The 72,089-nt window shown below is 39.9% G+C and overlaps 4 protein-coding genes across 7 annotated transcripts in view; 3 read left to right on the top strand and 1 right to left on the bottom strand.

Moving 5' to 3' along the window:
* The first annotated feature begins 3,795 nt into the window (after positions 1-3,795).
* grap2a (GRB2 related adaptor protein 2a) lies at positions 3,796-14,865 on the top strand. Of its 2 annotated transcripts, none has more exons than XM_056408046.1 (8): positions 3,796-4,124; positions 7,329-7,451; positions 7,549-7,640; positions 8,189-8,308; positions 11,569-11,758; positions 12,361-12,453; positions 13,263-13,379; positions 13,545-14,865. In XM_056408046.1, the coding sequence occupies exons 2-8, from the start codon at positions 7,374-7,376 to the stop codon at positions 13,728-13,730; spliced, it is 876 nt and encodes a 291-aa protein (XP_056264021.1). In that variant the 5' UTR covers positions 3,796-4,124; positions 7,329-7,373; the 3' UTR covers positions 13,731-14,865. The 2 variants fall into 2 exon arrangements, with proteins under 2 accessions (XP_056264021.1, XP_056264022.1); XM_056408047.1 differs by having other exon boundaries at positions 3,806-4,124; positions 13,548-14,865.
* A 3,147-nt stretch (positions 14,866-18,012) lies between these two features.
* Positions 18,013-36,997, top strand: fam83fa (family with sequence similarity 83 member Fa). The gene is made up of 5 exons (XM_056407626.1): positions 18,013-18,880; positions 30,356-30,523; positions 31,716-31,837; positions 35,059-35,840; positions 36,325-36,997. Exons 1-5 carry the CDS (start codon positions 18,407-18,409, stop codon positions 36,372-36,374), a joined length of 1,596 nt encoding a protein of 531 aa, XP_056263601.1. The 5' UTR covers positions 18,013-18,406; the 3' UTR covers positions 36,375-36,997.
* Positions 36,998-39,329: 2,332 nt separating this feature from the next.
* On the bottom strand, positions 39,330-43,414 carry cyth4a (cytohesin 4a). Its single transcript, XM_056407627.1, has 8 exons — positions 43,338-43,414; positions 43,151-43,263; positions 42,387-42,535; positions 41,225-41,336; positions 41,068-41,144; positions 40,782-40,853; positions 40,348-40,496; positions 39,330-39,849 (listed from the first exon to the last, which is right to left on the bottom strand). The coding sequence occupies exons 1-8, from the start codon at positions 43,409-43,411 to the stop codon at positions 39,771-39,773; spliced, it is 825 nt and encodes a 274-aa protein (XP_056263602.1). The 5' UTR covers positions 43,412-43,414; the 3' UTR covers positions 39,330-39,770.
* An 18,323-nt stretch (positions 43,415-61,737) lies between these two features.
* sstr3 (somatostatin receptor 3) overlaps positions 61,738-72,089 on the top strand; it is a 12,117-nt gene continuing 1,765 nt past the window's right edge. The window contains exons 1-2 of one of the 3 annotated variants that reach the window (XM_056408018.1): positions 61,738-62,043; positions 71,523-72,089. The exon at positions 71,523-72,089 is cut by the window's right edge and continues 1,765 nt beyond it. In XM_056408018.1, the coding sequence (XP_056263993.1) occupies positions 71,594-72,089 (496 nt within the window). In that variant the 5' untranslated portion in view covers positions 61,738-62,043; positions 71,523-71,593. Of the gene's footprint in view, positions 62,044-62,110; positions 62,191-71,522 lie in introns of those variants that run through there. The other 2 variants (XM_056408020.1, XM_056408019.1) reach the window with 2 other exon arrangements.

Below are 72,089 nucleotides of genomic sequence, written 5' to 3' on the forward strand. Positions count from 1 at the left end.
AACTTCTTCTGACATTTAATAAGTGGGACCCCAAGATGGCGCGATTGAGATTCTGACGTCACGTGAATACGCCCTATAATGCACACTACAGTCTTTTTTACAATTGAGTTCACACACAAAAATGAATGCTTAGACAAAAGCATAACATCCTTAATATGTGTCACTATGACTTCAATAAAGGCACCAAAAGTACAAACACATTTGCAGTTCTGTATTCTTTCAAAACACTACACACTGTTTCTTACATTATACACACACACACACATTCAAGTATGAAATATCTTGCAATTATTGGGGAAAGGTAAAAAATACAATATTTGCCTCCGAAATGTGATGGAATAATACAAAAGTACCAACAAAAGGTCCTTCGGTACTTGAGTAAGTGGGCTTTCCACCTCTGGGGTAGGTTTACAAATTGTAATATCCAAATTGGTTTTTAAATTATTTGCTATTGAGCATTTCCTATTTTTGAATAGACAGACAGGAAACAGGGAGGGGGAAGTGTGTGTGTGTGTGTGTGTGTGTGTGTGTGTGTGTGTGTTTAATCAAACCAAAGACGTTCGCTCAAAGAGTGTTTCCTGACACAACTTTCACACACATGATACGCCACCACTAACACCGGCAGTACTTACCAAATATGCTCGTTGTCACGCACACACACACACACCCACACACAGTTAGTGTAGTTGGTATTGAGGAACAGGCTGAGAGGCGGATGTGACTGAGCTCCACCTGCAGCTGTGCACAGCGAGCGGTTTGGAGATTCAGGTCAAACTTGCATCGTTGTTGTCTGCATATTTAAGAATGTGCTGAGCTTCTATCAGACGGGCTGGAAGCTGGAATGGATGCTTATTGAAGACAAATAGAGAACAAACCTCCATGAGGTAAGGGATGACAAGACACTGCAATATCATTTTGATTTCATTAGATAGTTCAACAACAGAATGAAAATGCAAAAGTGTGTCTTTTATCAAGGCAAAGGGGTATGTTGGTGTTTATGGGATAAAAAGAGAACAATAGACCAGAGTTATTGGTCAAACTTCAACACAGTTTAAATCTATTTTTAGTTCTGGCAGTTATTGATTGAGTTCTTTAAATCCATGCAGAGAAAAACTTCAAATGAAGCAGCTTCATCCAACTCTTGCCAAACAACAACACTTGAGAGTTTTGACAATAATTAATAACCCAAATGTGCTTGTTTATGATATTAAGAGAGGAGATTTAGTCATCAAAATGTTTTCTTTAATTTAATTCACATTCACATGTTGACAGGTTGATTATAGTGGATTAAAGCAATATTAATTAATACCAAATAGCATTTTCATGAAGCAATCACACTTTCTGTGATGTACAATAACACTCGGTCAAGATAATGTTCATGGATTGGTGTGAAAATGTCATGTCTGACTTGTTTTATGATAACACTGCTGCATAAAAAATGTAGAAAACAATATGATTCATGTTTTATCTGTAAGATGGACATTTGTTTTACACGTGCACAACATTAAAGGATTAAGAGGTTCCTTTAGTGAAACTATAACTGATCAGGAACCGGACAGATTCACAGATTGCATGTTGCATGAAGGTCCGCCTGGTAATGAGATACATACACAGATAAATATCATATCTCTTAATGCGGGGGCCTTAAGATTAGGTTAAAATGCAGAGGCTAACTATCAGGCATTTTAGTTCTTATCTTACTTTTGTGGTGAGTATCACTACAAGTATGTGTTATCTATTATGAAAATACATTTGCAGTGAGGTAAAGTACCAATGTTCAGCATGTTTAACCAAAATCATACATACGGGACATAACTGCTGATATTTAGCATGATCTTCTTATGCTTTATGTGTTATTACGGCTCTTTTCTGCAGGATTCTATCATGCATTTTGTGTTTTTATAACTATCCGAGCAGCCAGTGGTTCTCTCCAGTTTGACCTTCATGCATGGTAAAACTATGCAGACTTTTCATTTGGTTATCACTCAACAAAAATGTTTTCATTATTAGTATATTATCTTTTCAATCTCTAACAAGTTTCAAGTCTCTGCAAGGGAAACTTCTTCTTGTTCTGCCTCATAAAAAACATAATGGTGATGCTACAGGAGTGAATATATTGTAGTAAAAGATGAAAAACTTTTTTAAATGAACACCCATTATTTAAACAAAGGACAGATCATGTAAAGAAGAGATAGCAACACCACAGCATAAAGCTGAACAGTCAGTAGAGTTATATCAATTATATTAAAATATTAGACTGACGCATGTCAGAAAACATCAAGTTTCAATTACATTTACTTTAATCATTTTTTTACATTACACAAGGACTATGAAGGCCAAAACTCTGAGCTAAAACTCTTAACTTATAAAATGTATAAAGTTCACTGTTTTACGTGGAAGGGTCAAGTGCCTCTGGCTTTTATTTTGTTCACTCTTGACATATTAAGAATGATCAAAGCATGTGCATGCTCATTATTGTAGTCTAAACCAGCAGTAACAACAGGAACATACTTTGATTTTTCTCCATCAATGTGCACTTGTATGTTCATATATTTCGTGAATATCTAATTCAGCTCTTTAACTTTCTGTTTTTTTGTCTGTTCTTGTGTACACGTGCGACTAAACTACTATTGCAGAAGTACTGAGTATTATTGATGACCTTCCACTGATGTAAAGCTTCGCTGATGAGGAAGGTTTGTGGTGAACATACGAGGAAAGGAAGAGGAAGCGGCGTCAGGTTAACCAGAAGGAGACCGATAACTTTCTGATTTCTCAGCTAAATAAAAGGAGAACGATGACACAATTTAACATTATTAGGGGTTTGGCACATTTCACTATGAGTATTATTAATAAATAAAATGCTTTGGCCACCACAAACAAATATGCATTCACCTTAATTGCATGAATTAAGAATACATAACTATATTATAACCTACATGCAGACACAAAGAGAGAGAAAAAAGTTTCAACTGAAACATGTTTTAATTCTTAAAGATCGCTCGCAGACTTGTTTAATAAGATCATTAAGAATTACGTTATTATTATTATTATTAATTAGTGTTATTGTTCTGTATTATCTTAAGCTACATTCAGCCCTCATTTAAACAAAACTAGAATGTATGAATATGCAAATGTAGTACATTTTGACCGTGACTACTTTATATGTGTTTTATTTAATCCAACAATATAAAAACAACAATAACACTTCACAGTTTGAGTACTAATCTTCTTGTAAACAGTTCCAGCTGAAGGCTCTAATAATCAGGGACATGAGTGTTAATAGTACTCACTTAAATTGTTTTAAATGTATGTTTACCTTAAATTACACAAAACAAGATATTATGCGTCAATTAGTGGCACTTTTATCATGTTGGCCAGAGCCACGCTAGTTATTCCCCCTGTTTCCAGTCATTATGCTAAACTAAGCTAAGCTACATCTTCATGTTAAAATGGAAGAACTCTCTGCAAGGAAGCAAATCATTTTCCAAAAATGCACTATTTACTTTTAATAGCCTAACACCGCACTACTTCTTTCTTTAGCTAAAAGCTAAGTAACTTTTATAGGAGTTGACATGCAGTATTTTTATTTGTAATGCTTTAGCCAACATTGATGTATTGGTACTTCTCCCTAAGGATGTAAGTATGTTTAGAAAATAGTTTTTTTTATTTGTTCTACATTGATTGTGTTGCATTCACATGCTTTGCTCAGCTTGGACCAGCTGGCTCCTCTACCTGTTGTACAAACTACCTGTAGCAGCCTGGCGGTGGACTCTGGTGTCACGTATACTTCTCCTTTACACTTTCAATTGTGTATATGTATGTATGTATTTGCATTTACTCCAATACATTTCAACCTATTTGACAGCTTTAGTTCATTTTAACTGTGGTTGTATTCAAATTAGCGGACTTTATTTTGAAAAGACGTGGGCGGAAGTGACACCGCAACGCGTCTCCCGTGGCTGGTACTTGTTTCTCTCGTCGCGGCCGAGCGGGCGGAGACACACACGGAGCTCCCAGAATCTCCAGGACTTTTATTTTGTTTCTGCCGACACGTTTTCTCGCCCGTCCGACATGCTGCCGCGCTCCCTGCGCGGAGGGACACGAGGCCTGAGATAAACGCCCAGGTACGCCGCGCGACATTGTTTCAATGTCAACTTTATACTGAAAAGTAGAGCCAGACTTCCTCGTAATAACGTATGCACGTTAGTTACAGCTCCGTTGTGTGTGTGTTCCTCTTTATCTCTCTCTCTCCCTCTCTCTCTTCTCCATGCATCGACATTTTGATCGTAATATTTTGCAATATGTCTTTTTAATTTTTTTTACTGAATGAATCTGCCAACAAAACATTAATAATCTGGTTTAAATGACAATATATTATCACAGGAGACTGACTTCCTCTTATATCTTCTTTTATGCAAAGCGTACATGTTTATTTTGTTATATGTTGTCCGACATGTTTGCATCTTTTTTTTACTCCTCTGGCTTTTGGAGAAGTGGTTTCCAGGGTGTAACATTAGAGGGTCAGAGGAGGTCACCCACAACTCCTTATCGTTCATGACGTCATTAGTTCATAATGATATGTTACATGTTTGTTTGTGTAAGTCAGATCTCTGCGTGCCTCTCCCCGGTGAGGTCAGATATGAAGGGTTAAAGGTCAATGTGAGCGACACACCCTTCTGCACCCTGTGGTGGGAGAACACTTCTACTAATTATTGTCTCCCTAATGTCTCAGGAAACAGTTAAAAAATGTCTTTATGTCTTTCTGACCCGACCAAAAACTAACGATAAGTAAATTAATCTTTAACCATTAACTATGTCAAACCTTCTCTTAGTTCCCTCGCTTTTATTTGCTATAAATCAAATGTATATCTGTTTTTTTCGTGGACATTTTGGTCGGACAAAACGAGGAATATGAAGACGTGACCTGAGAATATGAGTTATTTAATGATAAAACTAGCAACACCGTGACTTCCACGTGGATCAACAAACATATAATGTCATACGTGTGTGTGTATTGTGTGTGTGTATTTTTTATTCAGTCAATCAAATACAATACAATATTATTATATATAATATACAAAAACAGAAAGACTGAAAAGGTATAGGTAGAAGCAAAAATATGCTTATATATTCCTATCCTAAATTATTAACAAACAAATCAGAACATTTATATAAAATAAAGAAAACTAATACGTGTGTGTGTAACACTCACGGGGGGGTACTTTATTTCTCTTATTTGTTAATAATATTTCTTATTTTTAAATATATTGCTTAAGTTCTCTGCAGCTTGAGAAAGAAACCGGTCTGGAGTCAAGATAGAGAGACTTTAAATATAAAAAGCAATACAAGTGGAGCTATTAAACGCAGTAGACTTTATTTTAATAGTGATAACTACCGACTGAGGTTAAAGATTAAAGTGAAATGTGTAGAATATGTGACAATAAGGGAAAGCTGTGATCAACATGTATCAATTGGAGGAGAAATTCTGTTCTGCTGATATTTCTTTACTCCAGAAGATATTTTTTTTTCCATGCTGAATGATTTTGAGGAACTAATGAACACATCGTTCTGGTGAACACAATATTTAAAGAAGTTGCATTATTGTTTGTGGAGAAACGTAGAATCTTAGAGATTAGTTAGTTGACCCAAAAAGAAGAAAAAGTTTAAAAAGTCTAGCTATCTAAAAAAAATGGGGTCATCTAACTAATTCTATAAATGTTCAGTTATTAAACGTTTGAAGTGACATTTTATTTCACGGGGTTAGAATCTTCAATGTGAGGTTTTAATAGTTTTTTTTACTTTAACTTTTTTTTAACTTTTAATTGTAACTTTTTCTTCTTTTTCTTTTGGATAACTGGTTAAATCAGTTATCCAAAAGAAGAACAAGTTTTGTTTTTTGAAAGATTCTAGCTATCTAAAAAAAAATTGCAACTTTTTCTTCTTTTTGAAAAAGTTTGTAAAAAGTCTAGCTATCTAAAAAAATTGGGTCAACTAACTAATTCTATAAATGTTCAGTTATTAAACGTTTGAAGTGACATTTTAAAGTATGTCTATTAATTGGTCTTTTTTCTTTACTTCAAATTGTGTTTCCACTGATGAAGTGGAGAGTAGAGGAGAGTAGAGGAGAATAGAGTAGAGGAGAGTAGAGGAGAGTAGAGGAGAATAGAGTAGAGGAGAATAGAGTAGAGGAGAGTAGAGGAGAGTAGAGGAGAATAGAGTAGAGGAGAATAGAGTAGAGTAGAATAGAGTAGAGGAGAGTATAATAGAGTAGAGTAGAGTAGAATAGAGTAGAGGAGAGTAGAGGAGAGTAGAGTAGAGGAGAATAGAGGAGAATAGAGTAGAGGAGGTTTTCCCAGTTCCTTTAACCTCATCTCGATGTCCTCCGCTCACGGGCGTCAGACTCCGACCGCACGCCGTGTGATCATCATTACCAGGAAGTAGTCGACGGCACGCTGCTGCTTGTGCTGGCTGTTTATATCCAGTCAACATCCTGCCCCCCCCCCCCCCCCCAAACAAACACAAGTCGGGCGAATTCGGACTTTAGTGGAGTGAAAGTTTAACGCCTGCTCTCCGGCTCCTGGACCCTCTAGTCCTACGCATCCATTTTATGATTTAGATCGCATTATATTCGACTTACCATCTTATTTTTAACTTCATGTTTTGGATCGTAAGAGATCAAACTTCAGTATCAGCATCCTTAAAAATAGTCTAAAATATCAGTTGAAAGCTGGTCAGCACTGAGCAAAACTAATATGGCTCGTAATACTTTCTTTAATGGTTTTTATTACTTACTTTTGACATGTGTATTACTTACCTTTAATGGTTTTTAATACTTACCTTTAATGGTTTTTAATACTTACTTTTAATGGTTTTTATTACTTACTCTTAATGGTTTTTAATACTTACTTTTAACATGTGTATTACTTACTCTTAATGGTTTTTAATACTTACTTTTGAATGTTATGTTCTTCTAAAATTTAAAATGATGTGCTGTAACTTTGTATTGTGTGTATTTATCCTACTATTCCTTAATAAACTGTTGGTTGTTGTTTGATGTTTCACGTTGTGCACTCAGAGCTCCGAATGGTGACGTGTGTTTCAACTGTCCCTTTAAATAAAGATAATAATATTAATAATGGAATAACTTGTTTTACACCTAATTTTGGCGTAATAACGATATTTGATGGTCGTTTCTGTGTCCGGTGAACATGTGTGTGGAAGAGGAGGCGTCCAGCTGTGATCTGTGTTTTGAAGATGATAGAAACTAAATGTAAAGGAATAAATTATGATGTTATTAACCTGTTCATACCCCCCCCCCCCCTGTGTAGAAGCTCTGGTGGCGATCGGCTCTTCTTGGTTGAACCGACGCCACGATGGAAGCCAGAGGGAAGTACGACTTCACGGCCACGACGGCCGACAAGCTCAGCTTCAAAAAGGGCGACGTGCTGAAGGTCAGGGGTCAGGGTTTAGGGGTCAGGGGTCAGCAGGCTTCTGTCCTTCGATGCGCCCTGGGATGCATTCCGGTGCGTGACGTCTCGTTCTCTTCAGATCTTAAGCCCTCAAGAGGACTGGTACGAGGCGGAGATGAGCGGCCAGAAGGGATTCGTACCGCAGAACTACATCGAGATGCAGACGCCCAGGTCAGGGGGGGGGGGCACAACACCCGCTGGGCAAAGCACTTCAACATCTGTTCCTCGGCAGGATGTTAATTTGCTAATTTGGAAAACAAGACTGGAGATAAAATGCAGCGATAATAAAAGAAAGAACATTTTAACATTTTAATTTTATTAGTAGAAAGAAAATGTTAAAATGTTCTTTCTTTTCTTATCGCCGTGTTGATCAAGAAAAACAATCAAATAAATCGCAACATATTAATATTTTGAAAACAACACATTTTGTGATTTATAATAAGCACCGTTTGACTTCAATGTGATTTATTGATTAACAATTAAATAAAAAATAATGACAATAGTTTGTGCTCTTTTTAAATTGAATTTCATATTTTCACTTGTCAGAAGAGACCAAGATATACTGAGGTCACCATGGACAGAAGAAGAAGCTTGTTTTAGTTTCAGTGTGTGTGTGTGTGTGTTTGTGTCTGTGTGTGTGTTTGTGTCTGTGTGCGTGAGTGTGTGTGTGTGTGTGTGTGTGTGTGTGTTAACGTCACACACCTTCCTCTCGGTCTCAGGTGGTTCCAGGAGACTTCCAGCCGCAGCGCTGCAGAGGAAGTCCTCCGCTACGAGAGCGTGGGCGTGTTCGTGATCCGAGGCTCCCAGAGCTCCCCGGGAGACTTCTCCATCTCCGTCAAGTGAGCGACAAGAACACAACAACACGCCTGTTGTTGTTTACTGTAAACAACAACAGGTGTGTTGTTGTTTACAGTAAACAAACATCAATGAGGATCAGGGCAGATGGAAGTGGATTTGTTTGGTTCATTATCTCCAAAAGGAGGTTCTGTGACAGAACCCACTTCCTGTGACAGAGCCCACTTCCTATGACAGAGCCCACTTCCTGTGACAGAACCCACAACCCACTTCCTGTGACAGAGCCCACTTCCTGTGACAGAACCCACAACCCACTTCCTGTGACAGAGCCCACTTCCTGTGACAGAGCCCACAACCCACTTCCTGTGACAGAGCCCACTTCCTGTGACAGAACCCACAACCCACTTCCTGTGACAGAGCCCACTTCCTGTGACAGAACCCACAACCCACTTCCTGTGACAGAGCCCACTTCCTGTGACAGAGCCCACAACCCACTTCCTGTGACAGAACCCACAACCCACTTCCTGTGACAGAACCCACAACCCACTTCCTGTGACAGAGCCCACTTCCTGTGACAGAGCCCACTTCCTGTGACAGAACCCACAACCCACTTCCTGTGACAGAGCCCACTTCCTGTGACAGAGCCCACAACCCACTTCCTGTGACAGAACCCACAACCCACTTCCTGTGACAGAACCCACAACCCACTTCCTGTGACAGAGCCCACTTCCTATGACAGAGCCCACTTCCTGTGACAGAGCCCACTTCCTGTGACAGAGCCCACTTCCTGTGACAGAGCCCACTTCCTATGACAGAGCCCACTTCCTGTGACATAACCCACTTCCTATGACAGAGCCCACAACCCACTTCCTGTGACAGAGCCCACTTCCTGTGACAGAACCCACAACCCACTTCCTGTGACAGAGCCCACTTCCTATGACAGAGCCCACTTCCTGTGACAGAGCCCACTTCCTATGACAGAACCCACTTCCTGTGACAGAACCCACAACCCACTTCCTGTGACAGAGCCCACTTCCTGTGACAGAACCCAGAACCCACAACCCACTTCCTGTGACAGAACCCACTTCATTTGACAGAGCCCACTTCCTGTGACAGAACCCACTTCCTGTGACAGAGCCCACTTCCTATGACATAGCCCACTTCCTGTGACAGAACCCACTTCCTATAACAGAGCCCACTTCCTGTGACAGAGCCGACTGCTCCAGGACTTGTTGCTCTGCAGTGAGGGTGTAGTTCTGCACTGTGACCAGCAGGGGACATGCCGGCCGAGGAAATCCATCTGCTATGATGGAGCATGGAGTCAATCAACCAATCAATCAATTAACCAATCAATCAATTAAACCTGATTGGGACCGAGAAAACAACAGAAAAGACAATTAAACAATGATAGACCAATACACACAGGACAATAAAAAGTATATAAAAAATGTAACACAATTGAAATAAATGGTATAATAGAAGAAATATTAGAAAAAAATCATTAACAGAACAAGTCAAATAATAATTGATGTATACATTATAATTAAAAGCTTTGTTAGTGGGCAGTAGTAGAGGAAAACCACATTCATTAAATATTTTAAAAATAGAATACAATTTTACATTTCAAATGCAATAAATAAAGTGACAGAACCCACAACCCACTTCCTGTGACAGAGCCCACTTCCTATGACAGAGCCCACTTCCTGTGACAGAGCCCACTTCCTGTGACAGAACCCACAACCCACTTCCTGTGACAGAGCCCACTTCCTATGACAGAGCCCACTTCCTGTGACAGAACCCACAACCCACTTCCTGTGACAGAGCCCACTTCCTATGACAGAGCCCACTTCCTGTGACAGAGCCCACTTCCTGTGACAGAACCCACAACCCACTTCCTGTGACAGAGCCCACTTCCTATGACAGAGCCCACTTCCTGTGACAGAACCCACTTCCTGTGACAGAACCCACTTCCTTTGACAGAGCCCACTTCCTGTGACAGAACCCACTTCCTGTGACAGAGCCCACTTCCTGTGACAGAACCCACTTCCTTTGACAGAGCCCACTTCCTGTGACAGAACCCACTTCCTATGACAGAGCCCACTTCCTGTGACAGAGCCCACTTCCTGTGACAGAGCCCACTTCCTGTGACAGAGCCCACTTCCTGTGACAGAGCCCACTTCCTGTGACAGAACCCACAATCCACTTCCTGTGACAGAGCCCACTTCCTATGACAGAGCCCACTTCCTGTGACAGAGCCCACTTCCTGTGACAGAACCCACAACCCACTTCCTGTGACAGAGCCCACTTCCTGTGACAGAACCCACTTCCTGTGACAGAGCCCACTTCCTGTGACAGAACCCACTTCCTGTGACAGAGCCCACTTCCTATGACAGAGCCCACTTCCTGTGACAGAGCCCACTTCCTGTGACAGAACCCACTTCCTTTGACAGAGCCCACTTCCTGTGACAGAACCCACTTCCTGTGACAGAGCCCACTTCCTATGACAGAGCCCACTTCCTGTGACATAGCCCACTTCCTATGACAGAGCCCACTTCCTGTGACAGAGCCCACTTCCTGTGACAGAGCCGACTGCTCCAGGACTTGTTGCTCTGCAGTGAGGGTGTAGTTCTGCACTGTGACCAGCAGGGGACATGCCGGCCGAGGAAATCCATCTGCTATGATGGAGCGTGGAGTCAATCAACCAATCAATCAATTAACCAATCAATCAATTAAACCTGATTGGGACCGAGAAAACAACAGAAAAGACAATTAAACAATGATAGACCAATACACACAGGACAATAAAAAGTATATAAAAAATGTAACACAATTGAAATAAATGGTATAATAGAAGAAATATTAGAAAAAAATCATTAACAGAACAAGTCAAATAATAATTGATGTATACATTATAATTAAAAGCTTTGTTAGTGGGCAGTAGTAGAGGAAAACCACATTCATTAAATATTTTAAAAATAGAATACAATTTTACATTTCAAATGCAATAAATAAAGTGATTTATAAAGAAAATATGTTTATGTTGTTTTTATTAATTAACAATGAAATACAATATAATTTGAAAAAATTAAAAACAATAAAGTAGGTGAATAAAAGGATGTAAATAACATCTATGAATCTTTCTTCATTGAAGGTCTGGCTGAAACGGTTTAAAGTTGAATACGTTTAAGTTTAAGGGGTCCTGGTCCTGGTCCTAGTCCTCGGTCCTGGACCTGGAACTGGTCCTGGTCCTTCAGTTAGTTGTTCAGGTCCAGCCGACATTACCGTTGTTTCTCTCCTCACTCAGGCACGAGAGCGACGTCCAGCACTTCAAGGTGATGAAGGACAACAAAGGCCAGTACTTCCTGTGGTCGGAGAAGTTCACGTCCCTCAACAAGCTGGTGGACTTCTACAAGTCCACCTCCATCTCCAAGACCCGGGAGATCTACCTCAACGACGGCAGCTCGGACAGCAGGAACCCCGCCGCGGTCCAGTCGGTGAGTCGCTCAGGGCTGTAGAGGCGTCGCCATAGCAACGTGCGTACCCTGGGGCTTCCTGTCCAAGACGAAATGGACGAGAACGATTTCTACTTCCACAAAGTTATTGTGTGCGAGGCCGCGATCCATCGTGGATTTGCTCCTAAATGAGAGAAAATCGGCTGTGGAGGAAGTCGTTATTAATATTAATTATTAATCGTCATATTTACACCTATACGTCTTAATTGTTGTGCATCTGAACGCTTTGATGTGATGTAATCAACGGTGTAATCGGGAATGTCGCTCGGTTTTATTTATTCATTCATTTTCTTTACCATTAAATAATTATTTATTATATTTTTATAGTTATTAATTATTTATATAATTATACTTTTTTGCTAGATTATTAAAAGCTAAATGATTACTTTCACAAAATTAAAAGAGGATTTTTTTTGGAATAACCTGTAAATCAATAATCCGTTTATTAAATAATTCATCAGTGATTTCCACAGTTTTGTCATCGAATTTTTTGCGTTTTTTAAATTCACAAATAATAAATCCTGAATGTTTAATGAGGCTCTGTGATGACTGAACGTGTGAATATGGCGGCGGTGTTTCTCCAGGTGAAGAGGGGAAGTTTACCTGAACCGCGTAACGCGGCGGCAGCCATCGCCGCCGCCGGCCGCCGAGCGTCAGACCAGCCTCACAACATGCTGGTACTCCTCCTCCTCCTCCTCCTCCTCCTCCTCCCGTCTGGTTTTAATTACTCTAAGTCACACTATTTGTTTTTTTCATGAACTAGGTCAGCTTTAATTTTTAAAAGCAGCCGGTGGAGCAACATGGACAGGTTTTTCAAAATAAACCTGTCTTCAAAGGAACAACTTAAGGTTTAATAAAGATGATTACATACTTTAGTTATGTTTCATAAAAGATAACAAATACTTAGTTGTTTCATAAAATATTTTTAAAATACTTTAGTTATGTTTAATAAAAGATAACAAATACTTAGTTGTGTTTAATAAAATATAAAAAAAATACTTTAGTTACGTTTAATAAAAGATTAAATACTTAGTTACGTTTATTAAAAGATAAAAAAATACCTAGTTATGCTTAATAAAAGATAACAAATACTTAGTTATGTTTAATAAAAGTTATAAAAAAATACTTAGTTATGTTTAATAAAATATAACAAATACTTAGTTATGTTTAATAAAGATGATGAAATACTTTAAGTTAGGTTTAATAAAAGATTAAATACTTTAGTTAGGTTTAATAAAAGATGAATTACTTAGTTAGGTTTAATAAAAGATACAAAATATGTAGTTAGGTTTAATAAAGATGATTAAATACTTAAGTTAGTTTTAATAAAAGATGAAATACTTAGTTATGTTTAATAAAGATGATGAAATACTTAGATTAAATAAAAATAAGATGACATACTGAGTTAAAGGTTTAATAAATATGATGAAATACTTAATTAAGTGTAATAAAGATGAAATACTAATGTTTCTGATGTCTCTTCCAGGCTAAGAAGGTGGGTCTGGAGGAGCGAGCTCACACCATCGGCCACACGGGAAGAAGCAGCCCCGTCATGGCGGCTCATCCGCCGCACCGGGCGTCTGAAACGCTGCCGCCGCCTCAGGTCCGCCTGCCGCCGCACACGAACCAACGTTTCAGTTTAATTGAATAATTTAACACAAATCATCGAGTTATTATGTTCTAAATATAACTTTTAACTCCATATTCGTCGCTGAAAGACAACCGAGTCGTCCACCACGTATTTGACCGCCGCGCTTCCTCCGTCCAGCAGAGGGCGCCCCCCGCGCAGCAGGCGAAGGCGCTGTACGACTTCCGCGCGGAGGAGGACGACGAGCTGGGCTTCAGCGCCGGCGACGTCATCGAGCTGCTGGACCGCTCCGACGCGTCGTGGTGGAAAGGGCGTCTGCGGGGGAAGAGCGGCCTGTTCCCCGCCAACTACACCATGCGGCTGTGAAGAACAAAACAAGACTCCTCTGACCTCCGCAAGGTCGTCACGGGTCGCCCCGAGAACCGAGTCGCTTAGCGTTTGCAGATTATATTCACGTGGGCTCTGCGGGAAGGAGCAGCAGCGGGGACTCGAACCTGCGACAGGTGGCGCCGAGGAAACTTTAAATGTTTCCGTTAATTTGCAGAACGACTTCTTCTGTCCCGTTTGCGTATCGCAGCAACGTTTCTGATGGAAAAAGTATCGGTAGATTTCTCAAGAAGCCTGAACGCTTGACGTGTGCAACTTACTCGCAATAAAATCCTTGACGACGACGAGACGCGTGTGAGGTGTGATTCATAGAAAGAGAAGAAGAGGCTTATCCTCCTTTTTGTATTTATTATGTATGAGGAACCCCGTCGTTTCATTGTTCAGGGTTTTCTGTACTTGTGGTATGAGTCTTGTCGAGCTGCAGGTGGGCAGAAATAAAATAAATAAATAAAACCAGAAGTGAGAGGAAGTTAGCCTTCAAAATAAAAGCTGCACTGACGCCGTCGTCCAAATCAGAAGGGAACGAACCTCTGGGTCTGATAAGTAAAATCATTGCTGAAGTGCCTTAAACATGCATTCTCTCTACCCACCACCAGGGGGCGATTAGTCTGGTTGTATAGAAGTCTATGTTTCATGTGTTACGCTGCACTATCTCAACTGCCCACCAGGGGGCGACTCCTCTGGTTGTATAGAAGTTTGCTTCATTTGTTAAAGCTGCACTATCTCTACTGACCACCAGGGGCCGAGTCCTCTGGTTGTATAGAAGTTTGCTTCATGTATTAAAGCTGCATTCTCTCTACTGACAACCAGGGGGTAACTCCTCTGGTTGTATAGAAGTCTACTTCATGTGTTAGAGCTGCATTCTCCCTCCTGACCACCAGGGGGCGACTCCTCTGGTTGTATAGAAGTCTATGCTTTGTGTGTTAAAGCTGCATTCTCTCTCCTGACCACCAAGCGATGACTCCTCTGGTTGTATAGAAGTCTATGCTTCATGTGTTAAAGCTGCATTCTCTCTCCTGACCACCAGGGGGCGACTCCTCTGGTTGTATAGAAGTCTATATAGTGACTCTACTTCTCTCTTGATGTATTCCCTCACTAAACATTGTAAACATGAGTTTATGTCTCAGTCTCTCGTTTCAAGTCTTCTTCTATACAGCATGATGTCATCATTTAGTACTTTATGGTCATTTAGAGTCACTCAGACTATAAATGAGGGGACGCTTTATTTCAAATGGTTCCACCCAGCCGTGACCCTGGAGTCAGAGGTCTGAACCCCTTTCATACACATGGTCCGTGTGAATATGGATCCCAGCAGCTCTAGGATCTGTAATGCAGTCTCGACGATCTGAAGCCTCGGCGTATTTCCTCAACGCTGCGAGGAGATTAAAGGACCTTACGTCAACATCCGTCTATAGCACAAATAAATCTCTTCATCTGTTAGATTATAACCTGTCATTAGAACACTCCCTCGCTGCCGCTTAATGAACTGCAATTACACGTCACGCTTTCCCAGTGAAGTGCTTCCACTTGACAGGCAGCCTGGTCTCCGGGAGTCCCGAGGCCTCGGTGGCCTGAAGATACAGTGAGTTTTCTGTCCAATGGTTCTCAACCTCGGGGTCGGGGCCCTCCGAAGGGTCACCAGACCAATCGGAGGGGACACGTGAGTGAGAAGAACACATTAGGTGGATTTTTGGGGTTGTTTTAGGAACTCAACTCAACTCAAGACAACAATAAGACAACGACGACAAGGAGACAACAATAAGGAGACAACGACGACAAGGAGACGCAACGACGAAAAGGAGACAACGACGACAAGGAGACAACAATAAGGAGACGACAAGGAGACAACAATAAGGAGACAACGACGAAAAGGAGACAACGACGACAAGGAGACAACAATAAGGAGACAACGACGAAAAGGAGACAACGACGACAAGGAGACAACAAAAAGGAGACAACAACAATAAGGAGACAACGACGAAAAGGAGACAACGACGACAAGGAGACAACAATAAGGAGACAACGACGACAAGGAGACAACAATAAGGAGACAACGACGAAAAGGAGACCGACAAGGAGACAACGACGACAAGGAGACAACAATAAGGAGACACCGACGAAAAGGAGACAACGACAACAAGGACACAACGACGACAAGGAGACAACGACGAAAAGGAGACCGACAAGGAGACAACGACAACAAGGAGACAACAATAAGGAGACAACGACGAAAAGGAGACAACGACGACAAGGAGACAACAATAAGGAGACAACGACGAAAAGGAGACAACGAAAAGGAGACAACAACAATAAGGAGACAACGACGAAAAGGAGACAACGACGACAAGGAGACAAGAATAAGGAGACAACGACGAAAAGGAGACAACGACGACAAGGAGACAACAATAAGGAGACAACGACGACAAGGAGACAACAATAAGGAGACAACGACGAAAAGGAGACCGACAAGGAGACAACGACGACAAGGAGACAACAATAAGGAGACACCGACGAAAAGGAGACAACGACAACAAGGACACAACGACGACAAGGAGACAACGACGAAAAGGAGACCGACAAGGAGACAACGACAACAAGGAGACAACGACGACAAGGAGACAACGACGAAAAGGAGACAACAACAAGAAGACAATGGCAACAACAAGGAGACAACAACAACAAAGAGACGCAACAACGACAAGGAGACACAACGAAGACAAGCAGACAACGACAACAACAAGAAGACAACGGCAACAACAAGGAGACACAACAACAAGGAGATAACGATGACAAGGAGATGCAACAACAATAAGGAGACACAACGAAGACAAGGAGACAACGACAACAACAAGGAGACAACGACAACAACAAGGAGACACAACAACAAGGAGACGACGATGACAAGGAGCAGGCACGTGCACAGATAGAGCCCTAGTGGTGCTCAAGCACCAGCTCCTTTGCCCTGGATGAGAAAAGTGCCCTTTTTTCTGGAGCCCACTTTTTTCATTCATCCGTATTTAAGAATAAAAGTTACTCTCTCTGCCATCAAGTCGCCCCAAATGTGTTTTAATATCCGACGGGGCATTTATTTGAGTTCTTGTTTGAATTTCGCCCTGACATGCTCCGCGACGCTCACGAGACCCCCCCCCCCCTCCCTCCTCCTCCTCCACTTCCTCCTTCGCTCAGTGCTCCACGCGCCACTAAACGGGTGCACCTCCTTCTCCTCTGACCCGCAGCACCAGACACACACAGGGCTCTCAAGTTTTGAAGACAGGCAAGAGTGACACATCCATCATCCCCTGACGTTGTTTTGTGATAAATCGACCACAACATTAGCGCTGCTGAAAACATGACGTCACGACTGGTCAGACGTTTCCTAAAAAAATAAACAAACAAAAACTCACGAAATCCGTAATTTCAGAGCCTTGTCCAGCTGTTTACTGACAGTAAGTTATGTTTAGAGGAGAGAGAGAAGAGAGAAAAGAGAGAGAGAGGGAGAGAGAGAAGAGAGAGAGAGAGAGAGAAGAGAGAGAGAGAAGAGAGAGAGAGAGAGAATTCTTATTCCGTTCTATTTAACGGGTTAGTCTAGGATTTGCGTGGCCAGACTGAAAAAAAAATCATGAGGCCTCTCTTGTTCAGAGGGCCGGGCCAAATGTGGAGGCGGGCCGTATTCGGCCCGCGGGCCTTAGTTTGAGGACCACTGCTCTTGGCTGTTGATGTCGATCAAGATCGCTTATTTTGAAAATGACGTTAGAGGGCAATACGGATCCGTATCAGACCAGCGAGGAGGGCGATACGTGGCTGGCATGATGACCCATTAGCCAATCAGAACGCTTGTAGCCTACTGTTGTTGCTATATAATAATTCATCTTTATTCATAAAGAAAATGTAAGCTAGTGGTCTGATGCTGCCAGAGGAAACGCAGGTTGTGGACAGCATCATCAGTGTATTGATGCTTATGCTTCAACTCTGTCAGAATTTTTTTTTGGCATTGGGTGCCCTTTTTTTGGGTTTGAGCACCTGCCCCCCAAAATGTCTGTGCACGTGCCTGACAAGGAGACACAACAAAGACAAGGAGACGCAACGACAACAAGGAGATAGGACAACAAGACAATAGTTAAATAAAAGTAAATGTGTTCTCGATGACGTATGACGTGTCATAATGTGGAATAGTTCAAGTACAGCTGGTACTTTGTTAAGTTTCTGTAAACTTGCAGTTTTTTGTGTTTTTACTCAAGTGACTCGTTAAAACAATCGTGTATTGCCAAAGAATATAATCTCACCGACATTAAGATGGTTCATGAAATACTTGGTTGAGTTTAATAAAAGATGAAATACTTAGTTAAGTTTTTTTTTTAAAGATGAAAACTAGACTAGAGTCACAAAACACTCTTTTCTTTCAATCATTTTATTTTCATTTCCAAGCTAAATGTTACACAAATAAAAGTACACAACATAAAAATAACTCTGCAAACAACAAAGCAACCTTTAAACCCCAAATATTTCTTTTATTCCGAAGGTTTTACAACCGGAAGTGGACCTTTCCAAACAGGTCCCGCCTCCCGCCGCTCACCTGAGAGACTCACCTGCGGTACCTGCAGTACCTGGGAGAGCAGCAGCCGAGCAGCAGCGACCGGCGGCCGGGTAGAGGAGGCATGGCGGGGTCCCAGCTGATGTGCATGGAGGACGACCACGTGAACGAGAAGGTCCCGGAGACCCGGCCGAGCTTCTACTACAGCGAGGAGCAGCGCGCGGCCCTGGAGCAGCTCCTGCGCGGCGGGGACGGCGCGTTCAAGATGCGCCTCAAGGAGGACAACGTCAAGGACTTCCTCTCGGCGGGGGAGATCGGAGTCCTGCGCGAGACGTTCCGGGAGTACGAGACGGACAGCGACTCCGAGTCCGGGGAGCACGAGCGGGCCAAGGAGTCCCCCAGCGCGGACTCCGGGGTCCACTCCACCTACTGGCCCGAGATGTCCGACATCGAGGTGCCGCCCCTGGACATCGGCTGGCCTGGCAGCTGCGGGCTCTACAGAGGGGTGACCCGGGTGGCCATGTACTCGCACCCCCCCAAGGAGTCCGGGCCCCACATCAAGGAGGTGGTGAGGGGGCTCATACAGGAGTCCCACAAGGTAACGTTTCATTCTATTAATTACTGTTTTATTATAATTCAATGTATATACCTTTATCAACCTGTTTCTAATACGAATACATGTTTATCAATATTATTTTCTCCATAAATTCAGCTGAACTATGATTGAGTATAAGTATTCTTTAATTTAATTAAATTTAATACTGCATTAACACCTTTTTTGTTTGTGAGAATCAGGAAAAAAGTATGCAAAATGATGCAAAACAGTCCAATCTTTATCAAACTACGTACAGCGTATATCTAACCTGTCGTTATCTTGATCAATCAATTGATTTATGTGTAAAATATCAGAAAATGGGGGGGGAAATATTTCCAGTTTTCTAAAGTTAATGGTGACACAAATCCAATTCAGATTGAAAGCAGCACATATTAATATTTCATTAGCTATAATTAATTTTAATAATTCATTATATTCTAATTAGTTAAAGTTTTGATTGAAAACAAAAAGACTTTGAAAAGAAATCAAAGACCAAAACAGTCTATTAAATTGCATGCAAATAAATTAAACTGGAGAAGAAATGACCAATGCAGTTTTAATAGCGTCCCCCCCCCCCCCCCCAGTCAGAACGCTCTGCTCTAATGAATCTCAGTCGGTGTTGAATGCGTCACAAAGAACACATTGTTGAACTTGAACTCATGTGGCAATTTAAAAAAAAGAAGAAAACAAGTTTTTTTGACCTCCAGCAGAACAAAAGCATCTGAAATTTTTCAAAACGACTGGCTCCCCGTGATCATGTGACCGCCTGGTGATCATGTGACCGCCTCCGACGGGTAAAAGAGACAAAGACCCCCTGGGCTGAGATTAATAAAACCTCCCTACACGTGTCATGTGTACATGACAGTGTGAGGTTTAAAGCATAATTAATGTGTGTTTAATCAGAATTTAATGGGTTTTATTGAGAATAACATATTTGTGTCGACATCAACTTAAAGCAAATATAGAGAATTTAAGGACTATTAATTTGTGTTTAGTCAAGAGTGATGCCAATGTCTGCAGGGGCTTCACGACTACGAGCTTCAGACGTGTTTTAACGCGTTCGAAACCCACGGCTGCTTTAAGAGAGAAATTCAAATCCAAATGACAGTTGGGAGTTATTTCCCACACGTGAAATGTCTACGTGCTTGTACATGCGTGCAGTTTGATTTGTGTCGCATCAATCCTTGTGATAAGTTTGGTTTTAAATCCTCTACATCCTTAAATTTAAAGGAAAAGTGAACTAGCTTATGTGGCAGAAAACATGTAAGTGGTGGCAGATTTAGCGTCGACATTAATTGCCGTTTCATAAACAAAGGGTGCGTGGCACAGACGTGAACAAATGCAGTGACGTTCTTTTAATAGTCGGTGAGTCGGCAAGTTGTGTGTGTTGCCGTTAGAGTTAATCAACTCAAGCTAACGGGCTAATTCAGCAAACGTTAGCTTATGGATAAACACCCGCCTTTTTGAAATGTTATTTAACTTTCACTGACTTTTTAAGTTTTTGCAGCCGACTCATTCTAATGTTTGGCTGACGGGCGTGGATTCGTTCGACCGAAATGCCGTGCGACTGTAACTAACGAGCTAATTACGCCAACGTTAGCTTGCGTGCAGTTTGCTTTGTGTTTACATCCTTAAATTTAAAGGAAAAGTAAACTAGCTTACGTGGCAGAAAACATGTAAGCGGTGGCAGATTTAGCGTCGACATTAATTGTCGTTTCATAAACAATGGGTTCTGCCTTTTTCTTTTGTGTTGCTGTTAGAGTTAATCAACTCAAGCTAACGGGCTAATTCAGCAAACGTTAGCTTATGGATGAACACTCGTCTTTTTAAAATGTTATTTAACTTTCACTGACTTAAGTTTTTCTAGCCGACTCATTCTAATGTTTGGTTGACGGGCGTGGATGGATCGTCTGAAATGACGTCCGATTCCGACAGATTTAATCGACTGTAACTAATTAGCTAATTAAGCCTATGTTAGCTTTGTGAGTCTGTTGAAAACAGTCTCTATAGCTGACTTACCGACTGCTGGTCATTTTAGTTTGTTTAAATTACAACTCTGTCTTGTGAGTTGTTGGAACATCTTTTATTTCTGATTTTTAGTCGTTTAACTTTTAAACAAAGAAGCTTGCAGCGCTGTATAAAATGGCGAATGGCTACATGACGTAATGCTAAATAAACGACGGTTGTGTATATTACACGCTCAATCGGTGTAAACTCCCCATTACAGCATTGTTTGATGTTATTAGAGCCCCCTGCACACAATTACATCGTGTTACAAGATTCACAGGCTTGCCTTTGTTTGCTGAGTCACAGGTTGATAAGCTAACAGCTGATTACTTTGCTCACTATTGATATCAAGATAATTCATCTATGAGGAAATAATTTTCATTGCATTTTAATGCTTGTTAATGGACTGGAAGTAGTACCTGTACCTGTAGTTCATGTACCTGTCCATGTCGTCTTCTGGGGGGTTAATGCGTCAAAAAAGGAAGTGACAACACGTCATCCCTGCACCTGGTTGCAAAGACAAATTAAGATGGCGATGTGTCTCTTTAGCTCTTAATTAAATGTACATTCAGGTAGATCTTAAACATCCCCATTGCACTCTGAACCCTCGAAACCTAACTTATTTAGCATTATTACACAACTGTCAGCTGCAGTAATTGCACAACCGACTCCTGTACAGACCACTTCTAAAACCTGATATGTGCGGTGAGTATCACATTTTACTCACTTGAGTTTTCCGGTAAGACACAAAGCCAAGGAAGGGTTCACCGCACGCCCAGAGCTTCAATACAACAAATGTGCATCAATGGGAGAGTCGCCGAGTGCAAGTTTAAACAAGTTGAGGTATAAGTGCAGCTCTAAATGTCAACTTCACATCACGACTTGCAGCAGAAGGATAAAGTTGGCACAGGGCTTCTGTACTTTTCCCTTCACCCACTCAGATTCCAGCAGCTCCCTCTGATACCAGGTTAACTAATCCAGACAAGCCTGGCTGAGGGGAGGGGTTAGTTGGGAGCCGTTATTGGTGAATAATCTGACTTACTTTTGAGGTGTGAACGAATCAAGATTCAAGATTCAAGATGTTTTTATTTGTCACATACACACACAGGGTGTGCAGTGAAATGAAAGTGGCAATGCTCAGCAGGAATGTGCAAGGGCAACAAGTACACACTATTTACAATAAAAAACAACACAATATTTACAGTAAGTGTGTGTGTGTGTGTGTGTGTGTGTGTGTGCCTAAGAGGGGCAGTTGTGTGGGTCTATGTGGGGGTCCTGGTGAGGTCGGAGTTCACAGTCCTGATGGCCTGAGGAAAGAAACTCCGTCTCAGTCTCTCTGTTCTTGCAGCGTGACTACGGAGGCGCCTGCCTGACCGCAGCAGCTGAAACAGTCTGTTGTTGGGGTGGTGAGGATCCTTCATGATCCTGCCGGCTCTGGTTCTGCACCTCCTGGTGTACAAGTCCTGCAGGGTGGTGAGTGTAGTTCCAATAGTGCGCTCAGCCGAACGCACTACTCTCTGCAGAGCCTTCCTGTCCTGAGCGGAGCAGTTGCCAAACCAGGCTGTGATGCTTCCTGTCAGGACGCTCTCTACAGCTCCAGAGTAGAAGGACTGAAGGATCCTCTGGGAAACTTTAAATTTCCTCAGCTGCCTGAGGTGGTAGAGGCGCTGCCTTGCCTTTCTCACCAGAGTGTCTGTGTTCGTTGACCATGTCAGATCCTCGGTGATGTGGACTCCCAGGTATTTATACCGCTCACCCTCTCCACAGTAGTCCCGTTAATCCCCAGTGGTGAGTACGTCCTCTGTTGTTGTACCCTCCTAAAGTCCACAATCAGCTCCTTAGTTTTGGTGACATTCATGATGAGGCTGTTGTCCTGGCACCAGAGTGACAGATCAGCAACTTCCTCCAGGTAGGCCTTCTCGTCGTTGTCGGAGATCAGGCCCACCACCACTGTGTCATCTGCAAACTTGATGATGGTGTTGGAGCTGAACCTGGCCACACAGTCATGTGTGTACAGGGAGTACAGTAGGGTGCTGAGGACGCAACCCTGGGGGGATCCTGTGTTCAGGGTGAGGGATTTGGAGGTGTGTCTGCCCACCCTGACCACCTGTGGCCTGGCGGTCAGGAAGTCCAGGATCCAAGCACACAGGGGGGTGTTCAGTCCCAGCTCAATCAGCTTGCCGGCCAGTCTGGAGGGGACTATGGTGTTGAAAGCTGAACTATAATCAATGAACAGCAGTCTCACATAGCCCCCCTTCTGGCTGTCCAGATGAGAGAGTGTGGTGTGCAGTACCTGGGAGACAGCATCATCTGTGGATCTGTTTGGGCGATAAGCAAACTGCAGCGGGTCCATGGAGGAATCCCGGTGACATGAGCGTGCTCGGGGCCACGGCGGCTTAATGACGGAGTGCTGAGATTGTTCCCCTTGAAGGGAAGTGATTCATTTACTGCCGCGAGCCTGCCAAACACTACACAGGGCACATCTTCATTAGTGTCCTGAAGCCTGAAGTTCAGAGTTTCCTTCTACAGAAACACACACAGACGCACTTCTGGAAGCAGAAAGAGGCTACAGCATATAGATTTATTTTTAAAATGTCAAATCAAAAAATAAAGCACAGCTGTCACAAACAATGAACAATGGGTTGCAAGTCCAGGTGTGAAACATGACTGGTGTATAAATATGCTTCTTGTTCAAGACTATTTATATATACAGGACTGTCTCAGAAAATTAGAATATTGTGATAAAGTTCTTTATTTTCTGTAATGCAATTAAAAAAACAAAAATGTCATGCATTCTGGATTCATTACAAATCAACTGAAATATTGCAAGCCTTTTATTCTTTTAATATTGCTGATTATGGTTTACAGCTTAAGAAAACTAAAATCCTATCTCATAAAATTTTAATATTTCCTCAGACCAAGTACAAAAAAAAGATTTATAACAGCGGAGTGTTTGTCAAGGCTCAGGAAACCCTTGCAGGTGTTTCCAGTTAATTAGACAATTCAAGTGATTTGTTTAATACCCTACTAGTATACTTTTTCATGATATTCTAATATTTAGAAATAGGATATTTGAGTTTTCTTAAGCTGTAAGCCATAATTAGCAATAATAAAAGAATAAAAGGCTTGCAATATTTCAGTTGATTTGTAATGAATCCAGAATGCATGACAGTTTTGTTTTTTGAATTGCATTACAGAAAATAAAGAACTTCATCACAATATTCTAATTTTCTGAGACAGTCCTGTATATATATATTCAAGGCTATTGTTTATATATATATAAACTCAAGACTATTGTCTATATATACAGGACTGTCTCAGAAAATTAGAATATTGTGATAAAGTTCTTTATTTTCTGTAATGCAATTAAAAAAACAAAAATGTCATGCATTCTGGATTCATTACAAATCAACTGAAATATTGCAAGCCTTTATTCTTAATATTGCTGATTATGGCTTACAGCTTAAGAAAACTCTAAAATCCTATCTCATAAAATTTTAATATTTCCTCAGACCAAGTAAAAAAAAAGATTTATAACAGCTGAGTGTTTGTCAAGGCTCAGGAAACCCTTGCAGGTGTTTCGAGTTAATTAGACAATTCAAGTGATTTGTTTAATACCCTACTAGTATACTTTTTCATGATATTCTAATATTTAGAGATAGGATATTTGAGTTTTCTTAAGCTGTAAGCCATAATCAGCAATAAATCAGAATAAAAGGCTTGCAATATTGCAGTTGATTTGTAATGAATCCAGAATGCATGACATTTTTGTTTTTTTAATTGCATTACAGAAAATAAAGAACTTCATCACAATATTCTAATTTTCTGAGACAGTCCTGTATATTCAAGACTATTGTTTGTATATATCAAGTCAAGTCTATTGTTGTCAGATACACAGAATGACACAGGGTCAGACTGGGCACTGAAATTCTTAGGACAAGGCACCACACAACAACTACCATAGCCTAACATAATATAACATAACATGACATACACACTGTACAAGAACTCTGAACATAATACTAACATATATACATATAATACACATAATAACTAGACTACAGACAAATGGGAGTAGCAGGAAGTGAAAGCAGGTAGTGCTATATATATTCAAGACTATTGTTTGTATATATAAATTCAAGACTATTGTCTATATATATATATATATATATATTAGGGCTGGGCAACGATTAAAATTTTTAATCGCGATTAATCGCATTTGTATACGCAAAATCCAATAATTCATTCAAAAGTAGTGTATAGCGCACTTCTATTTTAAATGTTCTGCCATATGAATGAAAGTGCCATAACATGTGTTGTCCCTGTTAGAGACACCAGAAAACACTTTCAGTGCAGTTTGTCAATTCCTAGAACTTGACACTTATTTTAAATGTTCTGCCATATGAACTAAAGTGCCATAAAATCTGTCAGGACATTGTCAAATGCACTGTTATGCAGAGACACTGTGACAGAGCGCTGGAGACTGAAGCAGGGACATGATCAAAGGCAGTCGTCTCGCAGCAGCGATCATCTCTGGTGCTCTATCTGCTCAGTGTGGTGACTTTATCTGACACATTCCACTGCTGTGCAACTTCAGTAAAGTGTCCCGCGCACGTTTCAGCATCATGTGTCTCCTCTGTTTTCATCAGTCAGGGCGTGTGAATGCAGCGCCCACTTCTCATCAATATAATGCACAGTCACTCCGAGGTCATTGTGGTTACCGAGTGATGTCCAGTAGGGTGACCAGATTTGAGTTTGTGAAAAAGAGGACACTTCGTCTGGGGGGGGCTGAGATTAAACATCTCTCTTGTTCTGCCTGTTTTGTGATATACATGCTGTAAAGGTGCCTAATATTTCTAGACTGAAATAATATCGGCATTATAACTATGAGGATTTTTTAGTTGCCTATTTTGTGGAGCCCCCTCAGGACTTTGTGCCCTACGCACAGCGCGTAGTGCATTATGGGAGCGGCGGCGCTGGTTGTAGTGTAAAGCATGCCGCACAAACAACAATGAACTAGTGGAGGCGGCAAGGTGCTCCGTGTTGCCAGATTGGAGATGGTGACGTATCGTACCAAAGGCTCAAAATGGTTGTATTTGGAGGATAATTATCGTGTATCTGGCAACCCTGAGATCGGTCGACCAATGACTGTCCTCTCTACAGTCAGAGCTCACGTAAGAAGGGAGATATCATTTCCAAAACTTGTCAGGGGTAAATACGAGTTTATGAAAACCCAGAGAAAACAAATATCCGACGAAGCAAAATCCGGACGTTTTGGAATCCCTGCGGACGCATTTTTAGGGCTCAAAAGCAGGACATGTCCGGGGAAACTGGACGTCTGGTCACCCGATGTCCAGTCGTCCCCAGTGAGAGCAACAGGGTGCACGTTGTGAAGCTGTCGCTTTGCAGTCCTCTCCTTTTCATCCAGCTCGTGTATTCTCCGTGTGATGTGTGTCTTGAGGGCGTCTCATACCTGCCGTCATTTGTTGAGATTCTTTTTCCCCCACAAATACTCTGACTTTATGATGTTATGTCCATTGTTTTGTCGTCTGCATTGTTTATAGTCCTCTAGGTGTTATGTCTATGTATTGTCTTTTGTCTAAAAAAAATAAAAAAAAAGACATGCGTTAATGCGCGATAAAATAATTGTCGGCGTTAATTAAGTGCTGCGTTAACGCAAGATTAACGCGTTAACGTGCCCAGCCCTAATATATATATATATATCAAGACTATAGTCTATATATATTCAAGACTATTGTCTATATATATATATATTCAAGGCTATTGTTAATATATATATAAATCAAGACTATAGTCTATATATATTCAAGACTATTGTCTATATATATATATATTCAAGGCTATTGTTATATATATATATATATATAAACTCAAGACTATTGTCTATATATATTCAAGACTATTGTCTATATATATTCAAGACTATTGTTTGTATATATATATTCAAGACTATTGTCTATATATATTCAAGACTATTGTTTGTATATCTATATTCAAGACTATTGTCTATATATATATATAAATCAAGTCTATAGTCTATATATATTCAAGACTATTGTGTATATATGTATTAAGACTATATATTGTCCATATATATACAGGACTGTCTCAGAAAATTAGAATATTGTGATGAAGTTCTTTATTTTCTGCAATGCAATTAAAAAAACAAATGTCATGCATTCTGGATTCATTACAAATCAACTGAAATATTGCAAGCCTTTTATTCTTTTAATATTGCTGATTATGGCTTACAGCTTAAGAAAACTCAAATATCCTATCTCTAAATATTAGAATATCATGAAAAAGTATACTAGTAGGGTATTAAACAAATCACTTGAATTGTCTAATTAACTCGAAACACCTGCAAGGGTTTCCTGAGCCTTGACAAACACTCAGCTGTTATAAATCTTTTTTTACTTGGTCTGAGGAAATATTAAAATGTTATGAGATAGGATTTTAGAGTTTTCTTAAGCTGTAAGCCATAATCAGCAATATTAAAAGAATAAAAGGCTTGCAATATTTCAGTTGATTTGTAATGAATCCAGAATGCATGACATTTTTGTTTTTTTAATTGCATTACAGAAAATAAAGAACTTCATCACAATATTCTAATTTTCTGAGACAGTCCTGTATATATATATCTTCAAGGCTATTTATTTATATATATATGTTCAATACTATTTATGAATGGTCTCGAACAGATATATAATTATACACGTCATGTTTTTACACCTAGATTAATGCCTGGATGTTTTTTCTGTGTAATCAATTCACACATCAATAAATTTTTTACTTTTTGTTTCTTTCATATTACGTGGTGCTAATAAACCCACAAACGTTGTGTCTGAACAAGGTTTTCCTTTTCTCAGCTTCCGCATCGATAGTATTTCAGTTGTATTCAAGAAGCGGCACAGAGCCTTAACAATAAACACTTTAAAGAAAGACATTTCATATTTGCTGGTGAGTGTTACGTGTTCCCACGGTGTCATAAAGCTTCTACAGTCTTATAACTGGTTTTTAATGTAGTATTTATTTCTCTGAAACCATGTATATTACAGCACTTACTCTACGCACGTACTTAAGTACAAATTCAAGGTATCTTTTTGTGCAACTTTATATTTCTGTTCCTTCATGTCTTGAGAACATTCTCCTTCTTCTAAAGCTAGATAAACTATTTTATTAAAGCCTCTTGAATGAGCTTGAAAATGCTTTTGTCCCAAGGCGGAATGGAGGGCTGTTTTCTCGACTTTTTAGAGATACTGTTCCCTTAACTCTCGCCAAGAACCACCTAGTGTTGTTCTTAAATTTTTTTAACTATTTCCTTCACCGAGGTGGTTCACGCGTAACTGGAGGGGAACGTGGAGCAAAGTTTGTGGCAATCAAATGGTCAAAAACCACAAATATCAACCTCATGGTGGCACAAGAAGGAAAAGTCACAGGATTACCAAACTAAGTAGGATTCATCATTGGGGCTTCATGACTGTCTGTACAGAATTTGATGGAAATCCATCAAATATTTCTTGAGATATTTCAGTCGATAACAAAGTCTGTTGACCCTGGGCTAAAAACAACAGGTGGATTTACACTCGACCTACTTACCAGTCAGGACCAGTACGTGTTGACGTCTACTTCATATAGACTCGTGCATGGTTTACTTTTGATGATTGATGCCTATTCATATTTGACTGAGCCTTTGTTCACACGTAACGTTGTCCGTCTGCCAGGAAAACTTGTTTTGGCGGTTGTTGGATCCGGCTCAAGCGCGTAAGAAGGAAATGATTAACACTAAATTGCTCTCGAGCACATACAAACACAAAGTAAAACAGTTAGTCACAAGCTAAGAGTAATGGATCGAGAGACGGCTAAAAGAAATAGTTGGCGAGTAGTAATGGATAAAGTTGTCTGAAAGGGAAACCGTCAAAGTTGAGCTTCTAGAGCTACTGGCCCCTTAACTTTGTGCAAGTCGAGTATGTTGTTACTTAATATAGCCTCCTGGATGGTTTACTTTTGATAATTGGCACCTATTTAAATGAGACTGAGTCTCTTTCACACGTAACGTTTGTCTGTCTGCCTGGGAAAACTTGTTTGGCGGTTGTTGGATCCGACCCAAGCGCACAGATGAGGTCATAAGGAAATCGGGAGGGGGGGGGGGAGGGAAAGCCTCGCATGATTAAATCTAAATTTGCATTCAATGACATTAAAAACCCAGTGTAGCTGTAAAATGCGTGACGGCAGTCGTCGTCGTGTTTTTTTAATCGGAGCACACGGTATTTATTGAAGTACACCGTATTAAAAGATGCATTGGAAAATACAAAAAAAAGGAAAGTGCTTCCTTTACTTTACGTTTTCGTTCGGATCCTCTACTTTTGTGGTCTCGATTACAGGAACTGGCGTTGAGATAATAATTAGCATTTGCCTGTTATCCCTCGCTGCTGCTTTGGCTTTCTGTCTCGTCGCTCTTGCGCAACCTTTTCAATCGGCTGGAAAAACCGGTTCCCCCGAAAGCATCAACTGTTAGTTTGCATCACAACACGGCATATTAAAAAGCGTGTGGTCGTGTTTACCGGCAGTGAGGGTGGCGAAAGATGTTCACGTATCTTTGTAGGCGGGTTGTCGGTTGCTCTAAAAAAAAGAAATGGGGAGGCAAACGTACAAATTCTCAAAATACCCAGAAACCATCAGATGTGACATCTTTACCAAACCGTCCGGTCGGGGAGGTTTCACAGTGAAACAAAGTGATCCTGATACAAAAGATGTCGCCAAGTAGAACAAAGACGAGGTTTAGCAACAATAAAAAAGCTAAACAAAATGTTCCGTGGGCGTCAGTAAAGGTCACGGAAGAACAGCGGTTAGTGGCGGTTAGCTGAACTGGAAAGCTAATGGAAACGGTTGAAACCGTTAGCTAAAAGTGCTACAGGTGGAATAGTTGGCAAAAAATAATTAGCAAAAAGTAATGGATACACGGTTAAAACATAAGCTACAAGTGAAATGGCTAATGAATATATGCAGTTGTGACCGTCCACATCTATTGGCTGAATGCTATCCATGCTATTATTGCTATCAATGTCTCTTTAACATAAATAGCAACATTTAGTTTGCTGAAACTGTTTGATAAATGGTTCGAATGGATAGCTAATGAATACAGTTAAAGTTAGCTTTAATGTAGAATAATGTGAAAAAAGCTGTAGCTGAATGCTAGTTAACGGTGGACATTAATAGCCACGAGTTTAGATGATTGACATGTGGGTTGACAGTGGGATGTTTGTGAACCACTGGTTTAATCATTTTATTTTTCAAGTGAATGTAAAGAAGCTACAGCTGTGTAAAAAAAAAAAAAAAAGTCTAATATTTCCTCGTGAGTAGAAGTATAAAGAAGCACGACGTGGAAATACTCAGTATTAAAATATGTAAATGTACCCCCCCCCCCCCCCATTCTTCTGTGTCCCCCAGCTGGTAGCCATAGTCATGGACCTCCTGACGGACCTGCAGATCCTCCAGGACCTGCTGGACGCCACGGCGCGGCGCGGGGTGGCGGTCTACGCTCTGCTGGAGGCGCGGGGCGTGCCCCACTTCCTGGACATGTGCACGCGGCTGCAGATCAACGCAGTGCATCTGAGGGTGAGCTCGGCAAACACTGGAGGTGGGGGGGGGCTCGGGGATACAAATACACAAGCTCCGGGGACATGGAAAGTGTGAAGGGAACACCCGAGGGGGTCAATAACTGTCATGGATTAAAAAGGAATTCTATGTCACAATAAATGTTCGTATAGCCGCTTCATTCTGGTCTTTTTTTCAATTCAAACGGCAAAAAACTCTGAACAAGCCCCCCGTTGTGTCCGGCTGGTTTCAAGTGTACTACCCTCGGCTTTGGGGCTTCTCATGTGGTGCTTACAGCGTTTGAACATTTTGATGTTGCTCGGGATGAACTAATAACCTTTAAACCTGTATTATTCTATCCCTAGATAAGAAAAATACCAATATTAGAACTCATTGAGTTAAAAAATATATATATATTTTAATAATATAATTAAACTAAATGGATCCCGCATGAGTAATTTGATGGGGAAATGAAGAATTCTACTGATAGGAAATTGGGGAAGGAATACAAATAAAATATATACTTTCATAAATGAGGAATAAGAAGTTTAGACATAAGGTTTTTGAGCAAATACATTGATTTGAACCCATATTAGAACTCATGGATTAAAATTATATATTTTAACGATGTTTTAAAAAAAAATTGTAATACGATTAAAAAGTGAATGAATAACAAGTTTTAATGTAGCAGACATTAGACTTGTGATGCTTTCATCCCTCTTCTGTATATAAGGTGTTAAAAATAGACTCATCCTCTTGCTAAATGAATATTTAATGCAGTTAAGAGCTGCTGTGGGTTCGGGGCGAGCAGCAGGCCACCGAGCCGGACGGTCATCCGATCTCCTCTGGGACTCGCCACCCGGCCCGGTCCGGCCCGGTTCAGCCGGTCATGCTGGTGTCGGATGGCGAGGCAGTGAAAGGCCTTTCTCAGAGCGCTGGGCTTCGTTACTCTCGCTTCTCACAGATACTCCTGGAACCGATCCGATGTAACCCGGCGCCTCGGTGTGTCCACTCTGTGTTTACGTCTCTTTTCCTTTCTTGTCTCCTCATCCTCTTCCCTTTAAGCAAACACACTGATCCACGCTGTGTTTGCCTTGGCACGTCCTTGTGTCAGTAGTGCACAATGCAGCGACAGTGAGGTCACCCGGGGCTCGCCCGTGTGATGCTAAGCTACCGGGCGTGTGTAATCAGGCGGGTGTTTTCCTCTTCACAGAACCTCCGGGTGCGGATGGTGAAAGGTTCGGGGCTGGCGCTGTCCTTTGGGAAGCTGCCCGGGTCGCTGTGCTCCAAGTACATGCTGGTCGACGGGGAGAAAGTCATGTTTGGGTCTTACAGGTGAGCACGATTATTCATTATCCATTATTCACAGCTGAGACGGGACAGATCGGTATTATTATTATTATTTCTAGTTGGCAGTCAAAAGTGAAGAAAAACTAATGTTTCTACTGAATACTTTATGAATATATATATATATTCTTTTTTTATTCTTAAAAAATGTATTGTTTATGTATATATAGTTTTGTTTATGTGTGTATATATAGATATAAAAAATAAATATATGTATATACAGGACTGTCTCAGAAAATTAGAATATTGTGATGAAGTTCTTTATTTTCTGTAATGCAATTAAAAAAACAAAAATGTCATGCATTCTGGATTCATTACAAATCAACTGAAATATTGCAAGCCTTTTATTCTGATTTATTGCTGATTATGGCTTACAGCTTAAGAAAACTCAAATATCCTATCTCTAAATATTAGAATATCATGAAAAAGTATACTAGTAGGGTATTAAACAAATCACTTGAATTGTCTAATTAACTCGAAACACCTGCAAGGGTTTCCTGAGCCTTGACAAACACTCAGCTGTTATAAATCTTTTTTTTACTTGGTCTGAGGAAATATTAAAATTTTATGAGATAGGATTTTAGAGTTTTCTTAAGCTGTAAGCCATAATCAGCAATATTAAAAGAATAAAAGGCTTGCAATATTTCAGTTGATTTGTAATGAATCCAGATTGCATGACATTTTTGTTTTTTTAATTGCATTACAGAAAATAAAGAACTTTATCACAATATTCTAATTTTCTGAGACAGTCCTGTATATATAATTTAATATATTTTCTTTTTAAATGTATATTTAAATATATATATATTTATATTCGTGTGTATATATATATATATTAAAAGTAATATCATTTAATATATTTTCTTTTTAAATATATATTTTAATATGTTTTAATGTTTGTGTATATATATATATATTTTCTTTTTTTTTTACTTATTTGAAAATAAGAAAAACAAGATTTCTCAAATGTATACAATCTCTACATCGTATACATATGTTATATATTCCTGCATCCGCAAAACAAAGACCCAAAATTGGCCAAAACAAAACATTCGCTGCGTAAACAAACTCTTAATAAAATAAAAATGAAATGCGAAACATTGAATTGAGCGCTTGTGAACAGGCTTGTTTCTACCAACGTTTCAATAGGATGTGAAATGTTGGTAGGGCCTTTTAATATTTAATAAACCAACCAGCTGCAACACCATGGAAAACCCCCAGTCATGATTATGAAAGTCTTTGGGAGGCATCTGGTGGAATGACTGGAATCCTTCAGCCTCCGACTTCCTGTCTGCAGTCGGCGCTGCAGGTCCATCTGTCGCCGGAGAAGCTGCATGAGGTCGTTACGAGGAGGCAGGGAGCAGTTTGATGAAGATGAATCCTTAACCCTTAACGCTCCAGATGTTCTCACACCTGTAAACGCCACACAACGCCATTAAGAACACGTGTAATGGGGTCATTAGTATCGTGCACAAAGAACCCGCTGGTTCTGATGTATTTTTTGATATTCAATAATCGTGCTTTCACACACTGAGCTGTGGAAAAAAAGGATTTCACGATTTATTTATTTGTGATTGTGCGTGAAAGACGATCAACGTTTCATCACAAAAAGTTAATAAATACCAAATGCAGTGGTAATAAACCCCAACATGGACCCTGCTCATGTCTGAATAGTGTGGCCTGACAGTTATATTATTGGGGGTCAATATTTGAATATTTCTTGTTGCACAAAACCTCATTTATTGAGTCTGTATTTTCAGAAACGTACATCTCAAACTACGATGCTTTGGTATCATTAAGGTTTCTGGAGCTTTGGTGATGTTGACTTCACCAGTTTATGATCATAAAGATCAATATTGATCAAACCCTGATTGTAAGTGTCCTGACTGATTGGACATGTTTTGGAGAAACACAAAATTAGATTTCCAAGAGAAGAACCAACACTGATATATATAAATATATATATAATGTCTTTATATATAAAAATGTAGGACAGAAATCATCAGAATTTAGTATAATTTCTTTTGTTTATCTGATGTTGCGGAGCTTTCTCATCATGACCATGATAATAAATAAATAATAAATACATGTTTTTTGATATATTATAATACATTTTTTTAAACATTTATTTATTATGTATTTATTTATTATTTTTTGTTTATATATTTTTGAGAGTTTTCTGCAGCCTCTGCAGGTTAGCCAGAGGCTGCAGATAAAAAACATGTATTTGTATCTATTTTCAGAGCACCGTCTATGCACACGTATGTTATTTAGAATGTAATTATAGAGCGAATAGTTTGCTTTATTGAATAGAATATAAATAAATAAAGTACTAGGCGCCGGCCCAACCCAAAGATAAGATCTAGAGTTTATGGATGCGACGTAAAGGAGCTGAGCTCCCGTGTCTGAGGACGGATGACGCATCTCTACACACGAGGCTGAGATGAGTCATATCTATAATTCAGCCGATTCGCCCACTTGTTTACTTTCTTGCTGAGTCGGTTGAGACTGTTGATAGCGCTTAGCTTAGCATAAAGTCTGGGAGCCTGGCCATGTGCAAACGGTATCCATATATTTTAATATATATAATCTACTGTATATTATGAGGCTTTAGAGGGCTTTACCCTCATATGGTTCCATTAAACTATTACACTTTATTAAATGTATAAATGCTTTAGCCTCATACAGGTCCTTTAAGCTATTAAACTTTATTAAATGTATAAATGCTTTAGCCTCATACGGGTCCATTAAACTATTACACTTTATTAAATGTATAAATGCTTTAGCCTCATATGGGTCCGTTAAACCATTAATCTATTAAACTTTATTAAATGTACAAATGCTTTAGCCTCATATGGGTCCATTAAACTTTATTAAATATATAAATGCTTTCGCCTCATACGGATCCTTTAAACTTTATTAAATATATAAATGCTTTAGCCTCATATGGGTCCTTTAAACTATTAAACTTTATTAAATGTGCATCTGTACTGATGAGATAATCAAGTTCGCATTCAATCGTAAAAAGCAAATGTGCGACTCCTTTGACCTTTTCAAAATAAAAGTCTGATTCATCTCTCAAGAGAGGAAGTGGATTAAAGCCTCTGTAAACTATTCAAACAATAAAATATCAAAAGGTATACGTCGAAACCAAAGAGGCAAATACAAAACAATCAACTCCAAACAATATTCACGCCCTCCTCCCGCAGCTTCACCTGGAGCTCCTCCCGGATGGACCGCAACACCATCACCGTGATGTCGGGCCAGATCGTGGACTCCTTCGACAACGACTTCCGGGAGCTGTACGCCGTGTCCGACCCGGTGGACCTCTACGGCGAGTTCAACGTCCCCCGGCCGCCGATCGCGGCGCCCGTCCGGAAGCTGGAGCGAGTCCACACGATGCCCGTCTCCACGTCGCGCTTCCAGGCGACCGCCGGCGACCCCCGGCAGGGCGACGTCAAGGTGCCGGCGCACAAGTACCACAACCCCAAGTATTCGCTGGTGTTCGGGAACAACACGGGCCACAGGGGGTCCGTGCAGGACCTCTCCTCCACCGCCGCCGCCACGGGCGGCTCGCTGGTCGGCGGCGGGACGCACGCGAGGAACGGCCTCCCGCAGAACCACGCCCCGCAGAACCACAAGGTGGACCACGCCCCCCCAAAGAGTCCCGGCGCGCCCGCGGAGGACGAAGACGCGGACGGGAAGGGCGACTCGAAGAAGAACCACCAGCTCTTCGGCGCCAAGAAACAAATCAACTCCTTCAGGCACTTCTTGAAGTCCAGAGGGCCCACGGAGACTTTGGTGGAGGGCGTGGTCACCCCGCAGAGCCCCGCCCCCGTCTACAAGGCGGCGGAGACCAATGGCGTCGCGGCGACCGAGGAGGAGGACTCGTTCAACGTCGTCGAGACGCCGAAACCCAAAACCAAGAAGCCCTCCAACCTCCTCCAGAGGAGCATGTCTCTGCAGGTCATCAACACCGGAGACGACGACGGTACGTCGGGGCGGAATTATGATAATAATCCCTTTTTATTAGCAATTAATCTGCAGATTATTTATTTGAGTCATTGATTAACTATTTGTACTACAGGTTATAAAGTTATAGGTTGAGTCTGCATCTATAGAACAAACCCCAAAACAAGTGACCATTTTTTAATACCTTTTTTATTTTTATTATTCAAAAATAAATATATATATATATTATACATATATTTTAATGTGTTTATATTTAATATATATATACATATATAATGTAATATATTTCCTTTTAAAAATATATATATATATTTTAGTGTGTATCTATATATATAGATACACACACATTCATTGAAGTTAGCAGAAAAACATTAATATATTAATATACATATATTAATATACATATTTGTATATATATATACACATTTGAATAGGCTTTTTCTTTTTAATCCCACAAATATAATAATTCATATTATTGATGCTTTTCTCTTTGTTCTGATCAGGGTCTAAAGGCCGCCGGCGGCACCAGAAGAAGAACTGCATCCAGTCGTGAGGCCACGCCCTCGAGGGACACTCGTAAAGCCCCGGCGTCCCGTCACTTGAGACCCGGTGACGCCCCGTTGCACTATGGGTAATTGGTCCTCGCTGTGGAGTCGACCGCCGAAGAAGACGCCGTCATTTAAAACTAATGACGCAGGAGAAAAAAAAGTCCAGAGGAACTCAACGCTGAAGCCAAAAGTCCTGCCGCAGGGATGTCCCCCCCGCAGGTGTTTTCTATATATATTTTTTTTAATTAAATGAATGCACCTGATAGTTTTTTTAAATATTCCATACTCGACCCTGAACGCCACAGCGTCACCCGAGGCTGCGTACGGGGGTGGGGGGGGAGAGAGAGGGGGGCGGGTGGTTACATCACACCTGGTTGCTATGGAGACAGGAGAAGAATTGAGATGTCCTGCCCCCCCGAGTGTCGTCTTGCAGGAGACCCTCGGTATTGAGTGCTGCTCAGCCTGTGAATAATGTACGCCGATACGTCTGCGTTTTGTGCGTCTGCACTTTGTCTTTGTTTGTTTGTTCAGGAGGAAAACGGACTGAGTTTAAAATGTGAATCCCTGAGAACCACTTGAGATGTAAATGATCTTCTGTAGCAGAAAATGCATAAAAGACGTCAAAATATCAACGTTTTGTGTGATTTATTTTCTTTTTGAATGTCTAGTAAAAAGTGTTGAGTTAACGATGTGTGGACCAAGACATCTTCAGCATGTCAGATGTGAATCAGAATTTAGACAAATCTAAGTTGCATTCCTGATTTATATTATATCATGATATTTTCTTTATTTTGATAAGTTCTGGTTGGATTAATTATTTTATGAGCAGTATTTCTTTTAGATTTATTTGTAAAATGTTATTCCTCGATAATTTACAGAAAATTATGTATTATGTCTTTTTAAGGTCAATAAAATGTGTATTTTCCTGTCATCGGTATTGGCGAGGCACCATCATGAAAGTATATATTATATATGATATATGATATATATAATTTTCATAAAAATATATACAGGACTGTCTCAGAAAATTAGAATATTGTGATAAAGTTCTTTATTTTCTGTAATGCAATTAAAAAAACAAATGTCATGCATTCTGGATTCATTACAAATCAACTGAAATATTGCAAGCCTTTTATTCTTTTAATATTGCTGATTATTTTTTACAGCTTAAGAAAACTCTAAAATCCTATCTCATAAAATTTTAATATTTCCTCAGACCAAGTAAAAAAAAAGATTTATAACAGCTGAGTGTTTGTCAAGGCTCAGGAAACCCTTGCAGGTGTTTCGAGTTAATTAGACAATTCAAGTGATTTGTTTAATACCCTACTAGTATACTTTTTCATGATATTCTAATATTTAGAGATAGGATATTTGAGTTTTCTTAAGCTGTAAGCCATAATCAGCAATATTAAAAGAATAAAAGGCTTGCAATATTTCAGTTGATTTGTAATAAATCCAGAATGCATGACATTTTTGTTTTTTGAATTGCGTTACAGAAAATAAAGAACTTCATCACAATATTCTAATTTTCTGAGAGTCCTGTATATCCACCAAACTTTACACGTATAAAGTTTGGTGGATAAATATATACTTTATATTTACATTTTATATATAATGTTTATATATATATACACTTTATATTTACACTTTATAGATAATTTTTCTATATATATTTCTATATAATATTCATATATATACCCACCAAACTTTACACGTTCATTCATAAATATGTTTGGAGCTTGATGCAGAGGGATTTGTTCTTACAGCATTCAGAGATTCATTTATACAAATTTATTAATAATAATGCAGAATTTTCATATTTAAACAACTCTGAACACTTTGTTTTGTTCTACCTGCTCCCAGGAAATCACGGCTTCACACACACACTCACACACACGACAGGAAAAGCCTTCTCACGCTCGGCTCACCACAGATCTCCGAGCGGCTTCATAATTAAATGAAAGAGGAAGATGGTTATGATGAAAGTTATTGTCAAAGTTTAAAGTGATGATGTACCTCCATCTGCTGGAGAAACACACACACACACACACACACACAATACACCAGTTTAATGCACACCTAGTTTGAGTCTTCCATCCATTTACAGTCATATTATAAATGCAGACATAAAAAATATGAAAGAAATATAATGTACAACTCCAAAGTACTCAAGTTAAATAAAAAACTGCTTTCTTGTCTTTATTTACAACAATTTGAGTATTAAAGGTACAAATCTGATATCCATGAATGAGGAAAACAATTACAGGAAAGTGAAGCGAGAAGCTCCTCCTCCGAGTCGTTGTTGCCTCCTTTGTGGTCACTTTGTGGTCACTTTGAGTCACTTTGTGGTCACTTTGAGTCACTTTGGGTCACTTTGTGGTCACTTTGTGGTCAGTATGTGGTCACTTTGAGTCACTTTGGGTCACTTTGTGGTCACTTTGGGTCACGTGGTCACTTTGTGGTCACTTTGGGTCACTTTGTGGTCACTTTGTGGTCAGTTTGGGTCACTTTGTGGTCAGTTTGTGGTCACTTTGTGGTCACTTTGGGTCACTTTGTGGTCACTTTGTGGTCACTTTGGGTCACCTTGTGGTTAGTTTGTGGTCACTTTGGGTCACTGTGGTCAGTTTGGGTCACTTTGTGGTCACTTTGGGTCACATTGGGTCACTTTGTGGTCACTTTGGGTCACTTTGTGGTCACTTTGGGTCACTTTGTGGTCACTTTGGGTCACTTTGTCGTCACTTTGGGTCACTTTGAGTCACTTTGGGTCACTATCACTTTGGGTCACTTTGTGGTCAGTTTGGGTCACTTTGTGGTCACTTTGTGGTCACTTTGGGGTCACTTTGTGGTCACTTTGGGGTCACTTTGTGGTCACTTTGTGGTCACTTTGGGTCACTTTGTGGTCACTTTGTGGTCACTTTGGGTCACTTTGGGTCACTTTGAGTCACTTTGGGTCACTTTGTGGTCACTTTGAGTCACTTTGGGTCACTTTGGTCACTTTGGGTCACTTTGAGTCACTTTGTGGTCAGTTTGTATCACTTTGTGGTCACTTTGAGTCACTTTGAGTCACTTTGTGGTCAGTTTGTATCACTTTGGGTCACTTTGGGTCACGTTGTGGAACCTCGTGGTCACTTTATTCTTATTTAGTCATTTTAAATCTTGTTTTAGTCCTTCTGTGCTTCTTTGTGGGTGTTTACGTCTCTTTGTAGTTATTTTGAGGTGGTTCTGCACTTCTCTTCCACAGCAAATGTTAACAGCCACTTGATGCTGGACCTGGACCTGGACCTGGACCTGGACCATGACCATCAGGAGCAGCCAATCAGACTCCAGGGGTGACATGTTGCAGATGTTAGCCGGAAGGACGAAGCCCGATCCACAACAACTCGAGGTCCAGGACCCGAACGCTACGAGGTCACGTGGCTGATGACCTTCCTCTTGCGTACCGACACCAGGTCGTAGAACGGGTCTCTGGTGATACTCGCCCTGAAGGAGAGATTCATGTTAGACCTGCTGTCAACCAAGGATTCATCGTCATCATCAATCTGGTGATCCGTTTTTAAGTTACTTAATAGCTGAGTTTATTTAATAAATGTCCCAGAATCCAAAGAAACATTTTCTAATTGCTCGATTTTAACTGAAACCTGCATATGTATTAATCTCCATCAAAACAAATATTGGACGGATTTCTATAATATTTGGTTTAAACTTTATGTAATTTATTTTTGGGGGGAATAGTCTGCTCTCCACGGTGGTTCTATTCGATGAGACTCAAGTCCTGTTTTCACTGTGGGAGCTGCAGCCCCCGGCTGGTTAGCGTAGCTTAGCACAATGACTGGAAACGGGGGGGAAAGCTAGCCTGGCTCTGTCTGTGTGTTTAATGTGTTCTAAAAGCTGAAGTGTTGAGACTCTTTGTGTGTGTGTGTGACCGCGTGTTCGATGTCTTTGACCCTGAAGTGACCTCCGCGGCCTCGCCGCTCTCACCGGATGGCGCGGATCCAGGCGTCGCGCTCCTCGCCGGCGGCGGCGCTCAGCGTGTAGGACTGGTGCTGACCCGGCACCACGCGGCCGCAGGGCTCCGTCTTACACGCCTTGACCTTCTGTCCTCCGGGGCGATACAGCTGCAGACAATACTGCACACGCGCGCACACACACACACGCACACACACACACGCACACACACGCATGCACACACACGCATGCACACACACAGACACACACGCACGCGCACACACGCACGCAGACACACGCGCACACAGACACGCACACACACGCGCACACACGCGCACACACACACACACACACACACACACACGTACACACACACGCACACGCGCACACACACGCGCACACACCGTTACCGTGTGCGTACGCCGATGGCCTCGTGACTCCTAACGTGTGATGATGTCATCGCTTACCGGTTTGCTGGCGTCCTGAAGCTTCCGGACGCACAAGTTCTCCAGAGGAATGATCCCAATGGGGTCTTTATCCTGCAGGAGGAAGAGGAGGAGTGGAGGAGGAGGAGGAGGAGGAGGAGGAGGAGGAGGAGGAAGGGGGAGGAGAAGGATGATGATGAGGAGGAGGAGGAGGAGGAGGAGGAGGAGGAGGAGGAGGAGGACATTAAAAGATGGCGGACGGTTTAACATGTGCACATCAACATTGTTAAATACATATTAGTATAAATATTAGTATAAATATTCTCACGGTTGTGAATTCAAAGTAATACAAGCAGCTGTCAGTCAGGATGAACCACCTCCTCTTCCAGGTCCTAACTCGACCACCTGCGACACACACACACACACACACACCTTTAATAACCTCCTCAACCCCCCCCCCCCCGGTCGGGTTCCAGTGGTCTCACCCATCTTGAGGAGCCAGCCCTCGCGGTCCGGGCTGAAGAAGGTCAGCGTGAGGTCGTTGCCGTCGTCCTGCGGCAGCGTGAACGGCTCGCTGCGGATGCTGCCGAACAGCTTCTGGAACGCCAGAAACAAGAAACACTCAAGTCATCCAAAATAAAATGCCGGGTTATAATGTGCGGGATTCAGAATCTCTCGTCAGTAAATTATCCGCTTAAATAATGACGACAGTTCACGTTTAGTCATTTAACTCCAGACTGAAACGTCTCGACAGATAAACCACGCCCACTTCTGGGGATCCCGCCCACTTTTCCTCCAGTCATTACCTTCGCATTGAAAATGCGGAAGGTTATGTTTTGATCGGCGTGTATTTATTTATTTATTTGTATGCGTGTTATTCGCGTAACAAAAAAAGTTGTAAACCGAATCGCATGAAATTTGGTGGGATGATTGGTTATTATCCGGGGACCATTTGATTAGACTTTGGGATCGATCGGGTCAAAGGTCAAGGTCAAGGTCATGAAAAGGTCAAAATCTTCTTTTTACCATAGCACGGTCAATTTTTATCCAATTGGCATGCAACTAATGCTAAAATGTTCATAATTCAATGCCCAATCTTGTGATATGCGAAGGTATGCGCTCTACCGAGTGCCCATTCTAGTTGTTCTTGTCTTTGTGGAAATGTTCTGTCTCTGAAGTTATTTTGAATCGTGTGTTAGTCATTTTGAGACATTTTCTTTTCATTTTTAGCCTATTTTTGGTAATTTTACATCTTATTTTAGTCATTTTAAGTCTCTTTGTAGTCTTTTTAAATCTTGTTTTAGTCATTTTGAGCTTCTTTGTGATTGTTTTGAGTATTGTTTTAGTCATTTTGAGTCTTGTTTTTGTAATTTTAAGTCATTTTGAGTCTATTTGTGATCAGTTTAAGTCATTCTGAGACTATTTTTGGTCAATTTAAATCTTATTCTAGTCATTTTGAGCCTTTTTGTGGTCATTTTAAATCTTGTTTTAGTCATTTTTAGTCTCTTTGTTGTCATTTTGAGTCATTTGTGGTGATTTTAATTGGGTTGCATGATGTCTGGTCCACTCAGGATGAACTGTAATAACCTTTTGAGTTCATTATGATATTATTATTATTAATATTATTGTGATTACGACGTAGCAGACCGTGAGCAGCTGGGTGGGCAGGTCCTTCCCGTGGTTGATTCCTCTGTTCATGGACACAAAGCGCTGCAGACTGGGCTTGTCCTTCACGTTCGGGTTGTGGAGACTTGTGTTGAGCATGATGATGGAGAAGGACAGGATGTAGCACGTGTCTGTAACACACACACATACACACACACACACACATACACACAGGTAGTTTTCTTCAGCTGTGCATTGTTGTTAATGAATATTTTATATTTTATTTTAGACTTAGAGGAGTCGTCCCCTGGTGGTCAGGAGAGAGAATGCAGCTTTAACACTTAAAGCATAGACTTCTATACAACCAGAAGAGTCGCCCCCTAATGGCCAACAGAGATAATGCAGCTTTAACACACGAAGCATAGAATTCTATACAACCATAGGTGTCACCCTCTGGTGGTCAGGGGAGAGAATGCAGCTTTAACACATGGAGCATATACTTTTATACAACCAGAGGAGTCGCCCCCTGGTGGTCAGGAGAGATAATGCAGCTTTAACACATGGAGCATAGACTTCTATACAACCAGAGTCACCTGTTCTGAATGAGGTGGATACTCGTTTTCTTTCAGGTTCTGTCTATTTTCTTGCATGAACTGAAATAATGACTCATATGATTCATATATTCTGCCTCGGCAGCTCATCGGTGTCGTGTGGTGCGATGAATGGATCCGACTTTGAGCAGGAACTGAAGAGCTATTCATTTTTTAATTGGCCTGTCGGAGCCACAGCGTCTCTGTCGTCGGTACCCGTGGACTGGAAGACCCCGGGGTTACAGTCGCAGTAGCGAGTCGCGAACGCCTCCATCATCCTGTCGATCTTCTGCGATTCTCCCGGGAGACGAAAGCTCCACAGAAACTGCCTGCAAGACGGGAGAGGCGTCATAAAAACCCACAAACGCGTCACAACACACGGCGGTTAGAAGTCAACTCAAACCTCAGCGCTTGCACCAGATTCAGGTCTGAGAACTCATGCAGGCCCACAAACGCCTTCAGGGTCTGCAGATGCATTTCCTCCCTGAGTGGGAGAGAAACGAAGAAGAAGAATCAACGTCATTTCCTTTATTACAATACACACAATATCATCACAGCTAATACTTCAATATTCAATAAACTATTATACAACATCTTACAAAAAAAGGGTATAAAACTAGTAAACACTAAATAATCAAATAACATACATCATCGATGGAAAGTAACGTCCCTTAATCATGACATGTACAAGTGCAGGATAAACAAGGAAGAAGCATTGTAAACATAGGAGCTCTCAAAGCGGATTACAGCATGTTACACAGAACGACTATTTAACAAGATAAGTATATCAGAAGAATCACAAGTAAGTTACACATGAGATAATCACAAATTAAAAAACATGTTAAAGACATAAATCAATAATGTTGAAACATCTCAAACATCATGAGACATAAGTATACATGTAATGAACTAAAGACACTAATACCACTATAAACAGACCATTAAAACAACATATGACAATACACGTGTAAGAAAATCAGACACTGTTAAGAACAGATCATTCCACACACAGAACCATCAGATCAACAGTAACATGACTACGTGATCAAAAGTCGATCAATGAACCACAACACGACCACAACTGTAGTACAGAACACTCTAGGAAACACATGCAACATCATGATCACACAACCATACACTCTCTTAACATAGATATGTCAATTCCATGAAACAACATATCTACACACAAGACGACTATCAAACAAGTAGAAAAAAAACAGATTCATTATTGACAACTAAAAGCCAATTAAACATAGACAACCAGACCAAGAGTCACAGTCATTACTGATAAAAGTTATTTTAACACCAGAACAGACATACAAACATTAGCAAGAACCAAACCAAGAGCGTAGCATCTGATTGTAAAAGTATAACTACAAAAGATGTAACGATCATCAAACTAAACACACACAAACACCGAAATAGTAAAGAATACAACAAACATTCAGTAAACCAAGTCACAACACATAGCACAGTCAACCAACTACAAACGGATCAGTATAAGAACAAACGACACAGCAAGTATAATAATCATACACTTAGCATTCGACATAAGACTTTAGACCAACATCAGACAACATATGCAAATATAGCCAACTACAACAAACATAACAGAATAACAAAAAAAACCAGACGGATACACCATAACAATGTATCAACACGCAAGAGGAACTAGAAATGAGTAACACTACGAACCACAGAAACAAAAGCACACAATTTCTACAATTCATCAAACAACGGTTATGACAGTAAAATAAAAAACAGCCATGAACGAACGATCAGAGCCTTAAGATCTAGTGATTTGCTAGAGACCATTCGACGATAATAACTCATTGTAATACCTTCACGGTACTGCATTCTTTCTACTGTCAGATTTCAAAATTCTCAACCTGGTTTCTAAATAAGTTATTGTCTATTTTAGCAATGCAAGATCTGTTATAAGGAAAACCAGAACGATACTAGACGGGAGTCCAACTCAATCCATCAGGACAGTGTCCTTTATTCCAGCTATGCTCACATCGTAAGTTGCATTTACATACACACACCACACGACACAAATCATGGATCTTACATCAGCATTTACAGACATTTACACTAAGACCAACGAGACTCTACATTTTAATAACAGTACATCATAAAGTACACATCACACAACAAAGACTGGACTAGGCACTACACAACAGTATTACAGAGCTGATTCAGCAACACATACGGTATCCCATTCAAACGAACATTGTACAACAGTCAATAGCTAACATTAACCAGCTACATTTTCGCATGTACATTAACCAAATCACTAAGTTTCATAAAGAAAGACTTACAATTGCATAGACGTCATACATATCATTCGTGTAAACGATTCGACAAGTACTAAACACAGACAAACCATCAGGCATAACTTAGAAGTCCAATGAAAAGACAGTGTTAAGCAATCTGCGAAAAAACATGTATCAAACCACACTTAAAGAACCATTCCTGAAGAGTATGAAAAGAACCTAACATTCACAAGAACCTCAACAAATGATCTGAAGTCACCATTCCAAAAGGTTACTGTATCCACGTAAAACCACAACATTAATCAGACCTTAAGCAAAACCTATTTCTGACACGCATGACAATAACGAAAACAGTAATTCCCACAACCGGGTGACAAAGCTTTTGCACAACTGAGCATTGACTGAACAATATGAAGACTGAAACACACGATGTCAGATTCATTCTGAACACTTGGACTGCAACAGTCTACGATGTTTGTGATAACTACAACACACGCAACTTCACGTCGACGCTAATTCTATGGCACTCGGACCAAAGGAGTTTCCACCTCTGAGCCCCAGAAAAGAGTGATGACAGGTGAATAACTGAACCTTCATCTCAAATGTGACGGCACGCACCGATAGTTTCTCAACAACATTGCACAAAGCCTGCACAACCACAGGAAGTCTAGCTCATCTCCAGGTACTGGACCACAGTGCGAAGACTCGCCATTAACCAGACACAGAAACACAAGACACAGGAAGAAGCTTACTCAGGACCGATGTGCTCACATCGCACACGTGCAACATCGCACACACACACGCACACAAAACAACGACACACACACACAACACACCGTGAACACTTAGAATCAGAGGATTGTATTAAGACAATTCACCCTGCACCACGTGACTCTAATACAAGATATGAGGCACGCACAGAATTTACACCAGAACTATGCTACACTTTACAGGATACCACACAGGTGTTAGCTTGACAGTACACACTGATTCACAGGTAACACGTACAAAGCAGGACACAACGTGACACACGACAAGTACTGACACTAGATAATCACACAGGTACTGTACACATGTCACAGCTGAAACTACCGTCACACGCCAGGTACAAAAGACTTTACATAGTTTAGACATACTATTCGGATGAATCACAGGTATACATTACTCATATCATTGTAATTAAGTGATAAAACGGAATAAAGATTCTGCATTTCTGTTAAATACTATATACTTTCAACAGACAATTACACGGGATTCTATAACCATTCAAATCTCTGGAGATACACAAGTGATAAACTTCACTTTTGTCCATGTCTAATCTTTCACGTAAGACCCTATTCCAAACATTATGAACAAAAGACGAAAATATAGTTTTGAATGCTATCAGAATATTAAAGAATAATGTTCAATAGCTAAAATGACTGATTTTGTTGTCAAAAGGATGATTAACCACGAGACAAAGCACATTGACTGCATAATAAATTGGATAAACACATTCTGTTTATTAAATATAAGATCCTTGCTCGTGGTATAAGGATTCTTCACAGATGTTTTGCCTTTTTTAAAATATATTTCTAATCAGACAATTTTTTCTGAATCTGGATCATTCTAGCTTAATCTCAAGAATTGACAATAACTTACTTGTACATGACAAATGCATTAAGATAAAAGTTATTACACAGGTAAGTCTAGTGATATAGTAAATTTAAAATAAAATCTATACAACATGTATGAATTAGGCAATAAATATTTGACTAACTTTGACGGTGAATGCACAGTTAAAATAATCAGACACCATGCACACGGTTCTTAAATCAGACTTGCATATGCACAGCCTTTCACTGACTTCTCTTTAAATACATGAATGTACACCCAGTCAATGACCAAACTCAAATATTATCCTAGCTACTCTGAAATTAGTTGTAATAATGTATAAACATGTACATCTAAGTAGATAGACAGTTAAGACAATATCCTTAGCAATTGGTATAGACAGATTTAAATTAATATGACAGAGCTTCAAAAAGGTGAAGCATTTTCACGAGTTTAAAAACATCAGGGTGAAAGGTTAACATTGAGTTAATACTGAGATCAGGACAGCATTTCTAGAAAATCTGACACCATAAATACGAGCTTTAGTCATTCAAGTATGAGTCACACACACAGGAACAAAACTTCTCACTTATTTCATATTGAATCCTTGATCCAGCATGAATTCTGTCTTCCATTTCGCTCTGAAGAGGGTTAGAAAAGTTTTATCGTGACAAATTTTAAAATCACAGACGTCCCATGATCCAATGTTACATATACTCATCAAAGTTGGGCAAGTTGATAAACACATTCATTTACTAAAAAATACAGCAATGGCAAGCAATAGATTTTAGACTGAAATTATATAATTAATTATATAATGTAAGTACCAAATGATCACATCTAAACTTGTACTCTTAAATGTGTCTTCTTTTTACTGAGCTTTAGTGGATTCAACAGTTCAATTCTTAGACAAAGTCATATATATAATACAATATATTCAAAATAAATATTGTATGAAGTTTTTATTAATAATAAAAGAATGTCATTTCTGATCTGCTCAAATTAAATTTCAACACTATTCTTAATTTCAGGAACTATTAATAATACTCAAAATCCTATTCTAATATTAGAATATCATGAAAAATATACTAGTAGGTATTAAACAATCACTTAATTTCAATAACTGAACACTGCAGGTTTGAGTTGCTCAGTGTTAAAATCTTTTACTTGTCTGAAAAATTAATAATTTTATGAGATAGGATTTAGAGTTTTCTAAGTTAAATATAGCAATATTATAAAATAAGGCTTCAATGTTCAGTTGATTTGTAATGATCCAGAAAGCATTTATTTGAATTCACGAAAAACAAGAACTTATCATTGGTCATTATCTGAACGTCTGAATATATATTATACTACACTGCCCTTTGAATGTTGTTTCAACTACGTATAACTACCTTAAAAGTTTGGGTCACTTAAAATTTCTATTTCAAAGCTGTTCTTCAATACCAAGTAAAAAAAGATACAGCTGACTTGTTTGTGGTAAATGACTCAGGTGAAACGTCTGTCTCTAATGACTCTCGAGGTGTATAGAGGCCCTGATTTATAATATACTCCACTAGTGGTACTTGTTTATGAATCTTAAAGCTGTCTATGAACCCGTGATTCTGTTGATAAAAGTTATGCTGGCTGATTGCCTATACAGGTCGAGTTAGTTAAGTAATGCTTGCAAATAGTTCTTATTCAACCTTGAATGCTGACTTCATTTTCTTAATTTTCATGTAACCATTTGAAAAATAAAGTACTTTTCATAGAGACTTCTATTTCTGGATGACCCCGAAATGAACGTAGTATTGTATATATCCATATATTACTGATATAATAATACTGAAATTATATACCACTAAGAACTGTCTCAGCAATACAATATGTCGAAACAGCTCATCATTTTCATCTACGATGCAATAAAGAGACAAAAAGTCAGCTCTGGATTCATTACAAATACTGAAATATTGCAGCCTTTTATGCGTTCATAAATTGCAGATTATGCTACACTAAGAATTGAACAACTCTGATTGCAAAAATTAATAATATTTTCACTCATGAACAGAGGTAACAAGACTAATTATCAACAGCTGAGAATTTGCAAGGCTAGGAATACTCCAGCAGTGTTAGTACTAGACATCAGCTAGTTTATACCCAAGTTACTCAAATGTCTAATATAAGAACGGAAGATATAACAGTTTCTCTTAACTTCAAGCCTATCTATCACAAGTTAAAGAATAAAAGCTTGCATATTTCAGTAATTACTAACATCCAGACAGACATTTTTAACATACAGACAATAAAGATGTCATCAAATATTCTAATTTACTGAAGAGCCAGAACCTGTATATGACTAACATAACATAAAACTCAGAACCACTAACATATATATATATACAAAATAATACATATATAGAACATAGACATAACATTAATATACCACATACATCAGCACTGCAACTTACGAGGCGCACAACCAGACGCATCAAACATCATACACTCACACCGTCAAGAAGTGGTGAATAATGACACAAGGAAAACTGAAAATAGCTGATCATCTACTTTAATACCAGCAGGGGACACGTGCATGAATGTCAATCCAATTCTGGACACTTATTAAGTACAGAGATATTCACAAAAAATAACAGTAAAGTCATTATGCACACAAGCTAACATACATTTCTCTTTGTACATAAAACTAAATACAATACAACCCGAACCATAGATAATGCAACATAATGAAGATAACACTTAATATAACAAAATGAACATTAAAAAGTGACAAAACATCAATAAAAAATATAACCACAGACATCTCACAAAACGCAATCGACTCGTCACGCCACAATGAAATTATCATCATGTTACGGACCATCAAGAAACTCACATCAATGATCCTGACAACCACATGACACATACACAACACCATAAGCTATCACTAGAGATAATAAATAACAGTAGATGTATCAACAATAGCATCAACATTTATAAAACGACACATCATTTGTAGACAATCTGAACACAACATTCCTTAAACATGTTACCAGTAAGACATCTCACATTAAATCAACATTATGACTCATCTCATTGACACACTAGTCATCTCAAACCACTACGACCATCAGGTTCCACACAGCTTTCCAATTAAAGGTATGCATAAAAACCCAAATAAAACAGTCCGCTTTCCAATGGACTGTCTTTCTGCGATTGCCATTGTCGTTGTCTGTTGTTGTTGCTTGATGTAGAGCGATTGACACTGAAGAAACACCAGTTCAGATAAGTATAAAAGCGATTCTTACAGCATCATTTCTAGTTTTATAGAATCTGACTACACCGTTATTGTTGGAAAATAACATCCGCATTCATAACATGTATCACACAAATACTCACATAGAATGTCCTTCAGTGAATATCTCACATTATTACCACGAAATCTGGCTTAAAAAGAAGCGGATTGTAACAGAGCACATAGTGATCAAATAAAACGTACCGTATTCTGTATGACCAACGACCCTGTGATCATTGTTTAAGATGCTAGCTTCATAGGAAAAGCTTGCATTTCTAACTGAGCCAAGGGTTCAACCTTACCTGTACTGGTTTTAAGTTTTTACGTTTCGTGAAAAAAAAGCCTTTCGCTATGACCATAAAACCTCGAGAAAATTTGACTGGTCTCCATTGATTCTCTACTGCGAAGGACTCGTAAACGCAGGTATAAGCATACCTAATAGTGTTTTGATCTGTGTTGTTTTTATGGCTCTGTAATTTTAGTCAGTCTATATTCACTGTTAGCTGCATCTCCTAACCACGGGGATCTCGGTGTAGAAGCATGCTTCACTGTAACACTGCATTCTCATCACTAACCACAGGGTGACTCCTCTGTTCGTATTTAGAGTTTGCTATTGTAATCCTCTCTATGACACAGTGGTTGCACCCGTGTTTTAGAAGCTATGCTTTCATTCGTGTTAAGCCATCTTCATACCACACAGGGCACTGTCGGATTGATAAATCAGCTTCATGTGTTAAAGCTATCTCTCTCCACAGGGACGACTCTAACTGGTGTATGAACTACTACATTGTTAATGGCTTCTACACAGGGCGATCTTGTTTACAGAATGTCTATCCTTGTGTTATAATTCTTCTTGACACCAGGGTCATTTCACTTGTGATAGAAGTCTATTGAATGCAGTCGTATTTGGTTTAACTTGAGCACTTCAGATTTAATGTTTTTATGCTACAGACAATTGCTTCAATCTCGTTCCCACGATACCAGACACAACGGTACATCATGTAAGACAAACACATACATAAGTGACTCAGAATTCCAATACCAGGTAGAGAACGCAGATGTGAGTTCAAACTTCAGGTTTACATTGTGTTCATACATTGAGAATCGTGGGCTTCCAGACCCTGTGCCAAATCACGTTCGGGCTTCAAGCTAGCACTGAACAGGACATGCAATCACTCTTGAGAATCAGTGTTGTTCACTCAGGATAAACTTCTTCACATAAATCCCACTGCTACCATGTTGTCCAGATGTAGACAGAAAGACTCACTGTGATCGAACAAGTCAGCAGACAGAGCAACGTTCACAGCGAAAGAATGATTTTCAGATAAAGTCATCACCAATCCAAGACAAGGAGTCCTTCTCCGGACAAGTTCAGTGCACATCATCACACAGACGCACACAACACAGGCAAGAAATTCACAGTCACAGATGCACTACTCAACGGACATACACAGAATACAGCATCTACTAGCACAGGCACTGACTCACCACTACGGACATCCATAAACAACGGACACACGGACTACTAACCAAACACCTGCACACGACTACACAACACACAACACACGACACACTACATGGACACAGCCACTACGACAATCACAAACAGCACAATCACTTCACACTGAGACAGACACAGACATCACACACATTACACAACTATCACACATTGACACACACACGACACGACCATCATGACTTCAAAACACAAGCACACATCAGGACTTAAATCATCAGACACAGCAAAGAACAACAGGAACACACATGACGGACATGACACAGGAACGTTACAAACAGACAACACACACACATCCAGGTACACGGACACATCTAACCTGGAAACCCACGTCAACACACGGATGACACTAACATTTCATAGACATACAACCACACACAGGAACATTACACCAGACCAATCACGAAACACATCACAGACATTCACATACACAACGGACACAATCGTACAACTGACACAAAACACATCATACACACAACTAGACAAAACACTCCGAAAAGACGGACACGATTCACAACAGACAACACACATGGACATCACACGGACACACACACAGTGCACACACAACTGACACACAGCGACCACTAACACACGTGACACACAAACGAACAGTACAACACAACCGGCACTACAGACACGGACACAACACAGGACACAGAACAACTGACAAACAGCTAACTAACAACATTAGACACACATGCAGACAATTCCAGTGAGACATTTCCTACATCAGAATACACTGCACGACAATTTAACGACTATCAAATAAAGGGAAACAAACGGACAAATTCATATACATAAAGTCTGGGACACACATTACACATGAACCCTACACGGTCACGACACCGGACACAACTACGGAATGATCTACAGAAAGTGAAAACACAGGATTCACATACAGGTGAACCACATGTTTGACAATCGACTGTCGACATTCAGATCTACATCAATATGCAGTGTCCGCTATTAAAAATAATTCCTTACTTGTTATTCAAGTTAACTTATTTCTACGACTTTTTCCTTAAGAATTTTATTAACTCAAAATAAAGGAACCTCATTTATTGTCATCAAGGTATGCACCCTCTCAATCAAAGACCTATCAATTGATGTACTTACAAATAAATACAACTTGCATGCGACATTTTCTTTAAATTTTATCATTACTGTTAGAAAACAAATATCTTACACTTAATCTTATCTGATGTTTTCTAATCCATTATAGTTGAGGATATTAACAAATTGATTTGAATGTTTTCTGCTAACACTTTTGTAAAACATAAATGTGAATGAGTATAATAACATAATAGATTGATCATTTGACTGGCTGCACGCTAAAATTTCAAATATTCTGTCTGATAGTTTTGAAGTTCTTCAAGATGTACAAGCAAAATGCAATATTAAAAATACAAAACTTGCATTGCATCAGCGATTCAAGTACATATATCCACGAATATGATACCTTTTTGAATGTCTTTAATGCTATAAATGGTATCCTTGAAATCAAGATTTAGTCTCTAATATTCATTATCTGTAAGCTTCTAGAAGGGTCATTAAAAACATGTTCACTTGATGACAATTACTTTATAAGATCCTGGTAAACATCCAACAGTTTGATTTTTATATCTAGTTATAATCATTTATTACTGTCTACTGGTATAATCTATTTATGGTAGCTGGATTTTCAGACGTCTCTGGAGGTAGCTAATGAGTCATTTTAAGAAGAACTCCTTTCTTTCTTTTCTTTTGTGACATCTGTACTGATGTAAACAAACAAACAAACAAACGTAAGGGGAGCCGGTGTTTTGTTTAAGTTCCTTCATGACGTCTGTGGCCTTCAGGTGTTCAACACTTATGGTGCTTGTTTCCAGGGAAACGTACTTTCTTTCCATATTGAACCGTTTCAATGTTACGCCAACAAAAATAATTAATCATAGTAATAAAAAATAAAAAATAACTACTTGGTTCTGCGTCGTTCACACGGGACATGAACAGTGTTTTGTGAACTTATGAAGACTCATCAAAAAAAATACATTTCACTCTAAATGTATTTCTCAATGAAGTTTTATTGTTGTGGAAAGTTATTGTCAGGAGACCGAGATCTTATTGGTGGTTGCTTAAATACTTATGAATATACTTTTACTTTCATGCCTTTTAATGTGGTGGAAAGTGGACATTTAATATAATTATTCCACCTTCGCATTGCTAAACGGCAGAAGATTAAAAGCAAGAATGTGACACTTTTTTGAATGTATATAACTATAATATCACAATAATCATAATATCATAATCATAATATCATATTCATAAAAATCATAATATAAAAATAATCATTATAATCAGGAGAGATACAGGAGAACATTCCTGCCGATTTGCACAAGGAGGTTTCTACAACAGTTCACTCTTTGCCAGATCACCCTAACCTTCTATATTTTGTGTTTTGTTTTTTTTTAGTCTTCAGTGTTGCTGCTACTGACTGACAAATTTCCCCTTGTACTGGGTTAAAGTATATATCTATCTATCTATCTATCTATAATATCATAATAATCATAATATCATAATAATATCATAATGTCATAATAATTATTATAATATCATAATAATACTATCATAATAATATCATAGTAATAATCATAATATGAATATCATAATATCATAATAATAATATCATAGTATCATAATCTCATAATATTAATATCAAAATAATATTATAATAATTATAATAATAAAAATCATAATGTTCATAATAATTATGAATAGGGTGGAGGAGGAGATTACGCAATGCCCCTCGTGGTGCTTCACGGGTGAGAAAGAGACCCAAATATTCATCTGAGGAGGCGAAGGAGGAGGAGCTCATTGAAGGAGGAGGAGCTCATTGAAGGAGGAGGAGCTCATCGAAGGAGGAGGGGCTTATCGAAGGAGGAGGAGCTCATCGAAGGAAGAGGAGCTCATTGAAGGAGGAGGAGCTTATCGAAGGAGGAGGAGCTCATCGAAGGAGGAGGAACTCATCGAAGGAGGAGGAGCTCATCGAAGGAGGAGGAGCTCATCGAAGGAGGAGGAGCTTATCGAAGGCCGTAACGCGACTTCATTAATAATTAAGTATTTTTGTTTGCTCGTTTATGAAGCAAAATATTCACACAAGCTGTTTTTAACGTTGCCAATTCAAAACTCGAGGGTTTAAATAATTAACAGTGATTGTCTTATAATATCTGCACACGTCTGGAAATATTGACCAGCGGGGAGCGACCTGTGGGGCATTGACATGGTTTCATGTAAATATAACATGTTCTACTTCCTGCTTCTACTTATATTGTTTTTTTCACCCACTTCCTGTTTGTATCTCCAGATGTGTTGAATCTTAAACTTCTTAATAAATGAACCGTGTGAGGTTCTTGGAGGACGTGAGATGTGATGATCTGATGGAAGATGATGCATTGATGCAGATTAAACCAACAGGAGATCACAGAGTTACAAATGGAGCATATGCAGCAGGAATATTAATACAAAATAAATAATCAATATGACTTTTACTTTAACTGAAGTGCTTCCCCAGATCTCACAGAGATGAAGAGAAGCAGAATTACATTTAAATAATTCATATTTTTTCCTTTTTGCGGGGGGTTTGGTATTCTGAAACCTGCCAAGAAAATAAATTTAAAAAGCCAAAAAGAGGTCCGAGATCAAGAGTGCGGGTGAGTGATGAGAATGAGAGAGAGAGAGAGAGAGAGAGAGCTCTTATCTATTTGGAGCAGCTGCTGAAAGGGGATGAAAGGAGGGAAACTTTTTAATATAGAGGAGCGAGCGATAAAAGCTCGACCTGAACACACACACACACACACACAGGGTTGGGTTTGTATTATGTGTGTGTGTGTGTGTGAGAGTACAGGAGGAGTTATATTCTGAGTTATGTAACACATTGTTATTTTAATATTGTATCTGAGTAGATGTAAAAGCACTTAATTCCAAAATATTGCAAACTTTCTGATTGATTGTTTCCCCTCCAGATTGTGGTCGCCACAGCTTGAGGGTGGAACCATCTGTTTCCATAAAAATTATCATTTTTGAAAAAATGTTTGGGGGTATTTATCAAAAAACCTACACTGATGCGAGGCGGTTGCGTAATCAATCAAAATCACATCAAAGTCCATCTGGAGGAGAGATGAGTTTCTGATCCCGAGACGCTCGAGACAAATTAAAAATCATCCCAAAAACAACTATCAAAATGTGAAAGAAGGACTCGGGTATTTGGGCAAAATAGTTATGGAAAGAGACCGTTAAGACTTTTCAACATTGAGGCATGAAATTCAATTATCTTCATTTGAGTCATGCAATTTTAATGAAGATAATTGATGTATAGATATATATATAGTCACTAAAGATGTTAGTATAGATTACAACAATTATACAACAAGATTTAAGCATTAAAAAGACAAAATAAATGTTGATATATATATATATATATATATATATATATATATATATATATATATATATTTATATGAGTTTATTTTGTCTTTTGAATGCTTACATCTGTCGTGTTTGTTATATAATTGTTGGTTAGAGTAGAAATCCATCAGCTTTGATTCTATTTCTATTAAAACAACATGAGAGTTATGCACCGTATCACCATTACGGTTTATATTTCTTGTATGAGTATTTTTGAGGTGGTTTATCTTGACCCTGCATATCACAGAACAAGTTGGTTAACGATGTCGGGTGACGAGATTTCTTCGCATTGAAATTTCGTTTTTTAAAGCAACGACTTCCCGTTCGAAATGTGAAAGAGACGTCTTTGAGACTTTGGGATTCCTGAGTAACCACGATGCGTTCAGGGCCACTTGAGGGCCTTTCTTCCTCTCCTGGTTATTGTCATCCTTTGAATTGAGGGAGAAATCAGAGTAAACTTCAATTCCAGCCTCTATTCAGAGAAGGAACCCGTGTTTCCTCTCGCTTCTTTTGTTCTCTTGATTAAAACCTGCAGCATTAAATGTGCTCCACATCCCTCTATTCATATTCTACATCTTGAATAAAACACTATTTGTCGATCTAAAAACATAATACTCTCCTGAAAATAATAATTAAATACGAGAGAATTCTTCATGTTCCAGTTTTGCCGGATTGATCCGTAGATAATTCATCATATTTGAGATATTTTTGTCAATAGAGTTATCAAAGGTATCAAAACTGTGAAAACTAAATTCACCTTTATGAATGTTATATATATTACAGTAATATAATAGTGTAATATGAAAAGTAGCTGTAGCTGTCAGGTGAACTTAGCATAAAAAGTACAATAAATCGGCATTAAATCTACAATAAATCAGCATAAAAAGTACAATAAATCAGCATAAAAAGTACAATAACGCAGCATAAAAAGTACAATAAATCAGCATAAAAAGTACAATAAATCAGCAAAAAAAGTACAAGAAATCAGCATAAAGAGTATAATAAATCGGCATTAAATGTACAATAAATCAGCATAAAAAGTACAATAAATCAGCATAAAAAGTACAATAACGTAGCATTAAAAGTACAATAAATCAGCATAAAAAGTACAATAAATCAGCATAAAAAGTACAATAAATCAGCATAAAAAGTACAATAAATCTGCATAAAAAGTACAATAACGCAGCATAAAAAGTACAATAAATCTGCATAAAAAGTACAATAACGCAGCATAAAAAGTACAATAAATCTGCATAAAAAGTACAATAAATCAGCATGTGCCGGCTGCCCTTTTCTTTTCGTGGTCTGCCAGTTCTAAATGCCCGAGGCGATCTCCCCCGTCTGCAGGCCGACTCACAGCCATGTTGTGGTGACGGTAGGCGGTGATGACGTGGGCAACCGGCGATGGCCTTTAGGGCTCTGTGGGGAGCCCCTCCCCCGCCCCCTCCCCCCCTCCTCCCCCCCGAGGCGCCGCCCACTCCACAAGTGTTGCGTTACGCGATAAAGAGCCGTGCTGTAGAAGCTGCGTCCGTGTTATCTGCTCTGAGAGACGGACGACCTTCAGGCCTCTTGAGTTGTGATTGTGATGCGGCTCCTTGAGTGAAAATACCCAATAAAAAGGTGAAGGAGCCACGTAAAGGACACAGGAGACGTGTAAAGGACACAGGAGACGTGTAAAGGACACAGGAGACACGTAAAGGACATAGGAGACGCGTAAAGGACATAGGAGACGCGTAAAGGACACAGGAGACGTGTAAAGGACACAGGAGACGTGTAAAGGACACAGGAGACACGTAAAGGACACAGGAGACGTGTAAAGGACACAGGAGACGTGTAAAGGACACAAGAGATGCGTAAAGGACACAGGAGACGTGTAAAGGACACAGGAGACGCGGGAGATCTGACAAAGTTTTTTGAAAATTCAACGACTCGTGTTTTATTCACTTTTTTTGCTTTCTTGTAAAATGCAAATGATTAAAAAGTATATCATAAAAGATAAGAGCCGCACAGACGGGTTTTATTACATTTCAGAAACTCTATATGATATACATGTTGGTGATTTGGGGTGTATTTATCACAACACACACACAAACACACACACACACAGACACACACACACACACAGACACACACACACAGATACACACAAACACACACACAGACACACACACACACAGATACACACAGACACACAGAGACACAGACACACACACACACAGACACACACACAGACACACACAGACACACAGATACACAGACACACAAACACACAGGGACACAGACACACACACACACAGACACACACACAGACACACAGATACACAGACACACAAACACACAGACACACAAACACACAGAGACACAGACACACACAGACACACAGATACACACACAGAGACACAAACACACATACACACAAACACACACACACAAACACACAGACACACACGGACACACAGATACACACACAGATACACAAACACACAAACACACAGACACAAACACACACACAAACACACAGATCCACAAACACACAAACACATACACAGATTACACAAACAAACATACACACAGATTACACACACAGAAACACAAACACACACACACAAACACACAAACACATACAGACACACAAACACACAGACACACAAACACACAAACACACAGACAAACATACACACAGATTACACACACAGAGACACAAACACACACACACAGACACACAAACACACAGACACACAAACACACAAACACACAGACAAACACACAGATTACACACACAGACACAACTGACACAAACACACAGACACACAGGTACACAGATACACAAACACACAAACACATACAGACACACAAACACACAGACACACATACACACAGATTACACACAGACACAAACACACACATACAGACACACAAACACACAAACACACAGACATACACACAGATTACACACACACAGACACACAAACACACAGACACAACAGATCCTCCCTGTTGTCCTTTAACGATCTATTGATCCGCTGCTCATCCGTACGTCTGAGAGGCTGATGTATGGACCCCCCCCCCCCCCTTATCAATCAACCTGGGGACATTCTCATTTGCTTGTGATTTATCTTTATTGCTCTTTTATTGCTTCTTCTTCTTCTTCTTCTTCTTCTCCAGGAACCAAACAGTATTAAAATCATCAATCTGCAGCCTTCAAATACAGTGGCGGCTCCTGAAAAAATTCTCAGGGGGGGCAATTTTTTTGATAATGATTAACCCTCCCAAAACCACAGACCTTCAGACAGCTGTCTATGTGTAGCTTCTTCACAATGCCATCAAGTCATGTGACTCCAGTCAGTGTGACGGCTGTGACTGAACTCTGTTTGTGAGCTTGTAGTTAGTTCATAAGCAGACAGACAGTCTGAGGCCGTCTGTGAGCTGTCTGTCAGTAATCCAGCTCCTGGTCTTTGATTTGGTGATTTTTTTCAACAAGATTTAAATAATTATAATAATAATAAATATGAGATCCCCATTTGTGATTCCTGCATCTGTGCTTTTTCAAATAATAGAAGAAATACAATTGCAATCACTTTCAAGTAAACCAGATTGCTCCACCAGACAAGAAAAAGCTAAATGTTGAGCTTTTGTTTTGAAGGGCAACAGCAGAAAAGCCAAACTCACGGAGGTAAGACCTGGCAAGTCGCCAAGAATCTCGGCTGTCGCGCATGCGCAGGCACAACTTGTAAATACCGTAACGTAAACATTTACATTAAGGTACAGGCATTTCAACATTTATTTATTCATGACTTAGTTTTATGTCGGTGTACTTTGACCGTGTGTAATATGTGGAGTTGTCAATAAAGGTCTTTCTGCATTTCCCCTGCGCCTCACCTGTAGTCCTACGTTCCTCTTTCAGGAGCACAGCTGACAACACGGCTGTCAGAGAACCCGTTTACAGGCGTTCTTTAACATCAGGCGGAGATCTTTTCTGACGTCCATCTTCCAGTCAGGAAGAAAACGTTTCAGAAGACACCTCAGAAAATGTTCGAGAATGAGGAACAATGTGTTTCTGATTTTATTTTCATTTTATTTTGGAGAGCGACAGGGAACGTCTCCGAGGTCGACCGATCGACGTGTTGGCGACCACTGGTCTAGGAGGTCCTACTTCTATTGTTGCCGATGTGTCTTCAATGTTACGCCGACCGAAAGGAGTCTCTTTCAAAGAAAGAATTGAATCGCTGCTGTTGCCCTGAGCACTGGCCGACTGAATACGCCTCTGTCGAAGCTGTATGACGTACTGAGACGCTTTTACGTCGATTAATTATGACAAGCCCTGGAGGGGCGACTCCTCCCGGAAGCCATAGAGAATGCATTGAGAGCTCTGTTTTGTGAAAAAAATGGGTTTAACATTGGAGTCAATGGGAGAGGTCTGGGGCGATTTTCATTTCGCCCAAAATCGCCCCAGAAGGGGCGGGGCCATTTGAAGCACGACTTTAGGCTGACTGAATGACTGTTACCTGATTGGACAATGACGTACAGAGGCAGAGCAGACGTCTAGTGGTAGAATGCAACTTTTTCTTTTTTTTTCTTTTTTCTTTTCCCCCGAGGCAGTGCGTCGCCCCAATCGCCCTTATGGACAAGCCGCCCCTGTTCAAATATCTAAACAAACAAAAACCGTTGACTACAAGAATCGAGATGGATGTTCTGAGGAGAGTTCAAATGAACAACTGCAACTGCATTAAAACGGATTTATTTCACTGGAGCCTGAACACAACCCTGTTGTAGTTGTTTCGATTATCTTTGTGGTTGTTGTGTATCTCTTTGTAGTTGTTTTGTTGTTTTGTTTATATTGTGTAGCTTTCTGGTTGTTTTGTTTATATTGTGTAGCTTTGTGGTTGTTTTGTTTATATTGTTTAGCTTTGTGGTTGTTTTGTTTATATTGTGTATCTTTGTGTTGTTTATATTGTGTATCTTTCTGTATGTTTTGTTTATATTGTGTATCTTTGTGGTTGTATTGTGTATCTTTGTGGTTGTTTTGTTTATATTGTGTAGCTTTGTGGTTGTTTTGTATATATTGTGTATCTTTCTGTATGTTTTGTTTATATTGTGTATCTTTGTGGTTGTTTTGTTTATATTGTGTATCTTTGTGGTTGTTTTGTTTATATTGTGTATCTTTCTGGTTGTTTTGTTTATATTGTGTATCTTTGTGTTGTTTATATTGTGTATCTTTCTGTATGTTTTGTTTATATTGTGTATCTTTGTGGTTGTTTTGTTTGTATTGTGTAGCTTTGTGGTTGTTTTGTTTATATTGTGTATCTTTGTGGTTGTTTTGTTTGTATTGTGTAGCTTTGTGGTTGTTTTGTTTATATTGTGTTGCTTTGTGGTTGTTTTGTTTGTATTGTGTAGCTTTGTGGTTGTTTTGCATCTTCAATTACTGCAGACCATAGTAGCTTAGAAAAACGGGTTTGTTTACAACTCAACATACTTTTTATTTGACTAACACAAGTTGTTTTCACGCATTCAGACTCTTGGTAGTTGTTACTTCTACTTCCAGAGGTACAGATTGTGCACTAATGACTTTCTTAGTTTCCTTGTACCCACCTTTGACCTTTACTTTCTGACAAGCAGTGTCCTACTTCAGGCGTGTCACGTCTCCCGACACACACGCACACACACTCGCGCGTGCACGCGCACACGCGCGCAGAGGATCCCGACACCTCCTCCTCCCCGGACTCCGAGCTGTTACCTAGTTACCGGCAAGAGACTGCTACAATGTTGCGGCGGTGACTCTCGGTGCATCAGTCGGTCCGCGAGCAGACAGAAGAAAAGACTCACCGACGAACCACCGACTGGAGGACCGGAGCACCGGGCTGCTCACCGGAGATGAAACACGCGCCGACCGGGAATTAAACCGCCGACTGCGGCCGGTTCGTCAGTAAATTCGCCCCCCAGAAGAAAAATCACCGGCCGAGAGAGAGAGAGAGAGAGAGAGAGAGCAGTTTCTGGAGATCGACTCGTCATAAAGGTGAGTTCACGGTGCGCGGGACGTATGTAGACCAGGACCAGGTCCAGGACCAGGACCAGGACCAGGACCAGGACCAGGACCAGGACCAGGACCAGGACCTCAAACCTGGTTTAAACGTTCAGAGTTAATCGTTAATCCCAGAGAGAGGTTCACTAACTTTTTATTAAGGGCACAGATATAAGCGGGGGGGGGGGGGGGGAGCCATGTTGTGTCTCCTTGTAGTCTTTTCATGTCTCCTTGTCATCTTGTCTCCTTGTGGTCATTGTGTGTCTCCTTGTATTCATTTGGTCTCCTTGTAGTCTCTTATGTCTCCTTGTAGTCATTGTGTGTCTCCTTGTAGTCATTGTGTGTCTCCTTGTAGTCATTGTGTGTCTCCTTATAGTCATTCCATGTCTCCTTGTAGTCATTGTGTTTCTCCTTGTAGTCATTGTGTGTCTCCTTGTAGTCATTGTGTGTCTCCTTGTTGTCATTGTGTGTCTCCTTGTAGTCATTGTGTGTCTCCTTGTAGTCATTGTGTGTCTCCTTGTAGTCATTGTGTGTCTTCTTGTAGTCATTGTGTGTCTCCTTGTTGTCATTGTGTGTCTCCTTGTTGTCATTGTGTGTCTCCTTGTTGTCATTGTGTCTCTCCTTGTAGTCGTGTTTCTTTATCTGTATTTTATTGCTCAGCTTCGCCTCAAAAAGTATTTTTCTTTTCCTCAGATTTATTCCTCTGCGATGCTTCTTCTCACAATTTTTTCATCTTTCTTTTCAGTCTGATTTTTTCGGGGTAAAAACACGTATTTTTCTTGGAACATAAATATATGTGAGAGACGGTTTGAGTGAGATTACCATCCGGCGTGATTTGTTCTGTTGGCTCAAAGGAACAAAACGACGTCTGAAGCCTCTCGATGTCACCTCCTCCTCTTTATGCTCAATCCATTATTTTATTTTCATAGCACATTTTCATATGGAAGCAAAATGATTCAGTTAGTATTCAACGTGTGATCCTGGAACTTATGATTCATTCACACGGTAATTACTGAATTACACCGCCATTCACACACACACACACACACACACACACACACACACACACATATAATCATATCCTACAGCAATTTCCCCTTTTTAAGAGGTCTAAAAGGCAGAAATTAGAACAAATCTGGTGCCTACTACTACTAATAAAAATAATAAGCAGTATTTAATAACCAAATTAGGATGTTTAACAGTTGGCGGTGTTCTCTCTTCTTTATCCATTTAAACAAATTAAAACCCCGGCTTCATCAAGCTGTTAAAGTGATGCCTTTTTAAATGTAAATGTTTGTTAGACATTGACTGTAGAGCAGCTGGAACACAGCAGTTATGAGGCTGCAGCTGCTTAGCTTAGCTTAGCTTAGCTTAGCACAAAGACTGGAAACAGATGACATGCCTGTGTATATCTGTTTCACGTATGCAGTAAAAGGGTCTACATGTACCCTGTCGACATGTATGTGGTACTAATCTTCTCATCTTAAACTAGAACGGGCACTTAGTAGAGCGCATACCTTTGCATATCACAAGATTGGGCATTGAATTATGAACATGTTGGCATTAGTTGCATGCCAATTGGATACAAATTGACCGCGCTATGGTAAAAATAAGATGTTCACCTTTTCATGACCTTGACCTTGACCTTTGACCCGATCAATCCCAAAATCTAATCAAATGGTCCCCGGATAATAACCAATAATTCCACCAAATTTCATGCGATTCGGTTTAATACTTTTTGACTTATGCGAATAACACTCACACAGGCACGCACACATACAAATACACGGCGATCAAAACATAACCTTCTGCATTTTCAATGCGAAGGTAATTAGCCATGTTAACTAAAATGTTGAAATGTTCCTTTATTTTAAGTTTGATTGAAAGATAGAAGACATAAGGAGGGAGACGGCATCTCTCAGGTCTTTTCATCTCTTTACAGACGTGTCTGCTGTGATTGTCACGTGTTAAATTGCTCTCACATTTATGTAAAGAGGTTTATGGTTTCTTTTTTTATCCCTCAAAGATTAAGCTGGAAAAAAAGAAAGAGAAAGGTTAACAGGAAATTTCCATCTCGCTCTGATGTTCTTGTCATCCCCCCGGACCCTTAAGCTTAGCATCTACCTCACAGAGAAAACCTGCAGACCACATCCCGGCTCAGATCTTAAGCTTGGATTGGACGCAGATTTATAGCTGATCTGTATCACCTTTAAAAGCCTTTTTGCAAATTTCTTGAACGTATTCAGATTTTCTCTGGGTGCCGACTTATAGCCGATGTCGCCATTACGCTTCTGAGAGTACCTTTCAGAGGCTTTTTCTCCCTGGCAACGACCCACTGGAGGAACAACGATCCTCCCGGGACCTCTACACTCGTGTTCGGGCTCGATGACACCAAACTCTCAAAAACGCGTCGCTAGCAAAACCGTTGATTCCCCTTTCGCCATTTAAATGCCGCGCGGCGCGTTTTTCAGGCGCGCTTAAAAGTTACAATATTCTCAACTTTAAACGCGAGGCGCAGAGGAGTACCGCTCAGCGATGTCACACTCGGCCAAGGCAGCCAATAGGATGACGCAGGAGGCCCAAGGCAGCCAATAGGATGAAGCAAGAGGCCCAAGGCATCCAATAGGATGACGCAAGAGGCCCAAGGCAGCCAATAGGAACAAGCAGGAGGCCCAAGGCAGCCAATGGGATGAAGCAAGAGGCCCAAGGCAGCCAATAGGAACAAGCAGGAGGCTCAAGGCAGCCAATAGGATGAAGCAAGAGGCCCAAGGCAGCCAATAGGATGACGCAAGAGGCCCAAGGCAGCCAATAGGAACAAGCAGGAGGCCCAAGGCAGCCAATAGGATGAAGCAAGAGGCCCAAGGCAGCCAATAGGATGAAGCAGGAGGCCCAAGGCAGCCAATAGGATGAAGCAAGAGGCCCAAGGCAGCCAATAGGATGACGCAAGAGGCCCAAGGCAGCCAATAGGATGAAGCAGGAGGCTCAAGGCAGCCAATAGGATGACGCAGGAGGCTCAAGGCAGCCAATAGGATGACGCAAGAGGCCCAAGGCAGCCAATAGGATGAAGCAGGAGGCTCAAGGCAGCCAATAGGATCAAGCAGGAGGCTCAAGGCAGCCAATAGGATCAAGCAGGAGGCTCAAGGCAGCCAATAGGATCAAGCAGGAGGCTCAAGGCAGCCAATAGGATGACGCAAGAGGCCCAAGGCAGCCAATGGGATCAAGCAGGAGGCTCAAGGCAGCCAATGGGATCAAGCAGGAGGCCCAAGGCAGCCAATGGGGTAGCTTTAGGCAACAAAACTACTTTGCCTTTTTAAAAACGAACCTATTGTCTTAGGCCCTCCTCTCGACAATCGCGTACCCAAACTAGAAAGAGTATCTCTCTGCAACCAGAGAGGCTGTGTGGATACCGTTGGTGTTGCAATACAGGGAACTCTTGTGACCCTGAGAGAGAGAGACTCCCGGTGGCCGGAGGTCATCTGAACCAAACCTGCATTCCTCCTGCTAGACGACCTTCTGAGATGGCCTTCCACATTGTTTCTCAACAACAAACTTGTGGCAGATTTCAGGACGTCTGTAAGTCACGTCGTTCAGCCTTGAGCCGGTCTGTGTTGGATGGATTCAAGAATACCAGCGAGACCCTGTGGTTCATCCTCCTCTGGAGACCAGTTGTTGTGGTTTATGTGAATCCTCCATCGGCTGAACTTTTTTTAATTTTTTAATTTTTCATTTATTTAACCAGGAAATGCCTCATTGAGATTAAAAATCTCCTTTACAAGAGTGTCCTGGCCAAGACAGCAGCAGCAGCACGTCATACAAAGTTCCATACAATACAATGTAAAACAGTGACAGACAATATTTTAAAAAAACACGAAAAACAAAATCACAGCATGAATAAAACCAAAACTAAGACTCAAGTCAACACAACCCAGCTCACACAGGAGCACATACCTCCGTCATATAAAACATCTACAGCTAGATGAATTTCCCTCCAATCTTTTCAATCTATTTTTAAAAACACCTAAGGAGACCGGCTCCCGGAGACCCAGGTCTGTCTGCAGCAAATTCCAAGCCGCAGGAGCAGCAAACTTAAAACCTCTTTTCCCCATTTCCAAACGGACGTGAGGGACGGAGAGCAAGAGGAGGCCTTGAGCAGAGGTCACAGAGCGAAGATGGTAGCTTCCAGGGTTTTTCAGCTGAATTAGAGTACAAAGATACGATGGAAGTACGTGGAGAATAGCCTTATAAATAAGGACATGCCAATGATTTTGTCTCCGGATGGACAGAGGAGTCCAACCAACCCTCGCATACAGGGAGCAATGGTGAGTCAGAGCCTTAAGATTAGTGATGAACCTCAATGCTCCATGGTAGACAGTAAGGAGTGGAGACATTGAGAAGATGCATGCAAATATAAGACATCACCATAATCAATCACAGGCATAAAAGTAGCAGCAACAAGTCTCTTTTTAGCATTAAAAGAAAAGCAAGACTTATTTCGGAAATAGAAACCTAGCCTCACTTTCAACTTCTTCACAAGTTGCTGAATGTGAGGTTTAAAAGAGAGAGAATCATCAATCAAGAATCCCAGGTATTTATATGATGATACAGACTCAATCACATTGCCCTGAAATGAAATCAAAGCTGGAAGGTTTAATGGCTTTGTTTTTGAGTTTGTAAACATCATCAACTTCGTTTTATCAGGATTCAACAATAATTTCAACTCATTAAAAGAGTGTTGCACAGTATCGAAGGCTGTTTGTAAGTGTAAGAGAGCCTGATGCTGTTTAGGAGCAGAGCAGTAAATGACAGTATCGTCTGCATAAAAGTGAAAATTGGCATTTGGCACATTTTGACCGATACTGTTGATATAAATTGTGAATAAAAGTGGTCCTAGGACTGAACCCTGTGGCACACCTTTTATTATATCAAGAGAACTAGAGGTGATGCCTTCAGCCTGTACACACTGTGATCGGTTTGATAAATAATTTTCAAACCAACAGACAGTTTGTTTTGACAGTCCAATAGTAAGAAGTCTCTGCTTCATTACTGCATGATCGACAGTGTCGAAAGCCTTGGACAAATCAATAAAAAGGGCTGCACAGTGTTGTTTATTGTCCAAAAATTCAATAAAATCATTTACTTTGATTGAGCTTTTGAAACAAAGCGGGATGTCTCTGAGCTTATGTCCTTTTTGTTATGTGTGAAGACGCCGTGTGGTGTGAAGGGGCAGCTTCTTCTTCTCTTCTTCTTCTTCTGTCAACAGCTTGACGGACTGAACGCTATTGGGTCTCCTTCTAGTCATTGTGTGTGTCTTATAGTCATTTTGTGTGTCCTTATATTGTCAGTTTAAGTCTTTTTGTAGTCATTCTGTGTGTCCTTGTAGTCATTTTGAGCCTTTTTGTAGTTATTTTCACGAGGGTACTTTCTGTACAAGCTTCTGTGTTGCAAAGTGTAATAATGAGGTTTTTATTCTCCTCCGTTCAGTCCGAACGCAAAGAGGAAAAATACAAAAGAGAGCTAAACAAATAAGCGCTAGTCAAACAGCTCTGCCGGCGTCCTTCGTCGTGACCCTCGCCGACTCGCTCGCCGAGTGAACGTCGTGAACAGCTGTGAACCTTCTGCGTCTGAGACGGTGTCGAGAGATCAAACTGTGAAATACTTTTAAAAGCACTATATGAATTATTTTATTTTATTTATTTTATTCATTTTATTCATTTTATTCATTTTATTCATTTTATTTATTTTATTTATTCTTTAATTTATCTTTTCATTTATAATTTTATAAATTGTATACATTTTATATTTATTATTATTAGTTCAGTTTCTTCTTGCTCGCTGCACAGCCGCCATGAATGAGATCACACCATGAAAGCAGAATGATCTCTTAACTCTTTGGTCTCCACGTTAAGCGGCAAATTTAAACAAAGTTTCCAGAAAAGTAGCGAAAGAAAAATGCAACCGCTTGTGTGTGTTGTTGCATATCAGTATTTTGTGAATATTAGGAGGAACGGCGCTAATTAATCCATCATTTAATCATGTATTCACAAAGTGTGTTTTCAATACTCCATGTTTACCAACTTTCTTAGGGGGATTTTCTGGCATTTCTAGCACGTTTTTAGTTTTTAGTTTCTTGTACCCACAAATGGAAAATGCACATGTGCGTTTATACGTGTGTGTGTGTGTGTGTGTGTGTGTGTGTGTGTGTGTGTGTGTGTGTGTGTGTGTGTGTGTGCGTGTGTGTCCTCGTCACATAGAATGTGTTCACATAATAAGCACTCTATAAACATTGAATACGTGGTTTATAACTATATATATATATATGTGTTTATTCATATTTATATTTGTATTTTTTTTAAATGTATATATATAAGCAGCTATAAGGACATTGTGTCTCCTGTGAAGACTTTTTATATTATTACAAAAGTGTACATATATATAAATATATATATATATATGTTTGTAGATATATATATATATATATATATATATATATATCATAAAAGGAAAGAAACATACACATATGGTCAAATGAAACAACAGCTTTATTGTACTAAAGTCTCAAAATCAACAATATATAAACAAATAATAGCAGAAAACACAATTCTGCATGAAATGGAACACAATCTACTTCAATGCAGGTTATTAATGTATCAAGTTTATCAGTTTATCATTTCTAATCTGCGTATCGGTCACTTCCCAGAAAACGTGTCGGAGATAATGAGACTTTCACCTTCAGCCGATTGTGTGAATGAACGGAGAGATTTGAACAGAACAAAGATGTATTCACCGGCAGAACAATGTCGTGGAAAAGAGGAAGAGAGAAGCATAAAGAGGGAAAGAATAATGCATAATAACCTTTTTATAATAGAAGTCTTCTTCAATGCACCTTTTTATAATAGAAGTCTTCTTTAATGCACCTTTTTATAATATAAGTCTTTTTAATGCACCTTTTTTTAATATAAGTCTTTTTTAATGTACCCTTTTTAATAGAAGTATTTTTTTATGTACATTTATTTTAATATAAGTCTTTTTTAATGTACCTTTTCTAATAGAAGTATTTTATAATGCACATTTTTTAATATAAGCCTTTTTTAATGTACATTTTTATAATATAAGTCTTCTTTAATGTACAATTTTATAATATAAGTCTTCTTTAATGTACATTTATTTTAATAGAAGTCTTTTTTAATGCACCCTTTTTAATAGAAGTATTTCATAATGCACATTTTTAAAATAGAAGTCTTCTGCACCTTTTCACTAAGAGAGTGTGCAGCCGTGCAGGAGGCGACAACAACAACCTCTCAGCCTCTTTGTTTGAGCTCTTATCACCGAGCTGCGGTCACATCTGGGCTTTTCTCACTGTCGGCGACGTCCAACATTTAGAGAAGAAGAAAAAGATGGTGTAAAATATTTCCTCTGAAATGGTGCTGCGATGCTTTTATTGTGGTAAGAGATATTGACTTCTCCTGACACAGCTGTGTGGTTAATGACGCATGAAATGAAGTGGCACATCATGTGGTGGCACTATATATATATATATATATATATATATATATATATATATATACCGTCTTATTTTGAAATGACTCACTTTAAAAAGAGACATTGACTTGATTTTCTTATTTTGATAATTATATCAAAATGTGCCCCGAACGTTGTAACTCACAAACATGTATTCATAATTACCAGATGGTTCGATTTATTTTGGAGGTATTTTGTGCTTATTACAGTATTTGATGGACGCTTTATAATTAACGTTTAGCACGTCGACATTGTAAATGTACTTTTATACAAACTAACATTAAAAAAAAAAAAAAAAAAACGACTACCTCAGAAGTAATATAATAATAAATAATATTGAGTTACATTCACATTTAAACTGCATTTACTCCGCTGTATAAAGTACAATGTTGACGTATTCGTGCTTTACTCGAGTGTTTTATTGTTGTAATTCTACATTTCAGTGGTAAATATACACAACATGTATTTGATGACTTCTACAATGTAATTAGTAACTTTAGAAAAAAGGTTTACAAATGAATCCACCCAATAGAAGCCGATAAATATTATTAAAATGAGCTACAACAATAAAAATGCATCGATACAAATCCCAATATAAGACTATATAATGTAATAAAAAGCCCATTTGGCTGCACACACCTGTAATGCAGGTGGTGTTTCATACCTGATGGTTCATCCTCTGGGGAGCATGAAGCTGCTGGCTGAGCTATGAAATGTGGGCGTGGCCTAACATGTGGGAACGCTCTCTGTTTAACCCACCTGTCGTATCAATAATAAAATAATCACCGGCGATCAATGAATGCAAACATCCTCCCTTCTTCACCTCCGTTTATTACAGAGATCCTTTGTTGTTCTTGTTGTCTCTCTCCCTCTCTTCCTCTCTCTCCCTCTCTCTTCCTCTCTCCCTCTCTCTCTCTCCCTCTCTCTCTCCCTCTCTCTCTCTGCCTCCTTCCCTTGCTCCCTCTCTCTCGCTCCATCACTCCCTCTCCCTGCCTCTTTCTCTCTCTCTCTTTGGGATCTATCTCCCTCTCTCCCTCTCTCTCTCTCTCCCTCTTTGGGATCCATTCTCGAACATAAAAAAGTAATCAGTGCATGATTTACTGCGACGACGTCCGGCGACTTTCTGGACGGTGAAAACGTGAAATCGATAGTCGTGATGAATTCATTCTAACTTTACCTTTAAGTGTTTTATATATATATATATGTATATATATATGGAAATATATATATAGATATATATATTTATATATATTTATATACAGGACTGTCTCAGAAAATTAGAATATTGTGATGAAGTTCTTTATTTTCTGTAATGCAATTAAAAAAACAAAAATGTCATGCATTCTGGATTCATTACAAATCAACTGAAATATTGCAAGCCTTTTATTCTTTTAATATTGCTGATTATGACACAGCTTAAGAAAACTCAAATATCCTATCTCTAAATATTAGAATATCATGAAAAGTATACTAGTAGGGTATTAAACAAATCACTTGAATTGTCTAATTAACTCGAAACACCTGCAAGGGTTTCCTGAGCCTTGACAAACACTCAGCTGTTATAAATCTTTTTTTTCACTTGGTCTGAGGAAATATTAAAATTTTATGAGATAGGATTTTAGAGTTTTCTTAAGCTGTAAGCCATAATCAGCAATATTTTAAAAAATAAAAGGCTTGCAATATTTCAGTTGATTTGTAATGAATCCAGAATGCATGACATTTTTGTTTTTTTTTATTGCATTACAGAAAATAAAGAACTTTATCACAATATTCTAATTTTCTGAGACAGTCCTGTATATAGATATATTTATACAAATCAATTAGTTATCTAATGGAATAAATCAATATTTATATATAAATATATATATTTTTTTATATAAATATATATATATATTTATATAATATATATATATATTTATTCCGTTAGATAACTAATTGATTGGTCTCTCCCACAGAGCAGATGGGCGGCAGCTGAGCCGAACAGAAGGACGAAGGAGCGGCGTCTCCCTCGCTTCCCACGCCGAGGATGACGGACGATGCTTGGGACGGCGGGAGCTCCGCCGGCCCGTTCCCCTTCGCCTTCAACGACAGCGACGCCGACGCCAACGCCACGCTCTTCAACGCCACGCTCTTCAACGCCACGGCGGACCCGTCGGGCGCCTCCGTGGGGGGCCCCAGCGTGGCGGGCGTCCTCATCCCGCTCATCTACATCGTCGTCTGCGCCGTCGGCCTCGGCGGCAACACGCTGGTCATCCACATCGTGCTGCGCTACTCCAAGATGGAGTCGGTGACCAACATCTACATCCTGAACCTGGCGGTGGCCGACGAGCTCTTCATGCTCGGCCTGCCCTTCCTGGCGGTGCAGAACACGCTCCAGACGTGGCCGTTCGGCTCCTTCATGTGCCGCCTGGTGATGACGGTGGACTCCATCAACCAGTTCACCAGCATCTTCTGCCTGACCGTGATGAGCGTGGACCGCTACCTCGCCGTGGTGCACCCCATCCGCTCGTCCAGGTGGCGGC

This window comes from Pseudoliparis swirei, chromosome 23 (assembly GCF_029220125.1).
Source record: "Pseudoliparis swirei isolate HS2019 ecotype Mariana Trench chromosome 23, NWPU_hadal_v1, whole genome shotgun sequence".
NCBI classification, from domain to species: Eukaryota; Metazoa; Chordata; class Actinopteri; order Perciformes; family Liparidae; genus Pseudoliparis; species Pseudoliparis swirei.

What these genes read in the sequence shown, in the direction of transcription:
- grap2a (XM_056408046.1), top strand. Translation starts at nt 7,374, where the DNA reads ATGGAAGCCAGAGGGAAGTACGACTTCACGGCCACGACGGCCGACAAG. An exon ending in ACCAGCCTCACAACATGCTG is followed by an intron (nt 12,454 to 13,262) that starts GTACTCCTCCTC and finishes TGTCTCTTCCAG; the next exon opens with GCTAAGAAGGTGGGTCTGGA. An exon ending in AAACGCTGCCGCCGCCTCAG is followed by an intron (nt 13,380 to 13,544) that starts GTCCGCCTGCCG and finishes TCCTCCGTCCAG; the next exon opens with CAGAGGGCGCCCCCCGCGCA.
- fam83fa (XM_056407626.1), top strand. Translation starts at nt 18,407, where the DNA reads ATGGCGGGGTCCCAGCTGATGTGCATGGAGGACGACCACGTGAACGAG. An exon ending in TCAACGCAGTGCATCTGAGG is followed by an intron (nt 30,524 to 31,715) that starts GTGAGCTCGGCA and finishes TCCTCTTCACAG; the next exon opens with AACCTCCGGGTGCGGATGGT. An exon ending in CAACACCGGAGACGACGACG is followed by an intron (nt 35,841 to 36,324) that starts GTACGTCGGGGC and finishes TGTTCTGATCAG; the next exon opens with GGTCTAAAGGCCGCCGGCGG.
- cyth4a (XM_056407627.1), bottom strand. Translation starts at nt 43,411, where the DNA reads ATGCATCTGCAGACCCTGAAGGCGTTTGTGGGCCTGCATGAGTTCTCA. An exon ending in CGGGGTCTTCCAGTCCACGG is followed by an intron (nt 42,536 to 43,150) that starts GTACCGACGACA and finishes TGTGTGTTACAG; the next exon opens with ACACGTGCTACATCCTGTCC. An exon ending in TTCAGGACGCCAGCAAACCG is followed by an intron (nt 40,497 to 40,781) that starts GTAAGCGATGAC and finishes GCGCGTGTGCAG; the next exon opens with TATTGTCTGCAGCTGTATCG.